Genomic DNA, 55,876 nt, shown 5'->3' with positions numbered 1-55,876 from the left:
CCCCCCCCCCCCACACACACACACACACACACACACACACACACACTGACATAGCACTAAGCTAGCAGCGAGAAATACAGGTTCTCTAGCTAAAAAGCTAAAGGAAGCACTCATGTTGCCTCTTCCCTCATGCTAAACGCCCCCTGCCCCCACTCAAAAACTGTTAGTTCACGCTGCGCTTAGACAAGTGTCCGTCCCCCCATCAACAAAAATCATGGATGAGATGAGCACCCCGCCATGGCAAGTTAACTAGAGGAAACACTGATAATAATAATAATATTCAGGAGGAAGTCTTACGCTTTGCCTTAGTCCTGATCTTCTGGGTGGCGTTTTTCTTAGAAAGAGACTTGAGTTTCTTTTTGTTTTTCTGAAACTCCATAACTTTCTCCAGCAGCTTTGTAAAGTATTCCAAGTCCAGTTTACGCTTCTCTTCTAGAAAAAAAACAACAATAATAATCACCTGTCAATGTATCATCAAATTAAAGATTACGTCACGTTAAATGAACTTACTGAAAGCCTTGTCAATCCTCCAGGAATTTTCTCGCTCTTCCTTTTTGAATTTGTTCTGAAATTTTAAAAAAAGAAATTTAAAAATATTTTTTTTTGGTCACTTTGTTGTTGTCATGCTCTGCTAATACAAGTGTATTTTTAGAAATCATTTACCTTTATCTCTAATCGAGCTCTGTGTGGAAACAGCTGACAAATCATGGAAAAGTCTGTTCCTACCATGCTAACTGCCAGGAAGAACATGTCTGTCTCTGATTAAAAAAAAAAAAAAGGCATAAATGTAAGCACTAAAGTTACAGTGTCATATTTTTTGTTATAAAGTGCATGTTAATTATTTTTTATAAGATTTACCTTCTATAGACCAGGGTTTTGCGTAATGTGCCTTCTTGAAACTCGAGTAAGTTGTGGTGGAGCCCCGTTCAAAGATGGGTTCTCGGTCCTGTGCAGGATTTGGTCCTTTGGCTCGCTGGACTTCTACCGTTAGGCTGAAATGCAGGTTCACTCAATATGTTCAAGTCAAAGAAAGTCCTCATCTCAAAACCATTAAACTTAAAATGCCACATCACCTGCCGCCTTATGCATCAGAATTTTAAAAGGTATTTATAACAAAGTAAAAAAGCTTATCCATAAATGTGTTTGAAATAGTTTACTTTGGTAGTTTGGTGGTCCACTACAAAACTACTAGAAACTTAGGTTGGTTGTATTTTGTGTAGGTAAACAAATACAAGCAGTAATAAATGCAGAGAGTGGTGAAGGCTGCACAGAAATCTGTTGGAATCAGTCTCCCCACCATCACAGACATCTACACCTCCAGATGCAGGAAGAGGGCCACCTGCATCATGAAGGACCCTACCCACCCAGCACACACACTTTTTGCCCCACTCCCCTCAGGAAGGAGGTTAAGGAGCATTAAGTGTAGAACCACTAGACTGAGGAACAGCTTCTACCCTGAGGCTGTTAGACTCATGAATCTCTAACTAGAATAATCACTGTGAAAAACCATATCATGTTGCTGCTGATCTGTTTCATGTTGCTGCTGATCTGTTTCAATGTTGATGTGTTCATGCGTGCACATCCGCTCACACAGACTCTTGTTCACGTTTGTGCTGATGTTCAATGTTTTATGTTATGAGTGCTTAGTGTATATTTAGTTGATGTTTTTCTTAGTTCATATCTTAGATGTCATTACTGTTTTTCTTATACATTTTATTGTTGGATGTAACTGGGACCCTGTGTACATAATTTCGCTCCACCACATGTACCACATGAGGTGCGAATGACAATAAAGAAACTCTGACTCTGATTAAATGGATGTAGTTTGAAATAGTTTACTTTGGTAGTTTGGTGGTCCACTACAAAACTACTAGAAACTTAGGTTGGTTGTATTTTGTGTAGGTAAACAAATACAAGCAGTAAATTTACAATTTGGTCTGTTTTTCATCACTTCACCTGTTTCCATAGGTAAACAAAGGCTTGTAGCTTGCATCAGGTCATAAATTATTCACACAATTTTTAATTTAGGAGCACATCAACAAACCTTATCAGAAAAATGTGCAATCATGTTTATGAATGCATTTGTCTGGTCTTCATGACTTTGCAAGGACACATTTAAATTAAGATTATTTATTGTTAACAGTGTTTAAGCCATTTTGGTGTAAGCTTACAAAAAATCTAGTGCAAGATGTCAATTGATTGTTAACTCTGGAAGTATGTGTCATGTGTGACTAAGCTACTAACCATGAAAAGCTTTTGTTCAATATCTCTCAATTTTACAGAAACGTAGGCACTTGTGGTTTTTTTAATGTCGGTTTGATGTAACAGGCATCTTGCACTGGACTGACCCCTAAAGTTAATCAGTTGTAGATTACTAGATTATTCAAGAGACTCATTAAAATCGTTCCAGGGGTTCAGAAAATATTTTGCTACTGCAACAAGCACGCACATGGAGACACATGCATGCACGTGCACGCACATATACACAGAAACATCACTGCCTGTTTTTTAGTGGTGGGTGAAAATAAAATGTTCAATGAAAATGAAAGTGCTGCTGACCTTTCTTCATCAATGATCAGGGAGCCATCTTCTGCCACTTTAACCTGAGGAACCATCAAGGCTTCATCCTGCTCTTCCTCAGTCGCAGCATCTCCCCCCTCTTCCTCCTCCCTTAAAGTTGTTGGATCAGGAAGGACTCCGGCTTGCTGTGCCCTCTCTGGAGACCTTACACATCAAATTAATGATACGACACACAAAAGTGCATTGATGTGAAAAAATCATTTGGTAAACTTTTAAAATGATTTAAAAAGGTATCACATTTTCAGGCTGTCCTGTCATTAAATCTTATTTACTTTGTTTACATAACTCACATTTTTATTTTATTTTTTAAATACTACAAAAAAGTACTACAAGGACTACAAAAAAATAGGTTGTGGATTAAGCGCCATGGATCGAGTCGTGAGTCAGCTGTGTTTTTTTTGGGGGGGGGCAGTTGTGGCTGAGTGGTTAGAGCAGTCATCCTCCAATGGGAGAGTTGGGGGTTCAATTCCACCAGCAGTCACATGTTGAAGTGTCCCTGGGTAAAGACACTGAACCCCTCGTTGCCTCCGATGTGTATCCCATCGGTGTATGAATGTGATAAAGCTCTGATTAATCTTTGTAGAGATCTAGTATAGAGCTGTATGAATGAGGCACAGATTGTGTTGTAAAGAGCTTTGAGTGTCTTAATAAGATAAAAGTTGCTATACGAGTACAGTCCATTTACCACTTAAAAAAGTACACGTCCACTGATGCTTAATTGACAAGATTTAAATAAATAACTTAATAAAAGCATTGAGACCCATAACATGAGGTCCATGAACTTGTGCGTCAACTGTTTAAAAGATATTTAACTCAAGTTTCAGCTGACTTGTCCAGTGTTGCTTTAGTTCATTTTATTTATGTTTTTAAAAAATTGTTTAAATACTAAATCTAAATTTAAATGCTGATGGTTCCCGTCACTGAGGGATTTGAATTGTGAATCTTTGTGGGTTTTAAGACGAGTGATTTTCTGAACTGGAATCGAAAAAGGCAATGAAAGAAAACCGTCAAGTTTTTGGTGCAAGTTATTCCAATGGGCCGGTGTTACGTTGTGTAGAAGAACAGACGGAGGTTTCTTTGGCTTGTCTGAGGCAGCACAGAGTAACGGATCAGGGAGAATGGAGGGAACCATTTTATCCACCACCAGACATACGGTAGTCCCTCGCTACTTCGCAATTAGAGTTTCGCTGACTCGCTCTATCGCGGTTTGTGGACGTACAGTACTGTACATGATATTTTCAAAACATAAATAAATAAAAATGTGCTGCCATTTTTTTTCCCATTAAGCCTTCACTGTTTTGTCAGTCTAAAGAACTATGTTACCCAGAAGCCATCAGTTCTCTTCCCAGAAGTCAACACCGCTTCCAAACGCTGCTTTCTGCAAACGGAGGGAATGTTTTGTAGCAAAGTCAGAAGTTCTGGAAAGATCAGCTCACAGGACTGTCAGGAAGGTCACAAGTAATTCTGGAGCTGAACTCATCCTTCTAGTTGTATCTTCACTGATGAGCAGCTGGGCTGCAGCTGATCTGGACTCAGTGTGACCCGGAACCTGGGAGCTGCAGGGGACAGACGGCTCTGGGGTTCAGCCTGGTTCTGGTCACGTGATGCTGGTCCGGACCAGGCCAGAGGTGGTGGACTAAATCCTGGGCAGCCTTGCTCCTGGAGCAGCAGCACGCGCATACATCAAGCTGGTTGGGGCTACATCATGCTGCACCGGGACTTTTTGAATCTATCGGGTCAGATGGAACCGAGCCGCTGTTGTTCTGCAGAGCCTGGTAAGTAAATTTTAGTAGCTAAATATGTTGTAAAAATTAGTAGGTTTAAGAGTTTAGAGGACTGATTTGTGGGCTTCATCACTGCAGGGTAGTCTGCGAAACGAACCGGGTCGGAATAGAACAGAGTTGGACCAGAACCAGAGCTGTTCCTGTTCTGCAGAGCTAGTAAGTCAAATTTAGTAACGTATGTTATTAAAATGATGAAGGTTTAAGAGTTTAGAACGTTGCAAGTGTGGGGTTTCTAAAGCCTTAATATATATACCTGTATATATATATATATATATATATACTAAAATAAATTACTACTTAAAACTACTACAGTAAATACTAAAATAAATTACTACTTAATACTACTACAGTAAACTACTACTACTACTACTTACTACTACTTATTATTACTACCACCACTTACTACTACTTACCACCACCACTACCACTACTACTAGTACTACTACTAATAGTACTACTACTACTACTTGTGTACATAATTTTGTTCCATCTCATGTACCACATGAGATGGTAATGACAAAGTTTACTTGAACTTGAACTACTGTATCCCTACTTCGTGGTTTTTCACTCATCGCGGGGGGGCAGGGTAAGAAACCCTTGCAATAAATGAGGGACTACTGTAATAGCGAAGCCCGGGTGTGGCCAATGGTGGCCTTGGCTACCAATTAAACTTTGACTGCTCTAATCTTTGAGTAATCTAAAGAGTAAACTTTATTTTTAAGAAATATAAAAAGTAGAGAGCAAAGTTGCCTCAGATGATTGGGATGGCCCGTTTACACGTGCACACACTTGCACACCCACATATGGAGGTGGTCATCTTGGATTTTGTCGTGGCAACCCAATTTTCAATGGCAACCTGCCTAGATGAAGTTACACACCAGCATAGAAGAAAATAACTTGCTTATTATTCAAGGCGTCCAGCTCACAAGATAAGACAGACATACGGGGGCAGCCCAGGCCTCTCTTGCAAAAAGATCTGGAATCTCAGTAAAATTAGCCTGGTTAAATAAAGGTTAATAAATGTATTTTGACGTGGCAACCCAATTTTTGATAGAAATTCAGCCACACACCAAAACAGAATCTGTAGCTCATTTCTTTCCCCTCAAGTTATCCAGCTCATTTCCAAGTCCCCTCTTCGATCCTCGATGGTGGACAATTAACTTTGATAAAGACGTTCAGCATAAAAAAACATACAACATACTTTTCTCTCCTCGGTGAAGGTGGGATCACAGTTTCATCTTCTTGAGCAACGCCTTCTAAATTAGACCTGGAAAAAAAAACATTTCTTAATAATTATTCCAAAACACTCTGAATGTGAGATAAAAAATGTCTTAAGCTTGACCAAAGTGCAGGATGCTTCTTACATCATGGGGTTAGACAAAGGGAGATAATGGATGAGGTCTCTCATTGTCATTTTGGTGGGATCTAAAGTAAATTCCTTTTGACGAGTTTTTGCTTTCTTGAATTTCTGCAACATAAAATTGTAAAATTTCTGCAATTTCTATTCAGATAACACGATAAACTCACATTTCTTGCAAAATGAAGATGAATTAATTCAAGCTAACCTTTTCTTTGAATCGCTCATGCCTCAGTAACTCTCTGAGCTTCTGGGCTTTCATCAGTCTTTGTACATCTGACGGGTCATTCAGAAGTCGGCTCAAGGAGAGAGCTGATGGAGTCATTGACACCACATGTTTGGATGATATCAGAGTCTTGGCTTTTTCTGACATCTCTGTAGCTTCTTTATCTGGTAGAGATGGTGGTACTTTCTCTGGCAGTCTGGGAGAAACTTCTTTAACCTGACAGCCTGATGGGTTTTCTGCTTGTTTGCTGCCAGCTGTTGGCAGATGGGTTTGTTCTGATGAGTCTTTAGGTGAAGAAATGGTCACAGTTCCTGACGTTTCAGAAGATACAGGCGGATGGTGTACGGACTGGACTTTGAGCTGCTTGCCATCTTCATAGAGTCTTCGTCGTCTTGGGGACTGGAGTCCTCGAGGAGCTGTGGCTGTTGCAGCTTTGCTGGAAGTTGATGGCTTCTCAGTGTCTGAGCCAGAAACATCAGCAGGAGTTGCACAGGCAGCTTTGACAGGAGACTTTGGTGTACGAGTGAGAGCAGGGGGGCGGCCAGGGGTCACTTTGGGCTTAATGGAAAACCGCTTCCTTCTCTGGACTGATGCCGAGGAGCTTGTTCCTTCCCCATTCTGTTCATTTCCATCTCTACACAATTACAAAAAGTTTTAGATTTTTACAAAACAAAAACAGCAATGATTGGGGTGTAGCAATATCCTCACATCTTAAAATAAGACAAGGACAATATTTAAAAGAAACTTCAAAGATTAAATATATGCCGAAACAAAATCTCAACTTCTTGGATTTTTTGCTACAAAATCAACTCGCCCGATTTTCCATACGTTTTTTTTTTCCAGACCTTAGAACGATGCCTTTACTATCACTGTTCAACTTAAAGCTGTCAGACGTACTGAGTGGAAATATTCAAACATAAATACGAGCCTTTTTCAACTTGCAGTATTGTAGTTAAGTTGACTCAGCTAAATATTGCTTTGCATGATAGTTTTAATTTCAACATGAACTCTTGTGACATTTTAATATTGTGAGATCTTGTTACACCCCTAGTAGTAAAGTTTTTAAAATATGTTGCAACAAATCTGCCACTCACCCTGAAGCTGTGATGTTTTCTGACGGTGTCCCGTTGGATTTATCGATCACAGCTGCAGCACCATCCCCTGCTTCTTTAGGCTTCTCGCTAACCTCGTGATTAGCTGCTGCTGGAGGTTCCTGAGATGTTCCAGCTGTCGTTCTGCCCACAGTACTGACATTAGGGCGAACACTAAATCTGGACCGGCGAAACATCTTGACCTGAAAATAAAAATGTAAAGCTAGATTTGAATATGAACTGGCAACACGACAACCAGCTGAAAATAAAACGTTGCTTTGTCCATCTGAACATTGGGAGACACAGCCAGTTGCCAACAGAATGCATGTGTCATGTAATCCTTACTTATATGAACCAACTAGCCACAAACTAGGCAAATGAGAATTTAGGCCAAGTTATTGCTTGTGTTTTCTAAAGTTATTTTATGTCAATGGTGGTGAGGACTGATTTTAAAAATATAGGTTGTGAAGTCAGGCAGCACGGTGGCGCAACTGGTAGAGCTGCTGCCTCTCAGCGAACAGGTCCCTGGTTCAAACCCCGGTCCAGGTGCCTTCTGGGTGGAGTTTGCATGTTCTCTCCGTGCATGCGTGGGTTTTCTCCGGGTACTCCGGTTTCCTCCCACAGACCAAAAACATGCATGTTAGGCTGATTGGTAACTCTAAATTGTCCCTAGGTGTGAGTGAAAGTGTGAATGGTTGTTTGTCTCGTTTGTCTCTATGTGGCCCTGTGATGGACTTGCGACCTGTCCAGGGTGTACACCGCCTCTCGCACAGTGATTGCTGGACATGGGCACCGGCGACCCCCGTGACCCAAAATGGAATAAACGGGTAAAGATAATGGATGGATGGATGGAGGTTGTGAAGTCTATGTTAAAACCCCACAGTGGTCTTTGCATTGCAGGAACATAGGTCCTGACATATGCTGGTGAAGATTCTCAGTCATCCAGGTCATGGTAAATCCAAAAACGCTCACAGCAAAAACAAGTGGACTTTATTTGTAACAGAAGACGTTTCGCTTCTCATCCGAGGAGCTTTCTCAATTAAAAGAGCAGAGAGTGAGTGAGGGGTTCAGGTTATAAGGCTGAGTGAGATAAGACACACATACATATGTAGATTGGCAAATCTACATATGTATGTGTGTCTTATCTCAGCTTCATAACCTGAACCCCTCACTCACTCACTGCTCTTTGAATTGAGAAAGCTCCTCGGAGATATATATATATATACACAGTTGGAGGTTCAATTCCTCCAGCAGTCACATGCTGAAGTGTCCCCGGGCAAGACACTGAAACCCCTCATTGCCTCCGATATGTCCCATTGATGCATGAATGTGAAAGCACTGACTATTCTTTATATAGATCTAGTAAAGTACTGTATGAATGGGTAAATGAGGCACAGATTGTTGTAAAGAGCTTTGAGTATCTTAATAAAATATAAAGGTGCTATAGGAGAACAGTCCTTTTACCATTTACCTTCTGGTTGACCACATAAGTTCTTCCCACTTAAGAGCCCGGTTTGACTTTGTGTCAACGCAGTATGGTAGAAATTTTTAAGGGATGATACATTTCACTCACCCTCATGTAGCTATGCTCCAATGACACCTTAACACCTTTGTTAGCAGTAACGGTCACAAATGTGTTGAAATGATAAAGAAACAAATGACAGCACTAACTTATTTACTTCATATTTACTTTGATCAATGACAAAAAAAGCAGACATGACTTTTGTTTCTTTGCTGTTTGGGTCTTGTTGCTGCATGAACATGTTAAAGTCAAATGATGAAATAAATTTGAAGTTTTTGTCAAACTACAAAGATACGTCGCCATTCTAAAAAAAGTTATTACAAATGTCAGTACCAACAGTTGAGCTAAGTACTTCATTACCCTTGTCACAGACAAAAATGTCTCCATCGTGAGAGCTACAGTAAAGTGTTAACTGTCCAAACTCGGCGTAAATACAGCTTGGCTTTATGCATTTTTCCTAGCACTATTGCTATTTATTTGTTTATAATACAGGATTTTATGAGTCTTTATGTCTTACTGCCATAAAAAGAGCAAGTTTAATAAAGAAAATGTCTTAATCATGTAGTACATTTCACAGTATCATGTTCACATCCCATGACCATCCCATCATGCCAACACGGGTGTTATTTTGCCAGAAAGGGAATATCCACTGCTGAAGATATTGAATCTCAAGGCCGAGCAGTTAATCCCCTCATGTCTTCATCCACTTCTGGAAGAGACATTTACACTGCCTGGCCAGAAACAAAGTCACCATGAGAAAAAAAAAAAAAACCATCACACACTAATATTTAGTTGGACCGCCTTTAGCTTTGATTACATCATGCATTCGCTGTGGCATTGTTTCAATAAACTTCTGCAACGTCACAAGATCTATTTCCGTCCAGTGTTGCATTAATTTTTCACCAAGATCTTGCATTGATGACTAGACACTAGACATGATGGGTGCATCACTTCACCTGCCTCTTCTTACCCTGATGCACCCGTCACTCTGGAACAGGGTAAATCTGGACTCATCAGACCACATGACCTTCTTCCATTGCTCCACAGTCCAATCTTTATGTTCCCTAGCAAACTGAAGCCTTTTTTCCAGTTAGCCTCACTGGTTAGTGGTTTTCTTAAGGCTTCCCAGCTGTTCAGTCCCAGTCCCTTGAGTTTCTTCACATTGTGCGTGTGGAAATGCTCTTACTTTCACTATTAACCATAGCCCTGAGTGCTGCTGTTGTTTTTCTTCAATCTGATTTCACAAAACGTTTAAGTGATCACTGATCACGATCAATGAGGATTTTTTTTGGCCACATTTCTTCCTCGAAGACGATGGGTCCCCACTATCCTTCCAGTTTTTAATAATGCGTTGGGACAGTTCTTAACCCAGTTTTAGTAGTTTCTGCAATCTCCTTAGATGTTTTCTCTGCTTGATGCCAATGATTTGACCCTTCTCAAACAGACTGACATCTTTTCCACGACCACGCCACGTGTCTGACATGGTTAAGAAATGACAAGCAACTCATTGCACCAGTTGGGATTAAATAACTTGTTGCAGATTAAAGATAATCGCCCATGCAGTAATTATCCAATACGAGGCTCATACATATTTGTTTAGTTAAATCCAGGTGGTGACTTTTTATTTGGCCAGGTAGTGTATTTAATCATACTCTCACATGCTCTGCTGCACCTACGTCACCATTATTGACAGTCATCGATTGATGTCGTCTCAGGGGTCACATTTAGTCCATCTGCAGTGGCTCTGTCAAGCTTTGACTAACTCAAAACTGAATTGTATTGTTTGTTATACAAACAAAAAAATAAAGCTGGTTTTAGCAGTTTTCTCGTTTCAGTTTTCCGTGATTTCTTTTGCAAATATGTCATTACTAAAACTAATAAAAGGAGTAATATACTAATTTTAACTTCATGCTTTACAATGTAGCTGTTTTTGTTTCGTTTTTACATAATTTCTTCTATTTACTTTTCATTTTATATGATTTTTTTTTGTACCTCAGATGTGTTGTTTGTTTAAAAAGGTCTCTTGTAAATGAGTCCTCGATGCTCAATGAGACTAACCTGTATAAAGGTTGAATGAACATAATTTCGTTTTTTCTAAACACACACCTGCTAAATAAAACATTAATTATTTTTGCAATTTCAACAAGTTACCACAACGTAGTTTAATAGTAATTCACTGCCTTGCAAAGCTCAGATGTATCGATCAAAGTCACGGTGAGGATGTCAGCTGTCTGTGTGTAAAACACACAGCGAGTGAGCATGGACGTTAAATAAACCACCACACCTTCATTAAAAGACTAGGCGACAACACAAAAACAAACCTTAGGCTAAAGCTAACAACACTGAGTCAGTCTCTACCGGTGTTAGAGCCGCATTACGGATGTTTAGAAGTTCACTCAGATACGATCATTTACTTAATGAACACGAGTAAAATTATTTTAACAGCATACCTGTTTGAGACAATGTTGCTTAGTCAAGTAAACAAGTTAGCAAGCATCGAAAAATCAAAAGAGGTAGCGGACCTCATAAGCACCAGCACACTAAACCGCCATGTTTGTTAATGACGCAAGCGATTCTGGGTGAAAGGACTTGTGGGAAATGAAGTCTGACTGGTGGCACTAAGCAGCACACAAATCCGTGATTCTACTGTTTGTGAGAGCATCACAATGAAAATGCACTTGTATTAATAATATTTTAGAACATTTAATGCAAAAGAGACATAATATATATATATATTTTTTTACATATTCATTTACTGGAGGTTGTACTTATTTTAAAACAAAAATGTATAAATATATATCCTGATGCATGCTCAATAATCCAGGTAGAAAAATCTAAAAAAGTTCAATCTGGTCCTCTGGACATTCCAAAAACAAAACAAAGCAAAACAAAATAAAAATTAGAAACGTTTCGTTTTTCATCCGAAAGACTTCCTCAGTCTGAGGTGCTGTATTCAGCTCAGTCTCTTAAATAGCACCTTCTCAGAGTGGATCAACCAGTTTGGTGCTGACAACCAAAACCAGCTGATCACATGCTCAAGAAGGACCATCAGCCTAACAATGGATCATTAGCACACTGATGGCTGTTTACTATTCACAGAGGGCTGAGTGATACTAGCAATAACAGCATTGTAAGAGGGGGACAGTTGAACCCGGAGGCCTCCACCCCTGTTTAACGATGGACGATTTCTTTTCACAAAGATGGCCTCCTTTACTCCTCTCTCAAACCATCGTTCCTCTCTGTCCAGGATGTGAACATCTTCATCCCTGAAAGAGTGACCGCTGGCCTGGAGATGAGTGTAGACCGCAGAGTCCTGGCCTGATGATGTTGATCTTCTGTGCTGGACCATCCTTTTGGCCAGTGGCTGTTTAGTTTCCCCGATGTAAGACTGATCACAGCCCTCCTGACACTGAACTACATACACAACATTACTCTGTTTGTGCCGGGGGACTGGATCTTTGGGATGAACCAGTCTTTGCCGTAATGTATTTTGGGGTTTAAAAGCCACTGGGACGTTATGTTTAGAAAATAAACGTCTCAGTTTCTCTGATACTCCCTCAACATACTGAATGACCACTGGTCTGGGTCTGGGTTCCTCCTTTTCACCTGATGGCTGACTGGAGTCCTGTTTGGGTTTCTTCTCTGCTTTCAGGAAGGCCCAGTTAGGATATCCACATTGCTCTAGAGCCTGTTTTGTGTGGGATCTCTCCTTCTGCCTGGCTCCTGAGTTAGTGGGGATGCTGTCTGCTCTGTGGTACAGAGTCCTGATGACTCCTAACTTGTGCTCCAAAGGGTGATGGGAGTCAAACTGCAAATACTGGTCTGTGTGGGTGGGTGGCTTTGTTTTTTTTTGTTTTTTTTGAATGTCCAGAGGACCAGATTTAACTTTTTTAGATATTGTTTTTATGTTATTAGTGCAGTGTATTATTTAGTAAACATTTTTCTTAGTTCAGATCCAGGACATCCTTGTAAATGAGATTGATGATCGCAATGGATTTATTCCTGGTAAAATAAAGTAATAAAAATAAAATCTTAGATCCAGGGCGTCAGAAGCATCTGTAATGTGTGTGTGTGTGTGTGTGTGTGGGGGGGGGGGGGGGGGTGCATGTGTCTGTGCACGCGCACAGACACGATGGATCATTAGCACACTGATAGAAATAGCAAACAGCCATCAGTGTGCAAATGATCCATCGTTAGGCTGATGGTCCTTCTTGAGCATGTGAGCAGTTGGTTTTGGTTGTCAACAGCAAACTGGTTGATCCACTGTGAGAGGGTGCTATTTATAAGAATGAGCTGAATACAGCACCTCAGACTGAAGAAGTCTTTCAGATGAAAGAAGAAATGTTTCTACAATTTTTTTGTTTTGTTTTGTTTTTTGGAATGTCCAGAGGACCAGATTTAACTTTTTTAGATCAATCTTCAATAGTTGTATGGGAATCCCTTTACCTTAATCACTGCCTCGATGTGATGTGGCATTGAGGCAATCAGCCTGTGGCATTGACTGGGAGTTATGGAAGTCCAGATTTCCTTGATGCTTGCAGTCAGGTCTTCTTTGTTGTTGGGTCTGGTGCCCTTCATTTTCTTCTTGAGAATATTCCATAAATTCTCAATGGGTTTTAGGTCCGGCGAGTTGGCTGGCCAGTCAAGTGTAGAGATATACCTGCGTCCCTGAATGTCATTTTGTAACAGACCTTTTATTTCTGTGACTGAGCAGTTCATTCTGTAAAGATGTTTCTGAAATAGAAAAAAAACTCTTCATCCTTTGAACAACTGAGACATCCCACCCCACCCCCACTTGAGAACCTGGGACAGTTTAAAGTTTGTTTTCAGCATTTCTAACTCGGGAACGTGTCAAAAGAAAACTTTTATGGTTGGTAAGACAACCCAAGGATCCATAAATCTGAATAATATTGGAACACCCTTTCTGTGAACCCCACAAAATGGACGTTTGAGTTAACACAGATCACTTCAGGATGCCCTGGTATTCACTTGTACCAGCCTCCCTCGGACTATCCCCTCAACAATCATAAATAACAGAGAGCTTCTCCTTTGTTCAAAGGAATTCCAACTTCGACACTTAAGGCCCCATTTCTAGCATGCAAGAAAACGGACAGACTTTTTATTCACGTTTTAGAAGAAGTAATACTGTTTTTGCAATGAAATAAGTGTTTAATTGGGTGTAGCTGAATAACTGCCTTGTCGTTCCCTTACAGCTGACAATAACCTGTGTAGGTCAAAAGTTTACAAACTTGTTTTCTGTTTATAAGGTTGACAAAGTGTTTGTATTGTTTAACCTCATTTAAAGTTGATAAGTGTCTTAAATGATTTTATTTGATGGCTTTTTCAACAGAGCAGATTAAAATAATACTTTACTGAGTAGATAAAAGTTCAGCCCTTTCCTTTTGATTGGTTCAAATCTACCACCTCTTTCAAATCAGAGGTGGGGTCATTTTGTTTAGGAGAGGAAGACCTCTCAGGACAGGTAGAAGAAACAGACAGGAGAGAGGAGAAGAGAATTGATATTGAAGTGATGAACCCCTCCGAAGGAGGAGATACAAGCTCCAAGACCCAACCTTCAGAAGACTTCCAAGGAGAAAATTAGCTTCAACTTTGGGCAAAGTTTGATAGAATCCTTTTCAGCGATCAAAGCACCTGCAGTTTTCACCACAGAGTTAACATCAGCTGTCCAGGATTCCAAGGAACGCTCCAGACTGACCTTTCGAGTCAGTGGACCAACTCATCGTGCTGAGGTCAGAGATGTGGAGTATTACAACTTTACATCAGCAGACCATCTGAGCAGAAAGAGTCAAATCTCTGGTATCTTCTGGCAGCCTTTGAAGACGAATCCTGGTAGGAAAAAGCTGAGCTGTACTCTGACGGTTGACTCTGGTGTTCAAGAAATTAGCCTTTTAACCAAATTAGTTAACTCAGTTCAGTAATTATTTTTCTTTAAATTTCAGACCAAATTTTAAATAGTGAACGATAAAACGTATTTCTTTTAGTAAAATTTCATAATTAATCTGCCCTGATGAAATAACAAAATTGTCCCACTTTGCATCTTATTTCTGGTTTGATTAAGCATATAGAATAATTCCATTGATCTGTTAATCCATGCTAACCAGTAATTTTGACGGTCATTTAATTTCTTCTAACCACAGCTGTGAACAAAGCCTTCATTTAAGTGTCAGAAATAATTTCCAACAGTTGTTTTATCAGGTATATTCAAATAAACATCACAAAATTGTATTAAAGCGTGTGTTTTACTTATGACATCTGAATCCTTCATATAAAAGAACTCACGGTGTAAAAGGGTAATTCGAGGTAATTAAATAACAATCTGAATTGATTTTCAGACCTTCAGAGTTTCTCTCAGAGCTGAGAGTGGTGCCCCTTCAAAATAAAATTCATAACGAATTTTAACTATTAAATAACCCTTACTGCTACACAAGCACTGTGGCATGGGCATCAAACCAGGTTTTGGTGCTTCTGGCAGCATGGGCAGGAGCCAGGTCCTGCTGGAAGATGAAATCTGCATCTCCATACAGATCATCAGCAGAAGGAATCATGAAGTCCTCTAAAACATTATGGTAGACAGTTGCAGTGACAATGGATTTAAGAAAGCAGAGTTTACCAATACCGGCACTGGAAGTTGCACCCCAAATCATGACTGACTGTGGATATTTCACACTGGACCTCAACCAGTATGGGTTCTGTTCCTGACCCTTATTCCTCCAAAAACTTAGACCTTGATTTCTGAATGAAAGGCACACTTTACTTTCATCGGAAAAGAGTTGGCTCAGGTTCAGAAGTGACTTGACCCGAGGAACCTGACAGTTGTAGCCCATCTCCCAGATGCATTTGAACATGGTGGTTTTTGAAGCTATGACTCCCGCCTCATTCTACCCTTTCTGGATCTCTGCCAGATTCTGGAATCTTCTCTGTTTGATAAGCCGCTGAAGCCCACGGTCATCTCTTTTGCTGGTGCATCTTCTCCTGACACATTTTGCCCTTCCACTAGACTTTCCATTGATTTGCTTGGACATAGCACTCTGTGAACAGCCAGCCTCCTTAGCTATGAACTTTTGTGGCTTACCCATCCTATGGAGGGTATCAGTGATGGTCTTCTGGCCAGTTATGTTTGCAGTCTTCCCCATATTGAACTGAACTGAGACAATTGAACTAAACTGAAGCAATTTAATAACACCTGGGGAAACCTGTGCCTGTCTCCAGACTCCCATTCACCTCTAAACTACTGGAAAAAATTGTGGAGTCTCAGTTGAAACAGTTTTTGGAGGATCACGCTATCCTTGAGTTATTCCAATCTGGCTTCAAATCTCTCCATAGCACTGAAACTGCTCTACTGAAGGTTTTTAATGACATTTTCATATCCACAGACGCAGGTGATTCTGTGCTGCTTGTCCTATTGGACCTTACATCTGCTTTTGACACCATCGACCACAATATCCTCATTTCTAGACTGCAGCAGTGGGTGGGCATCACAGGGTCAGCCCTTAAATGGTTTGGGTCCTACCTCTCTGACAGAACCTTCTGTGTCAATATCAAAGATTTTAGTTCGGCATCGACCGCACTCCAGTGGGGGGTACCGCAGGGGTCCATCCTCGGTCCCCTTCTCTTTTCTTTATACCTGCTGCCACTAGGTGCTATCTTCCGCAAACACGACATACCCTTTCATTTCTATGCCGATGATTGCCAAATTTACTTCCCCCTGAGGCACAGAGGCACACGCTCTATTCAGCCTCTTCTTGACTGCCTGGCTGACATCCGGGACTGGATGGCTTTAAACTTCTTAAGCTTCATGCTGTTCCATCCCAGTGGCTCACTCATGAACCATGACATTGACCTTTTCTCTCTAGCCCCGCTAAAGAAACAAAAGGTGACTAATCTGGGGGTGATAATGGACCCGTCCTTAAAACTCAACAGTCACGTAAACATGATGGTCAAATCCTGTTTTTTTCAGCTGAGACGGCTGTCTAAGCTGAAGCCTATACTCAACAAAAAGAACCTCGAGACAGTGATCCACGCCTTCATAACATCTAGGCTTGATTACTGCAATTCACTTCTGTTTGGAATCAGTCAGTCCTCCATTGCTCGTCTACAACTGGTCCAAAATGCTGCAGCCCGATTTTTAACTGGTACAGGCTATAGAGAGCACATCACGCCAGTTTTGGCCTCCCTGCACTGGCTACCCATTCACCTTCGGATCCATTTCAAAATTCTCATGTATGTTTTTAAATCACTGAACAGTTCCGCCCCATCCTATCTCACTGATCTTCTGCAGCCATATGTCCCACCGCGCTCTCTGAGGTCAGCAGACCAGATGCTTCTCTCAGTCCCAGAAACCCGTCGTAAGCTCAGAGGTGACAGGGCTTTCTCTGTTGCAGGTCCACGACTGTGGAATGAGTTGCCACTGAGTGTCCGGCAGGCTCCCACACTCTCAGTCTTTAAGTCTCGCTTGAAGACCCACTTCTATTCGCTTGCCTTTAACACGGTGTGATTTGTTTTGGTCCGGTCTGTTCTCTACTCTGTTGGCCATTTTAGTTAGCTTCTGCTGCTATTTGTATCTGTATTTCTATTTTATGTTTTCCTGTCTGCTGTGCATGTTTGGTTCTTTTGTACAGCACTTTGGTTGGCCTTGTTGCTGTTTTAAGTGCTATATAAATAAATTGGTATGGTATGGTATGGTAGGTGCTTAGAGTTTAGTAGATGATTAGTGTGTCACACTCAGTTTAAAACATTCATGCCCTGCAACATTTGGGCTGATTTCTCCACATTATTCTAATTTTTTTTAATCCTGTTTTCGTGGGCTTCATGAGCTGGAAGCCCAAATTATGTAAAAATAAACAAATAAATACTAGAAATTATTTAAATTGTGGGCCCTGAATCTATCATCTATTAAAGATGAACTTTTTGAATGGAATTATGGAAGTTAAACAACTTTTCCATGATATTCTAATTTTTTGGAAAGGTTCTGTATGTTTATGATCAACACTCCTGGTCAATAACTGCCTGTCCAGATGACCTGACTGAAAAATGTTGGATTGTATACCTGGATTATTGAGCATGGACTTTGTTGTTTTCAACCAGTTTGACAAGACTGTCAACAAGGAAGAGGGCCGGCAATTGAGGAGGGTGCGTACCAAAGAGACCATCTTATCACAAGCAGAACTGGTTTGTTCCACTTTGGAGTGAGATGTTGGGGGAAGAATCAGTTTTGTTGTGTGTTTCCTTGACTGATGAAGCCTTCTGGACTGAAGGCGAAACGTTTCAGCACAACAAAAGAAACTGTCCAGATGACCTGACTGAAAAATGTTGGATTGTGTACCTGGATTATTGAGCATGGACTTTGTTGCCTGCACAAAGTTTGCTAAGCTGGCGAGCGAGCAACACAGAGATGTCTCCACCTCCTCCACCTGTGAGTGTTCTCTGCCGAGGGAGGAGACACAGAGGAGAAACACTGCAGGCTGCTGGAGAGTTGGAGGTAACCAGGAAAACCTGGAGTGGACTTTTAGTGGTGTGAGTATTCTCCTATTAATCAAGTGGAATGGATTTGTTCACTAAGAAAGAGAAACAGCGCAGACTGAACTAATGTCTCATGGTAAAAGTGAGGCGGTCCAAATTAAGTTTTTTTTAAATGTGTGTGTGTGTGTGGGGGGGGGGGGGGTACACGTCCCCTTCACATATAATGGTTGTGACGCCTATGTCTTAGTTCTTATTACTGTTTTTCTTTTACATTTTATACTTTTGTTGAATGTAACTGGGACCCTGTGTACACAATTTCGTTCCACCACATGTATCGCATGTGGTGTGTATCACAAATAAAGAACCTTGAATCCTTGAAAATAAAGTTCATCTTGGACATTATGCAGTAGTTTCATGACAACAGTACACACAGATACAAAGTAACAAAAATAGTAATAAACTGAAAAAAGTGTTCTTTAAAAAGTAATTAAGAAAATGGGCTTAATTAATTTTAAAGAGTAAAGAGTTTCTTCATCAACTACTTTTGTAATGATAACATGAAAAATAAGTGAGGTACTGATTTCCATTGTGTTGTGTGGCTACAGCTACAGTAAGTGTCAGAAAAGTTCCTTTCGAACACTGGGTTGCTAGTTTAAAATCCAAGATGGCTGCCTCCATAAATGTGGGAAGGTAAACAAATATGGCAGAATCAGGCAATTAAGAACATGGAAATGGAATTATGAGTGAATCTCCAAAATTGTCAGACCTCTTGCTCCCAACGAGGATGATGTAATTATTTACCTTTTGTGAGTTACTTTGACTTTTTCCAGAGGTAAACAAACACACGTGGTAATTGGCAACTATTCCCAAATTTAGCTCACAGCTTTTAAATTAAGGACACCAACATGAGGAACAAAGTTCAAGTCAATTTTATTGTCATTATGTGGTACATGAGGTGGAACTAAATTGTGAAGGCCTACTCAGGGTCCCAGTTACATCCGACAATAGCAAAAATATAAAGTATAAAAAGAAACAGTAAATAAGGATCTAAGATATAAACTAAGATATACACCAAACGAACGACAAATGGTACACTAAAAGATCTAAGATATACACTAACAACAAAAAACAAAATGTAAAATAACGTAAAAGCGTGCAAATTTTGTTTCCTCCTGTATTGTATTTATTTTTTCTTCATGGCATTGCAAGTTTCTTGAACTTTTAGAGTCGATCCAATTCAGAAATTGTTACCAGCAGTGCAGTGGTTCATCAGATATTTTGCTAACACACAGATGTATAAACACACATTGTCTTCCTCTGGGTGATCATAACCTCTGTTTCTCCTAACTGAGGTCAAAGAGCTCTTTACAACTGGAGAGATGCTGTAACCCCACCATCCATCCATCCATCAAGCCATCCATCCATCCAGCCAGCCAGCCATCCATCCATCCATCCATCCATCCATCCATCCAGCCATCCATCCATCCATCCAGCCATCCATCCATGCAGCCATCCATCCATCCATCTGTTTTCAAAATGAATGAAACAGACCTACATCTTCCCAGTGACACACTCCACCTTCTGGGAGATCTCAAGCTGTTCCCAGGACAGAGAGGATACCTAACCCCTCTGATAGGTCCAGGTTTTCCCCAGCGTCTCCTCCCAGAAGCCCCTCCCCACAAAGGTGACCTGGAGGATCTGCTTACTGCTTGACCACCTTTAACAGAGTCATGTTTATTGCTGCTGCTTTCTTCTTCTGTCTTCAGCTGAACAGAAATACGTGTCCAATGCGCAACTTTTTCTCAGGGTCTGTTCAGCGATCCACTGAATTAGAATCACATTTACCCCCCTCACCCCCACATCCACACACCACCCACTCCACTCCACACTGTCTCATCTAAACCACAGAGAACTTTGCTGCACATTTCATTAAAATACTCTGCACCACTGCACATGTCACATTTAAAATATTTCTGCTGACTCCCAAAAGGGTAAACAATAAAATAAATGTTTGGGTGGCTGCAGCACTTTATCTTTATGTTTATCACTAGTGGTGAAAAATTAGTCAAATATTTCAGCAGCACTCAGTTCTGTTTTTTTTTTTTTTTTTGCTCATGACTTGAGTTTCAGAGAAGTAGCATCTCAGTCATGATGAGAACCGAAAAGAGAAACTTCCTTTTTATTTTGGCCTTCGGTGAGTTGTTGTTTTGTCTTAAAGAAAGTGTAACTGTTAAGCTTCATTTAACATTTTTTCCCTTGTAAATATTAAACTAATAAAGCTGTTTTCTCTTCTCTGCAGTTGCTCAGGTCTCTGTATCACCTCTCACGGCTGCAGGTTAGTAGATTTTAACTTAAGTATTATGACAATTTATAGCTTGGGGCTAATAATTGACAGAAATACTGTGCAATGTTCTGTCTTTTTTTTTAGATAATGTCAGATTATCTAAATCAAATGAGTGCTATGGAAGAGTTGAAATCTATAACAACACCTGGAGACCAGTCTGCAGTGACAGCTGGGGCCCAGAGAACAGTATGGTGCTCTGCAAACAGCTGGAGTGTGGCACTGCACTGAAGACGTTGCGCTCATGGGGTTACAGTGAAAGAACATGGCCTCTTCGGTATTCATGTCTGGGAAGTGAAAGCTCCTTAACGCAGTGTGAGCACAAAGAATCTGGAAACCAAGAAGACTGTAAAGTCCGTCAGAAAGCCAGTGTCCTCTGTTCAGGTGGGGTGTTTAATAAAAATTTATAGTTATAGAGTATGTTTTGTGCATTTGGATCAAACAAAAGCTTTTATTTCCTAGTTTAAAGAGAACAAACTATGCCCTTTTTTTAACAACAATTTTTTTTAATGGTTCTAATGGAATGTACATGAAATACATTGGTTTTACTACCGCATTAAAATAGCTCCTTTATAGCTGTAAATTCACACATTGTTCATTTTCAACCAGACTTATTTTTCTTGAAACAAAAAGTCTAGTTTTGAAAATAAAGTAACGGAGAGAGCATTATTTGCATATAAGTTGCCACTGAAAATGGAAAAGGCAGTCTAACCCTATTCAAAATGGCGGCCACACCCAGCTATGTCACAGTCAGTGCTTTTCTGTTATTGATTTACCCCAAAGTCTATGCTCAATAATCCAGGTAATAATCCAACAATGTTCAGTCAGGTCATCTGGACGTTTTTTGTTTTTTTTATTTGCTGAGACATTTCGTCCTTCATCCAAAAGACTTCTTCAGTCTGAGGAGCCACTAACAAACTGAGGCCCACCATAAACAGTGCACTCCCTGGATTATAATATACCACTTTCGCAAGGCTGCCTCAGAGGAGTTGACGGGGGAGAGGGCGAGCCCCAGAGGCCATCTTATCATCAGCAAACTGTTTTTTTCCACTATGGGAGTTCAAGTTGTGTTTATTTGTCATATGCAAGGTTAATACAGGGTTTACAGTACAATAAAATGCTTAGGATGAGAAGAACTGATTTGACTCGCAAAAAAGTCAAAGAACAAACAAACAAGTCATACTAAAGTCATGCAATAACGGTGCACAAAAAAAGTACCAAAAAGTGAAAAAGTAATTAAAATATTTACAATGTCCTAAAGAGAGATATTGAGTAACAACATGGTAGAATATAACAGTGCAAGCAGGATGAATTTGAATGAATAAGTATTTCGAGGTAGTAATATTTATATTACTTATATTAGCTTATAAGCTAAAATGCACATGATATATTCATACACACACAACGCATATATATATATATATATATATATATATATATATATATATATATATACACCTGTCCATTAGTCTGTTTGTATGTGATGACAGACTCCTATATCGTCTGACTGAGGGTAGTAGACAGAAGAGTCCTTGTGCTGGGTGGGTGTGGTCCTTAATGATGCTGCATGCTTTACGCAGACATCGGCTGTGGTAGATGTCCTGGATGGTGTGGAGACTGCTACCAGTGATGTCCTCTGCTGTTTGCACCACCCTCTGTCGAGCTTTCAGGCTCTGACTGGTGCAGTTCCCCTACCACCCTGTGATGCAGCCTGTCAGCAGGCTGTCAGTGGTGCACCTATAAAAGTTGGTGAGGATGCTGGTGTTTGTACCAAACTTCTTTAGTCTTCTTAGGAAGTAGAGTCTTTGTCTGGCTTTCTTGACCACAGTGTCTGTATGTAAAGTCCAGGACAAGCCCTCGGTAATGTGAACGCAGAGGAACTTGAGCATGAATGTGCTGTTTGTGGTGGGACTCAGTTTTTTGGTGGCTCCTCAGATTGAAGTCCTCAGATGAAGGACAAAACGTCTCAGAAAAAAAAAAGTCCAGATGATCTGACTGCACTTTGTTGTGTCATTGATTTAGTCCTTGAGTTGATCTTTTAGTTTTACTCCCTTTATGTTTTATTTTTGTCCTTTGGAATCTGATGTGTTTTCCTGTTCAGTTTAGAACTTTATTCTTTTGTGTTCTGTATATTTCATTGTTAGTTTTTATTTTAGTTTTCTGCTTTAGGTCTTGTTCTTTCCCAGTATTTCTAGTACCATTTCTCATGTACTCTCAGTCAGCTTCCTCTGTGTTTTTCCATTAGTCTGCCACCCTCACCTGTCCCCAATCTGTAATCATCCAGGTGTTTGTTGCTTAGTCTCCTTATATGGTTGCTCCTCAGTTTGCTTTTCAGTTCAGTATTAGGCTTTCATGTGTCACAGTGTTCAAGGTTCAAGTTTCTTTAATGTCATTCACATCACATGTGGTCCATGAGGTGGAATGAAATTGTGTACTCAAGGTCCCAGTTACATCCAAAAATAGCAAAAATCTAAAGTATAAAAAGAAACAGTATAGAAGGATCTAAGATATACGCTAAACAATAATCATGTAATATAATATGTGTATTAAACAGCAGCCCGAATATGAGTCTGTTGTGAGCGGATGGGTATGAATACAGCAGCTTAAGGGCAAAAGATCAGCAGCATGGATAATCAGCAGCAGTGTCCCTTACATTTTACAGTTTTCTTTAAGTAGAGGATTTGTCTTCCTTGCCAGAACTTTTTATTTGACGTTGTTAAATAAAACCTTCTTAGTTTTACTTTTAATCTCCTCCTTTTCAGTCTGTGTTTGGGTCCTAGCCTCCACTTAACCTACTGACAGACTGACACTGAAAACAAAAATGGTTTTTACTCTGTCAGTGTTACAAATATTGAACTAAGATTTGGTGTGGTAGTAGATGAGACTAATCCCCAACACAAATTCTAAGTACTACCAGACTTTGGTAAATGGACTGTTCTTATATCGCGCCTTTCTGTCTGATCAAGATACTCAAAGCGCTTTACACTACAATCTGTGTCTCATTCACCCATTCATACAGCTCTCTACTAGATCTCTACAAAACTAATTGAACAAATCATTCTAAAGAGACTAATCAGAGCTTCATCCCATTCATACACTGATGGGAGACACATCAGAGGCTACGAGGGGTTCAGTGTCTTGCGCAGGGACACTTCGGCATGTGACTGCTGGTGGATTCAAACCCCCAACTCTTGCATTGGAGGACGACTGCTCTAACCACTCAGCCACAGCCGCCTGTAAAATTGTAAAATATTTATTTAAGATTTTGCCAATAAAAACTTAAGTCAGCTCTGTCTGTTAGCAAAATATCTAATTAACCACTGGATGGATTTTAATGAAATATTCAAAAATTAATCAGTTGATTTTCACCTACAACTAATAAATTTTGGGATTATATCCAAATTCAAGATGGCTGCCACAGCCAACTCATGATGAAAAGAACAAAAAACATCATATTTCAGTTGGTTTTAAAGATATTATGCCAAGATTAGTGGTAGTGGTAGTGTGGTGTGGTAGTAGCTGAAAGGAACTCACTACTCATGTTCTGAAAAATGCATGGACCAAAACTCGTATTCAACCATATTTCTCAAAAAAAAAAAAACTTTGTTAAAAAATTGCTAGGGAAGGCAATGAAAAAAAAAACCTGACAAAAACCTGTGAATCTGGACAGTTTGAGCTTTTAGATGTTTCGGACAGTTTGTATCAGCTGTAATTACAGAAGTTTGGTCTTCAGAAAAAAACAAGATGTTCTGTTCAGGAGGCAAAAGAACCAACAAATTTAAACAATTACAGACCAGTTTATAAATTATGCACCTTAGCTAAAATGCTTTATAGGTTTGTCTGCAATCAATTAAATGGATTTTTAGAGGTGAATAACATTTTATCACTATTTCAGGATGTACTGTTACAACAGCTCTTAAAATTTTAAATAATGTTATACAGACACTGGATTGCGAAAACAATGTGTTGCACTTTTTTTTACTTGTCCAAAGCATTAGTTGATCGCAGTTTACTGATAAATATTCTAGAACATACTGATTTATCAGAACATGCAGTTTGTTTACAAATTATTTGTCCAACAAAACACAATGTGTTCAGGTAGCAGGATCCACCTCTTCCTTCTCAGAAATTGTCAAAGGGGTACACCAAGGCTCAGTGTTGGGTCCAATTTTAATTTCAATTTCTATCAACGATCTGGGTAACAACTTGTCAACAATCATTTTATGCAGATGACAGTATTATTTGTTACTGCTCGTCCTCACTTTTTCAGGCTTTTATGTTTTTACAGGGCACTTTTAATGTTATTCAGTATAGTCTGCAAAAAAAAAAAAAACTGGGTCGAGTTTGCATGTTCTCGCCGTGCTTGCATGGGTCTTCTGCGGGTATTCCGGTTTCCTCACACAGACCAAAAACATGCATGTTAGGCTGATTGGTAATTCTAAAAATTGTCCCTAGGTGTGAGTGAGAGAGTGAATGGTTCTTTGTCTCGTTTGTCTTTATGTGTTCCTGTGATGGACTGGAGACCTGTCCAGGGTGTACACCCCCCCCCCCCCCCCGCACAGTGATTGCTGGACATGGGCACCGGCGACCCCCGTGACCCAAAATGAAAGAAGCGAATAAAAGATAATGGATGGATGGATGGATAGATGGATAGATGGATAGATGGATGGATGGATGGTTTTAAATCATGATCATGGTGTTTCCTAACAAAAGAGAGCTACCAGAGAGTAACTCGCCACTTACCCCACAGGGAAAACATGTAGCAATGGTCTCAAATTACAAATACTTGGGACTTTTTCTTGACAGTGAGCTATCAAAAAGCTTACATTCCTAATGTGGCAGCTAAACTCAAGCTGAAGCTGAGTTTTTATTTTAGAAATAAATCCTGTTTTGCACTAGAGTAAGGAACACCGTAGTAGCGGCCACTTTCATGCCCATACTGGACTATGGTAATGTGTTGTACATAAGTGACCCATCCAAATATCTGCAGTCCTTAGATATTGCCACCGATCTCTGAGGTTCATCACTGGTTTCAGTGGCCTCACTTATCACTGTGAGCTGTACTTTAAATCTGGCTGGTCTTCTCTTACTGCATGCAAATATACACACTAGATAACTCTAATTTACAAGCCCTTCTGGACATTGATCCACCTTATTTAGGTACCTTTCTTCAAAGAACTAACAGGCGCTATGCCTTACGCTCTAACAGTTTTGTCCATCTGTTGGTTCCTCATGGCAGAACTGAATTGGGGAAAAGAATGTTCAGCTTTACTGCCCCCTCAGCGTGGAACACCCTACAGACTGATCTGAAACTGCCAGGACTCGTCTCTTTTGGAGCCTTCAGTTCAGTCCTAAAATATACAGTAGTGTTAGAAAGACCTTTGAACGATGCCTGCGCTTTTAAAAATTACCCACTGTCTGTATTTTAACCATTGTCTGTTTCATCTGTTACCTATGTTTTTTTCTTGTCTGTTTTTAATTATTGCTTGCACCTTAACCACTGTGTTTTAGCCACTGCTAAGATTATTATTGTGTGTTGCCTTGCACATAGAAATAAAGCCATTTAAGTGGGTGTAATACTGTTTTATCCAATATTGTTAATGTTTAGCTTTTTTTTTAATGACGTGCTGCTGACCTCTTGGCCAGGTCACCTTTGGAAAAGAGATCTTGATCTCAATGGGTTTTCATCTGGTTAAATAAAGGCAATATAAGTTCTTTGAATAAATGTAGATTAATGCAGTAAAGAACCATTAGTCTTTTTTGTGTAAGAGGGTTTGTTTTTAGTGTAAAGTCAAAGTTAAAATGTTCCAAACTCAAGCTTGTTACCATACAAAAGTTAGAAAGAACATCTGGATTATTGATGGTGAGTTATATTAAAATAATGCATGACAGTTATTGTCATTTATGAGTTAAAACTAATATAATTTTACAGGCGAAAAGGAACGATTTGTCATTTTGGTCAAAATTGTAAATTCTGTTATGCACAATCTCGTTCCATATTGAAAGTCCTCACAAAGTGTGCTAGCGTATGTGCTGAGCATGACTCAGCTATTACCAAATGAAACTTTAGTTCAGTATCTATCAAACAAACTGAGTTATAAGTGAAAATGGATGAAATTGACTCCGGCTTTGACAATCTTGCACATGTTGGTCAAAGTGAAACTTCTCTCAGTTTTCCTGTTATATTGTAATAGGAAATGTTTTACCATTCAGTGAGAAAAAAGTGGAAGTTTGCAGTGAACTGCTTTACAGAAACATATAATTAATTTTTTTTCTCCTGATTTTGCACAGGGGCTGTGCAGAAGCTCAGCATCAATCTGACTTCTCCCAGTGATGGACTGGTGTCGGTTTCTGGACATGCGGCGGTCACCAGGGGTTACAGCTTTGTCTTCACCTGCTCCATTAACTCCAGTTATTCTTCAGGTCATTTCATTCTCAAGTTCACTGGTGCAGATTTCAGCAAAAACTACATAGCCAAAAAGTCAGAACCATTCAACTTTCCAGCAGCTGAATATGAACACGAGGGGAACTACAGCTGTGTGTATGACGTAAACCCGGACAACAGGAACCACGGCTCTCCTGAGTCAGCACCCATTCATGTCAGCATTAAACGTAAGACAAATTTGAAATTCAAAACATTCTTTTCTATTAGATATGGTGTGTTTAATTCAAAGCTATCTTTGAACAAACATTTGAACATTTGATTGTTGCACATGATGTTTGATTGATTTGAATGGGTGCGTTTTGCACATGTTCAAAGCCTACTTTTGAGATTCCAACAGGAAGCTGGCTTGAAACACAGCAAAGGCTTCTTGTGCGACAGATCTGGTTGGCAGGCCGCAGACTGAGGAAGTCATCTGGATGGAGGGTGAAACGTTTCTCACTTAAAGAAACTGGTCCAGTTTCATTCAACCTTTATTTATACAGATTAATTCCATGGGGCCTTGGTGACTCATTTACAAGAGAGACCTAATTTTAACAAAAAGTGATGACAACAGTGAACAACAAAGACAAAACTGTAGACAATCATAAAAAGCATACAAATTGAGAAGACCAAATAAAAGAAAATGGTATTTAAAAAACGAAATAAAAACAGCTAGGTTGTAAAGTGATGTAAAATACTAAAACAGGAACATGTCTGCATTGGCAATTGCCATGAACTTAGCAGAAGTTTAAAGCCACTCAAGGTCGAGAGCTTCAGATCTTTTTGCAAGATATTTCAGGAGTAGGAGAAGGCCCTTTTGCCAAGTTCAGTCTGAACTGAGGGGACACTGCAGGTAATAATGTCCTGGGAGCGCACGCTGTAGCTGCACTCACACAGAGACTTAGGAATTGACAAACACAATAAGAGCGCCATTAGAGGATAAATGTATGTCATGGATAGAAGATTAATTCAGCCTTTATTTAGACAGATAAATCATATTGAGCATCGGAGACTCATTTACAAGTGAGATCTGTTTAGACATGATATTAGATTTATGACAACAGGTTTCCTGCTTTTGGGAATCTGCTGGTTCCTGGATAATCAACATATAAAGAAGACATCTGCAGCTAATATGGCCCTGGTCAGACTGCCGGCTTTATGTGATGGATTAATTTGTGCTTCAAGCTCTCAAACTCAAATGTGTTATGAGCTCCTAAAACTCGCCGGCTTGTTGGATTTAACCCTGGAGAAAAAGATAAAGCACAGGCTAGTGAAATGTCCACAAATCTGGCTGTTTGGGTTTGCCACCAATTATTCCAGCAGAACTGGTATGAATCTGGTCTCCCCACTTGGCCTTGGAAGGCCAACTCATCTCAAATTGCTCCTGGTGGATATGTAAATAAAGAAGCTCTGCTCTGTCCACCCCCCCAGAACTTCTGTGAACGCTTATCACAATGTAACATCTTATCAGGACTATGGAAACTATTTGGAAGTGTTCATGGACAAATCTCACCATCTTGTCATGCATGCATATGTATTTGGGACAAACAGTAAAGTATTAGTTGATCTAATGTCCTCTCATGCTCACAAAAAGCCGCTAGACCAACTAAATAAGGTGGGGTGAGATAGTTAAAAGTTTTTAAATTATTTCTAAAATGGACTGGAAGCCATTCAAGAGAAAATAATACAGGGGTCTGAGGGTGTCGATTGGCAATTTAAACAGTAAATTGGTTGAATTTTCAATTTGTTGTCAAAACATATTTTCTATGTTGTGTGACAAAGTGGTCACAAGCCAACGACATTCACTCCACCTGACTGAAGCAGGGATTCAAAATGGCGGCCACCGGCCAACTATGCAAGCAGGGGAGCAGAGTTTGTGAGGAGTGATGGGCAATTTCTAGTTTTTATTTTCCAGGTTTTACATTTTTCTTGTTATAATATACATAAATACACCATTTTATTATTTCCATTAGGTATTAAGTAGTGAATAAAAAGTAATTCTTGTATGGCTCAACAATATATTAACAAAAATATAATACCAGTATTATTCATGGGGGTATAATCTGGCCTGAGGGGTAGAAATTGGTCTAGGCCAATTTTTACACAAAATTTATTTGTTTCTTCAAACTGATGTTCAAAAATCAGTCTTCTGCAGGTAAAGTATTATTGTTCATATTTGTTCAGAACACTGCCTAAACTATTTTTATGATACATAACATAGTTTTCAAATAAAGAATAAAACAAGACAATGGAATTAAAGGTTTAAATTTGAGGATTCTTGCATTTACTGCTGTAATAACTGCATTAAAATGGAAACATAATTTTTGAGCATTTTGATTAAAAACAGTGTTTTTTTAGACCCCTTGGTGAACCTGCTGATGTACTTGGTGGTCCCTGGGGTCGTGCTGCTGCTCCTGGTGGTGGTTCTTGTTGTTTTCCTGGTCTTCAGACAAAGGCGACGACACAGCCAGCCAGAACTTGTAACCTTTAATCAAAGTTCGTGCTCACCAGTAACACAACACACCAAGTGTTGCTCTCATACACATATAAACTGTAATAGTACAGTTTCAGACTTGTGAAGTTTTGTTTTCTTGCAGCAAATTTCAGCAACAATTGTGAAGTAGAAGAGGCGGCAAGGGACTACATAAATGGTGACCCAGGGGACACCTCAAGAAAGCCCAACCTAGTAGCAGAAGTTGAGGAAGAGGATGATGAACATGATTATGAGGAACCAGAGGATGAAGATGAACATGATTATGAGTACCCAGAGGATGATGACGACTACATGAAGCCTTCTGTTAGTGTGGATGACCATAGAGAGGAAGACTCAGGTGACGAAGAAAGCAGCAGTGATGAACATGATTATGTGAACTTAGCGCAGTCGGTTTCTGAACAGACTTTGGACATTTATGGAGAACAGCAGGACATTTATCAGAACCTTTAAAGTTTGGCATGAACAAAGAGGTTTTGCAGGTTTTTGCTGCTGTATTGGTTGTATTGGTTTTCTCAAATAGGCCTCTGCTTGCCCAGATTGAACAACAGTTTGAATGTCCTTGGAAGTCCTAAAAAATGACATAACCAAGCTAATCTAAAGTCAGATTTGATTTAGTCCAAAGTAAAATAATTTCAGTGTTACAAAAGAGTTTTTAAAAGCTTTTCAAGTTCAGCTTATTTCATCATCCAGCACCACAGAGATGTTTAGTGGGAATTAAAGAAAGTTCATCCTCTTGGGATTTTACATACAAAGATATAAAACTGATCTGGTTATGCAATTATTCACATTCAACCTTGTCTTTGAAAATGTCCATTATATTCCACCATGGTAGGCATGATCTTGAGCCAGAAAAGGGTAGAGTTCCCTCTGAGTGGGAGAGGAGGTCCTGCCCCAAGTGGAGAAGTTTAAGTATCTCAGGGTCTTGTTCATGAATGAGAGAAAAATGGAGCAAGAAATCGATAGGCGGATAGGTGCGGCGTCTGCAGTGAAGCAGGCGCTGTACTGGTCTGTCATGGTGAGAGCTGAGTCAAAAGGCGAAGCTCTCAATTTACCGGTCAGTCTACGTTCCTACCCTCATCTATGGTCATGAGCTTTGGGTAGTGACCGAAAAAATGAGGTCATGGATACAAGGTGTCTGGGCTCTACCTCTTATCCGGGGTCGGGTCGTGGGCATAGCAGCTTAAGTAGGGGGGCCCAGGCTTCACTCTCCCCAGTCACTTGGGCCAGCTCCTTCGGGGGAATCCCGTATTCTCAGGTCAGCAGAGAAACATAGTCCCTCTAGCGTGTCCTGGGTCTTCCTCTGGGTCTCCTCCCGGTGGGACATGTCCAGAACACCTCACCAGGGAGGCGTCCAGGAGGCATCCTAACCAGATGCCCAAGCCACCTCAACTGGCTCCTCTTGCCGTGGAGAAGCAGCGGCTCTACTTTGAATTTCTCCCGGATGACCGAGCTTCTCACCCGGATGATCAAGCTTCTCACCCCATCTCTAAGGAAGAAAATGGATGGATGGATGGATCCCACCATGTCATTATTTACTAAACAAGAACAGCCAAAATGGAAAAAATGCCTGCAAAGTCAGTCCACCCCATGAACAGCAGAACCTCATTTAGCAGCTATCTTAATCAACAGCTAATCTTAGTGGCACAGTTGGTAGAGCTGTTGCCGCTCAACGAGAAAGTCGCCAAGTCAAATCCTGGCTGGGGGCCATTCTGGGTGGAGTTAGCATGTTTTCTACATGCACATGTGTTTTTTCTCCAGGTCCTCTGGTTTTCTCCTACAGGCATACATGTCAAGTGCGGAGAACATGTCACGTGCACTACAGTATGGCAGCACTGATGAAAGCTCCGCTTCAACGCCTTTTTTTTTGTTCCTTCTCGTTTTTGTTTTGACTTTTTGCACCTGCATACCTTCCCACTCAACGGGTCTGACCGTAATGCACTTTTGGAGTTGCGATCGTCAGTGACTGACTTTGGGCTGACTTTTGGGGACTCCATGGTAGACGCCCTGATGCATGCTCAATAATCCAGGTAGAAAAATCTAAAAAGTCAAGTCTGGTCATCTGGACATTCTAAAAACAAAACAAAGCAAAACATTAAAAAATGTAGAAACGTTTCGTCTTTCATCCGAAATACTTCCTCAGTCTGAGGTGCTGTGTTCAGCTCAGTCTTATAAATAGCACCTCCTCAGAGTAGATCAACCAGTTTGCTGCTGACAACCAAAACCAGCTGATCACATGCTCAAGGAGGACCATCAGCCTAACGATGGATCATTAGCACACTGATGGCTGTTTACTGTTCACAGGGGACTGAGTGACACTAGCAATAACAGCATTGTAAGAGGGGGACAGTTGAACATGTAGGCCTCCACCTCTGTTTAATGATGGATGATTTCCATGGTAGATGGTGGTTTCCCCTGGGTCAGTTCTTTGTTTACTTGGGCACAGAAAAATTCAATTCAGTTTATTTATATAGCGCCAAATCACAATAAAGTTGTCTCAGGGCACTTTACAGGAACATTCACATACATAAAAGCCAATTAGTAAAGTTCTCTATCTAAGGATGCAGCAGACAAGTTGAATTTTTGCTTCGTTGCAGTCTCCCATCCTGAGCAAGCACAGTGGCAACAGTGGAAAGGAAAAACTTCCTTTTAAAAGGAAGAAACCTCCAGCAGAACCAGGCTCAGGACAAGCGGCCATCTGCTTTGACCGGCTGTTTTGAGAGGACAGGAAGAAGAGACAGACGAACACAGAATGGTAGGTCCAGGTACATATCTGAAAGACAAAAAAAAAAAAAAAAAACACGTTAAGAATAGAAAAATAATTACAAATACAAAACCGGTTGAGCAGAGTAAGTAAAGACAGCAGCAGAGTTAAAATTGTGGTCAGTTTGTCCTCCAGCAGTCTAAGCCTATAGCAGCATAACTAAGGGACAGCTCAGGAAACCCAAGCCGACCCCAACTATAGGATTTAGCAAAAAAGAAAGTCTTAAGCCTAGTTTTAAAACTGGATAATGTGTCAGCCTCACGGACAGAGATTGGAAGTTGGTTCCACAAGAGAGGAGCCTGATAACTGAAAGATCTGCCTCCCATTCTGTTTTTGTAAATTCTAGGAACCACAAATAAACCTGCAGTCTGAGAGTGAAGTGCTCTGTTAGGAAAATATGGAACAATAAGATCTGTAATATAAGATGGAGCCAGGTTGTTGAGAGCTTTGTAGGTTAGAAGTAAGATTTTGAATTCTATTCTGGATTTGACAGGGAGCCAATGGAGAGAAGCTAAAACTGGAGAAATATGATCTCTCCTACTAACTCTGGTTAAGACTCTGGCAGCAGCATTTTGGATCAACTGAAGACGTTTTAAGGAAGTATTTGGACACCCAGATAATAAACCATTGCAATAGTCCAGTCTAGATGTGACAAATGCATGGACCAGTTTTTCTGCATCATTTTCAGATAAGATGTTTCAAATTTTAGCGATATTACGCAGATGGAAGAAGGCAGTTCTAGTAAAAGGAAAACAGAGGGGGAAGTGAGCCAGTGTTTGTGCAGGACCTACCAGAGACCCAGCAAACCCCTCAATCTTGCTTGTGGGCTTTCACTCTGTGGAATAGACTGGATGGCCTGTGCACAATGGATTTATTGCTAGTGAGACACAAGGAGCTGTTGTGTCTTTGCCATTGCAGAAACATGGCTAGTCGTCCATCCCCAACTGTGCTGTTGCTCAGGATGACTTCTCCGTCTACCAGCTGGACAGAACTGAATCACATCTGTAACACCTAATGTGTTTATTGCTGCTGCACTATCATGCATGTCACTACCTTACCATCACGGTTCAATTCATCTCAATGTTGCTCATTACCTGTGCAGTGAGCTGTCACACAGCTTGTGTGGTGCATGTTGTGTGCAATATGCATCATGTGCAGTAATGTTACCAGTGAAATACTTATTTGTACTGGTTCATCTTATTTGCACCATTGTATTCTGCCATGCTGTTTACTACATTTCTTTTGGACCTTGGAAATGTATTTTTTGGGGGGTGGGGGTGGGTGTACACTTTGTTTTGTACTTTTGCCTTTTCCTTTTCTTTTTTTTCCCTCCTCCCCTTTTCCTCTCCTTTTTCATGTCAACCAAAATGGACCGGCAATCATCAAATCTCAAACTGTACAATGGAAGTTTTTTTTGTTGTCATTTTCCTATAAAGTACCTGTGATTTGATCCAACAATGATGTTAGTAGAAGAGGAGATGTGTTGGTTCACTTGAGCTTCTGTTTGAAGAGGAACATTGTTAAAATGATGACGAGGAGCTTTAACACGATAACATTTTGTGTGAAAATATGAGGCCACTGGTCTCAAAACCTACAACTGATCTTTAACCAATCAACAGGAAGATTCTGTCAGTGCATAAACAGCAGGCATCACATTGCAGAATTGTTGGTTTCTTAATGTGTGGCAGCTGGTAGAGCCTTCAAGCTCTTCTGGTTATAAATAGAAATGGGAAGTTTCTCAACGGCTGACACCAAAAAACAGAACACAAGAGTTATCAAATACCATTAAAGGCAAAATGGTGCCAACATATTCCACCTCCCCCCACCCCGTGTGTTTATAAGTGTTAGTTTGCAAAATCTTATGAATCGCAGGATGAATTTAAAATTTTCACAAAGTAGCCATTGGAGGCACATCTACAAGTGAATGAGATGTCAAACAAATGGTTACAACTTGGGTATTTTTACAGAGCTAAAGTGGGATTAGAGAGAATGATTAAAATGTCATTAGAGCAATGTCAGATGTTGAGATCATTTTCAAGATTTGACTAATATAGTTAAAACTCATCCTTTCCCAATATAAGATAATGTTATTCACAAACCCCGACATGAAAGACAAGTGCTCTGCATTTCTTTCAGTAATGCTCTTTAGCAACCGCTCACTGTGTGCACGCATATACAGTTTTATGTTGTCGAAGGTTCAGGAACTACTGCACTGAGTTTAGTAAAACTATTTAAAAGGAATCCCAAAAATGGAAAAAAAAAAAAAAAAACAGACCTATTCTGTGGCTGAAAACATTTGGCTTTGCAGCCACTGAAGTCTCGTTTTGGGTTAAACTTTTTGAATTTATGATTTCCTGGATCTACACCAGCACAATAAAGTCATCGTTGGATGAGAACTGTTGATTCATAAACTGTGAAGTTGTAATTTACACACTGTTGCATTATTACCGATTTATTTCTTTAACAAAGACAGCATTAGCAATGAACTTAACATTTTTCACAAAGCACATTCATTAGGCAGATCTTCACATCATTTACATTGTGGATCATTTGTCAACAAACGAGTATCAAAACCAAAAGGTGTAAAAAGGTTTAGGGACAAGAATAAGAAGAGTTCATCATCTGGATTGTCGTGCACAGAGCAGCTTGTCCCAAAGGTGTGTTTAAGTAGAGATCTTCACTCCATTTCCACTGCAAGGATAAATATCAATTAAAAAAATATAGTCCCAACTGTGACCTTCATTAAAAATTATATACATTAAAAAAAAAAAAAACAGCTACTTACTTGTGGAAAAATCTTGTGGTCAAGCAAATGGATTTCCAAAAGCATCTCCAAAAGCATTTGTTGAGCCAAACGGCTGAGCAGCAGAGCTGCTTTGCTACATGGGAGAAATGCATATATTTTTTAAATTAAAAGGTCAGTCACCAGAGTTAGATATTAATACACAAGAGTAACACGTTCAAATCATTTTAGGACAATGTGTCCGTGCATATTTGACCTTAGCTACAGGTGGAGCTCCAAATGGATTGGAATCTGGGGCCCCAAATGCTTGATCAAACATGTCTGGCCCCTGCGCTGGTGCCGGAGCCGGACTGATGGCATTTGGAGCAGAAGAAAACACAGCATCTAGAAGGTCAGGTGTAAAGCTTGGAGCTGGGGTAGCAGCTGGTGCTGGAGAAGGTGTGGGGGCATCTACAACAGAACACAACACAGTCAGAAGCAGGTCTCCTACAGAACCGTACAACAGTCAGTAAGTCCGAGGTGTACCATTAACAGCAAGTGCTGACATCTGATTGATATCGAAGTCATCGTGATCTGCAGCATCCTGAGCCACGCCCACTTTACTGGAGAAGTACTGATCAAACGCCCCCGACTCTTTGTCACTGGGGGGTGGAGCAGAGCTGGGGGTCAGCTCTCCTTTCCTTGCTGGGATAGCAGGAGGTTTGGCGATCTGGAAGTCTTTGAACATGTTCTTTCCACTTTTCTTCTCCTTTCCTCCGAGAGGATCCAAAGCTGTGAAGGCACTATTCTCCACTTTTGGAGGGGCCTCCACAGGTGGCCTTGGAGGGGGGCGGGACGGACCATGCTGGTCTCCCATGACTGGGAATGGGCCAGGTTGGAAGGGATTGGATGGAGCGGGCTGACCCCATGAGAGGTGAGGTGGAGACAGAGGAGGAGCAACAAACTGTGGTGGCATCTGCTGGCCCCAGGCTGGGGGCTGCATCTGAACACCAAAAGCAGGCGGCTGTAGGAAGGGGCCCGGAGCGGGCACACCCGGCATGGGGAACATGGTGGGTGCAGCACTGGGGGCACCCCACATGCCTAAAGCAGGAACAGTGGTGGTGGCTGGTGCATGCAACGAAAGATTTCCTGAATTGATTGGAAACAAAATATCAAGTTAAAATTAAACCAAACTTTAAAAACTACACAAAAAAAAAATATTGTATTATTGCAGCTATTCAACTTTCCAACAGGACTTTGCAATGATCTAAAATAAAATAACTTGTTGTATGAACTGTTCAAAGGGTCGAGAGAACCAAGATGAAAAATGTTAAAGCTGCTGCTGGTGGTCACCATGACAACCACACGTCTCACTCCCTGACTGCCAAGAGATGGAGGCAAAATTCTTGAACCATGAGCAGCAGAAGATGGTCACTTGTGAATTTTAATGTTTCTACTGAGTTTTATGCAGGAGATGGGAAAGTAGAGTTTAGTTTGAGTGAGCTAAAATTTAAGTATATAAGCTAGAGTATGCCATCTGCATATTTTAATAAAGCTGTTTAACTCATGTACCAAAAATATTTTAGTTAAATACTTTATTTCAGACTGCTATGGTGACTGTTAAATGGTTCATGTAAATATCTGTAAAATACATAAAAAGAATTAAAAAACAATGAGTGACTGAACAGATATCTTGAGGTTTATTTTTTCTTTTATCTAAAGAAGTTCCAAATATCAATGACCAATTTAAACCGTTTCTACTGTGAAGTCTGCATGACGTATAAGCTAGCTTTTCTCAAGTGTTTCACTAAAATACCATTTATGCTTCATTTGCCAATTTATTTGATTTTTTTTAATTTGGTTGAAATTGTGCACCACTACTAAAAGTCATGGTACACCATCGTCAAACTGTGCCACATGTTTTGGTGCAGGAGTTGCACGTTTTATTTTATTGCTGCAGGACAAACGTGAACAGAATAAGTGCTTCGATGCTTGTGCACATTACCCAGAGCAGCTATGGAGGAGAGAGCAGAGCTTGCAGGTGTGTTGTTGAAGAGCTCAGCTGGAGCAGAGGACCCCTCAGGAGTTGGAGTGGTAAACAGTTCCGCTCCAAACAGGTCACTGGATGCAGACTGATCACAGAAAAATTAATTAAATTGATGCATCGTACTAACAATATAAATTTTTTAAAAGCTGACTTATTTATTAATATTTGGCATGCTCTCCTAAAGCTCATTTACCTGAACATGGTTACATGAGCATGCCTTGCCACTTACCCGTGCTTTTATCACTGAAGCATGAATGTTAGGAGAATATGAGGACAGATAAGAAAGAATGGCCGTATCTCAGCAGCACAGCAAACACACCACTTATTCAAGCAGAAACAGCTTTAATCACCAGTGAAACGAAGACAGAACATATCAGAACACCTGCACCTGATGTGCAGCTGGAAAAAGGAAGCCCTGGACAGCATGTGCACTCAGACCACCAATGAATCCCCCCGCAAAAAAGAGAAATTAAAGCCAAATATGTTGTAAAACCATTTTTCATGCAACACCACTAACAGCTGGTTGTGCGGCATCACCTTTGCACTCCTTCGACCCCGTCCAGACTGTGGAGGCGGACTTATGACAACAGAGTCCTTGCTAGGAGTCGTCGGTTCTGGATGACTACTTATGTCGTTAGAGATGGGGGAGGCATTTACAGAGAAGTCAAAAAAAGGGTTTTTTGTCGTGACAGCTTGATGACCTTCATTTCCGTCCATCATGCTTATTGCTGTGCCCTGAGTTATACTGCCACCTAGTGGCCACTGCCCATTACTGAGCGCAACTATCATGGATTCACTGGATAACCCAGTGATCTGCTGACTAGGATGTTCAGAGTTTCCATTAAAACCAGTCCTTTTGGTGCTGCCAGGAGTGCTTAACGTGTCAGGGAGGGAGGGGTGGGCGATGTCTGGTTCAAAACTAGTGGGCGATTTAGAAATAGAGTCATCTCTGAACGGGTTACTGTCTGGAGCTGGGAAATACCCAAAAGTGGAGGAAAAGGAAGTTTCTTTGTGGGATGACACCTTAATGTCAGGAGCACAAGAAGTTAGAAAGAAGTTATCCTTTATGATGTTTTGATTGCTGTCAACTTCAGCAGAGAAGTCCAGCAAGAGAATTTCATTACGGTCCTGGTTAGGATGAAGGGGGTGGGGGGACAGTGAGACAGAAAACAAGATTTATGAATCGATTCTGCAGGAAAAACAAACAGATGTTAAAAATTTAAAAGTGTTTTTTGTTTTAAGCTGCTACAGTGGAAAATGTGCACCAAAATATTCAGAGCATGGTGACGTGGATCATCAGGCTTCATCCAAAATGTTCCAGGAGCTTTGAACAGCAAGATTAAAGAACACATCGAGTAGAAGTGATGTGAAAGTTTATAAAGTATAAACATCCATAACTTCAGGGTGCACAAAATTCAACTTGTAGCAGCTTTAGGACAAGACAATGAGACAAAAACTCAATTCTGAAAAAATTTAATACAGAAAGATTCAGCCACAGTGAAGCAGGATTTACTGTAAAATGTTGCTTTAAGAACGACCACAGTTTGGACAAAAAGAGTTTATGCCCGACGAGACTGATGAGCTTTCCCCAAAACAACTAAGATCAAAGTGTATCAAGTCTCCAAACATTGTATGTGATGTCTTTTATTAAACCATTTCACTGTTGAAAGTTTGCATGACTGTTAATTCTGCAGAAATATTGATATTCCCACAGAAAGTGCTATAGCTAGCTGCTGCTGCTGCCTTTGTCACTTTATATCACACCACCAAAAAGGTGGTGATGTTTCTGCTAATGTGTTTGAGTGTGTTAACAAAATATCTCAACCAGTCAGTGGATTCTAATGAAACTAATTGAAAGTGATTCTTTAATGAGCACCAACAATAAACTTGTGGCATCAACCAAATTCAAAATGGCTGCCAGAGCTAGTTTAAAAACGGGCGTAAGAGCAGCAAATGATAAAAATACCTTCAAGGAATAGTTTAAGTGCATTTGCAAATCATTTCTTTATGGAAATAATGCAACATTAAATTTTTGTAAAACTGTTTATACAGTCTCCTTGTTTGTGGATGACGCTCAGATATCACCACGTTAAACTTTAACCCAATATTTGTCAATTTTGTTGTCGTAGCTTTCAGCAGCATTAAATTACTGCAGAATTCCAGAAGGGACAAAGTGGCATTAATGTCGGTAAAAACTTTAGGCTGTGTAATGCTGGAACTCCAGTTGTGGTCCTGCTCAGTGGTGTGGTGTATGTGATACGTGGGTATGCAGAGTATACAGACTAGAAAAGCTGAAGAATCTCAGAATACCCACTTAAAAGTGCCCAATGGTACATGACAGACACGTGATAAATGGACTGTACTTATATAGCACCTTTCTATCTTATTGAGATATTCAAAGCGCTTTACACTACAATCTGTGCCTCATTTACTCATTCTTACAGCTCTCTACTAGATCTCTACAAAGCTAATCATTATGTAAATAAACCAAGTTTTACAATGACTCGTTTGTTACCTTTTAAATGTGTTTATTTTATTGCACTGAATCATAAATGCAAAGAACAGAACCCAAACCCAAGACCCCCCCCCCTTTTTTTTATTTATTTTATTTATTTTTTTATTAAGTGGGTCAGATTGAAGTCACCCGCCGCCAGCTGAACAGCCCTGAGCTAAACCATTTCTATATTACAATTTTTTTCTAAGTATTTTCAGAATTGAGTTTAATCAACATGAAATGATCTGGAAAGTGTTGAGCTCATTGGGTAAAAAGGTGGTTTTGTACACACACCAGTTAAACGGCAGTAGAAAGTACTCAGATTAGGGTTTACACAGACGAGTATTGTAGTTTTGAACATATCCGTTTAGAAAGTGTGCACTGGAAATCTCTCAGTGAAGTAGTTCACTTACAGTTGGAGCGTGGATGTCTGGAGGAGTTGTAATGTCTCCAAACAGGTCGAGCTGCTCCACCGGCTGAATGTGGAGGAAACAACCAATTATACAGAAAAATCATTTTAATAATAAAAATCAAAGAGCAGAAGGTCTTACCTGACCACTTTTTCCTTCACTTGTGCTTTGCGAGGCATTTCCATTCTGATAAGAGAAAAATAAAAAACGTCAAAGAAAGTTCAACGTGACTTCAAAGCTGCAGCTCTCAGGACGTTACCTCCACCACTGCAGCGCCGTTTTCATCCTGCAAACAAAGATAAACTGGTAATGACTGGGTTTTACTAGACTTGATCCAGAGGAATGTGTGAATGATGGGATTCACAGAACTGCACTCCCAGAACACTTCATTCTTTCACAAAGTCGTCATGACCAAACACTTGACCCAGAGAAGTTGGAACATTACCTTCTGTGAAGACTCCGCCTCTTTTTTCCTCATATTGAAGATGACTTGGAAAAGATCTTTCAGATCAATGACCAAGGGCTCAGCCTGCATGTTAACACAAAAATAAAGTGTACTGGTTGTCGATGGGGCAGACAAAATCATTCAAGATCTAAGCCTCACAAGAATCCCCATAAAACTAATACATTTACAATTGTTTTTTTAATTAGTGTAGTTTAACAAAGTCCTAAATAATTAAAAAATGCTAAAAAGATGCATTTCTCCACCTGAACATTGAACTGTTGCTGCACGAGTGCAATTTGAAACAATAGAAACAAATGTGATGCTGAAGAACGACTAAAGCATTTCACGTCATCCGACATCGCTAAAGGAGCTCCAACACCACGAAGCTCGTGTTAGCGTGCATGTGCACAAGCAAATGGTAGTTTTCACATTTAGTTTCAATTGAGAACTAGACGAGAAGCAAACTTTTCTTGAATAAATGTGCATCAGAATTTTAAACCAAAAATCTTACCCCAACAAGGAACGGTTGGAGCAGATTTTCTCTGAATGTCTAAAATGTTAAGATCTAAATCTGCTGGAAAACTGTGGCCATTTAGCTGTGGCAGCCATCTTGAAAGGGGTCGACTCAGAAAATCAGTTGTTGATGTACATTTAATATTTTAGAGATTCATTTTAAATCAGTCCAGTGATTCATCAGAGTATATTGCTAAAAAAAAAAAATAAGCAAACACTCATGCACACTGGCAACAATATTGCCTTTTTGTAGTGAGTGTTAATTTAGTGGGAAAAATATAATATTTTGCAATCAACAGTGAACTTAAAGTTTGTATTCAAATAATTAAGAGCAGAAAAATGAAGAATTGGAGGCTCTATGCTTCGGGTGTCCAAAGTGCAGCCCGAGGGCCATTTGCGGCCCTTGCAGTGATTTTGCTTTGTGCTTGTTCCGTTTGTCCCTGTACAGCACTTTGGTGTGCTTTGTCACTGTTTAAAGTGCTTTATAAATAAATTGGTATGGTATGGTTTGTGCGGCCCGCAGCTGCAGTTTAAGATGGTATCATTTTGTCCAGCAGGGTTAAGAGGTCAATGCAGACTTTTTGCAAATTAGTTGGTAATCCTTTTTTATATAATGTTTAGTTTTAACAGCAAAATAGATGAAAAACAATCTTCTCAAAATGAGCAATATAAAATACAAACCCTTGAAAGACTTCTTCAGTCTGAAGAAGTCTTTCAGATGAAAGACAAAACATTTCTACATTTTTTTGGTTTTTTGAACGTCCAGAGGACCTGACTTAACTTTTTTTAGACTTTGTTTATAATCTTTTTTTTCCACTTCATGGTACAAAACACCAAAAACTTAATTTCTACCAGAAAATAAACTTCTGGATAATGATTCATAAAACTCGTCTAAATATTGCATTTGATAAAACAATCAAGAGGGAAACTGGGCATTTAAATGAATATAACATGGCGTCATCTACATACGAGTTGATCAGCTTTATCAAACCTATGAATCTGTTATAGCGACTGACAGCTGGATGGTTTTCAGAAATTTGATTAGTTTTTTGGACTATGGTCCATCCATGGTCCAAAAGGCTGACCTACCCAGTTTTAAAGGATACTTACTCAAATTACACTTTGCTGCTGAGAACAGACTAAAATGAATTTTCCAGACAAAAAAAACAACAACAGACAGTGAAGATTCTCAGTCGTCCAGGACATGGTCAATTCAAAACAGTTCAAGACAAAAACAACTGGACTTTATTTGTAACAGAAGATGTTTTGCTTCTCATCTGAGGAGCTTTCCCAATTCAAAGAGCATCGAGTGTGGGGTTCAAGTTATGTTAAGATGCATACATATGCAGACTGACCTATCACACCTCACAGTAGACCCATCACTTTTTTCTTTATTTTTTTTTAACAAACAGACCCAACAAACCAAATAAATCTAATCTTTTTTATTAGAAAATATATATATATATAATCTTAGTGTTTGAGGCTTTTAATGTTAAATTCACATTTTTGTGGCCCAGAGTCTTTTCATCTTGATAGTTTAGGCCCACATATGAAAATGTTTGGACACACTTGACCTCTGCCTCGACTTCATCTTGTAAGACCACCTGTTAGTCAGACACCTGTGTTTACCTGTTGTGCAGTCTTAATGGCAAAGAACTGATGCTGTCCTTCTGCTCCGCACACGTATCCAAACGCCCTGTTGTCTGTTACATCTCTGGCAATGAAGGAGATCTTATTCACCACATGCTCATGCTCGATCACCTGAGTGTGGAGGACAAAAGTCTTCATAAGCGCTGCAGTCTGAATGTCTCGGCTCTAAACTGCCCTGAAGGAAACAAAACTCACTCCTGATCTCTCATCTATAATCTTTAAACCAGACATGGAAATGTTGACCCAGATTCTTTGTTTGTGCTTGCCTTGGGTCCGAGCAGCTACTGCCATACCCTGCAGTTAAACAAAAATACACCTACTGTAGCAGATGTTCATGAATCCCACACTAAAACACACAGATGAACACTTTAAAACATGTTGGACAGTGAACTTTGTGGTCTCACGGTGTACCTTCAGTTTCATCATGGAGTCCTGGCACATCTTGTCTCCACGGGCTTCTGGAATGTCGTCAATGCCGATAAGTTTGGCCTTGTACCTCACACCGTCCCCCTGAAACCTGCCCAGCAGGTACTCATCCGTCTTCTCCGCTACTAAAGGGAAACAAACAAGAAGTTCTGTGAAACTTCATAGGAATTTAAAAAATCCCCTGAAAAATTCATGCTTAATTTGTGAGAAATTAATGACAACGTGACACTGAAATGCCAAGAAGTGGTGCTAAAATTTATTTTCTTATGTCAAATTTGCAAAGGGTCGTGCACAGTTTCAAGAGGCACGTCTTCTCTTCTTGGTCTTCTGCCTTCATACATCATCTCATACATATCTCTGCGTGAGTGCAGCTACAGCGTGCGCTCTCAGGACATTATTACCTGCAGTGTTCCCTCAGTGAGGACTGAACTTGGCTAAAGGGCCTTCTCTTACTCCCTTCTTGTTTCCTGGAATATCTTACAAAAAGATCTGAAGTTCTTGACCTGGACCTCTGGGAAAAACTAATTCAGACATGTTCCTGTTATCAGTTTTTCTACACCGCCTTATAATCTAGCCGTTGTTACATTTTTTTAATACCATGTTATTTTCACTTGTTATTCCCAAGTTGTATGCATCCTTTATGATCGTCTATTATTGTCCACTGTTGTCATCTCTCTGTTAAAATCAGGTCTCTCTTGTAAAGGAGTCCACAAAGCTCATTGGGATTAACCTGTATAAATAAAGGTTGAATTAATGTCAGATCTTTACAGAAGCATTCAGAACTTCCAAATGTCTGCAGAGATTCAAACTCCAAGGGTCACACCAAACGAAAACCTTCTCTCCAACAGGAAAACAGCTAAAAACACGTTCACAGGCCACAACACAATCATTTAAATTCACACCAATACAACACAATAAACTGTCCAGATGACCCGACTGAGATTATTGGATTTGGTACCTGGATGATTGAGCATGAACTTTGTCACACTAACAGTTTAAACTTCTGTTTTTGACCACTCAGTAAACTTTTCAAGAGGAAACAGGTCTGAGAGGAACTGCAGCAACATCCAGTAAGAGCAACTAAATCATTGTTTTGACTTATTAGCTTCATTATTTTGAAGTAAAACATTAGCTTTTTAATATCCTGATGCGTGCTCAATAATCCAGGTAAAAAATAAATCTAACAAGGTTAACTTGTTTCAACAAGAGACCTGACTTAACCTCAATATATTTTACAATACATTTACTTGAGAAAATATCAATTGTTGCGTTTATTGTATAAAGAGGACCCACTATGAAAGTGATTACTTCCTGATACTCTTCTAGAATGTCAGGTATTCTGATCAATAGTTCAGATTTAGCTGGGAAAAAAAAAAAAAGCTCGAGAAAATTGTCCAAGATGGCTACCATCTTAGATCAAGACTTTAAGTTGAAACAATCAGCTCTTGTTTGTGTTGAGTCCGGTCAGGAGGTCCTACAGCGAGGCTCACCATGGTTTACACTCAGGCCGTCAAACTAATTTGGACAAAAGCGTTCCAGAGTCAAGACGTCCTCAAAGCACATCGAGACCAATCGCACCGTGATTCCACACAGTCCAGGAAAACAGGCCAGTCAGGATGAATGGTATCAACAAATCTGAATGGGATCATGGTGGGAAGAGACTGGTTCACACACATCAGGTGACATTTTAGTCACCAGTGCACCAGTTTTTGGACTGTGGGAGGTCAACAAGCATGCCCTCAGCTGAAGTGGATCTGGTGGTCTTTTTTATACAATGCCACAGCGCTGACCAGACTCAACAAGGGCACAACAAAAATAAAGAAATGTTAAGGAAAAAAAAAAGGTCCTGCTACTCACAATAGATTTATTTTAATTTATTGAAAACTTTCTTCTTTGTAACAGATGATTTGCCATAAGCAGTTTTTAAATGCAAGTGAATATAAAACCCCTCATTTTGTGTTATAAGACCAACATGGGGTCACATCAGCAGCTGACTCACTCAAAGTCTCATGTTGAAGTAACTTATGCAGCAGATTCATATTTTTATACATTTTAGGTCACCAGTTTGATTAAACTTCTGGTGTGAGATCTTTGAGACGCATCCAACAAACTGTTTTCACAATTTGTGCACCCTTTAAAAGCAAAGACAACTGATAAACGGTAAGAACCTTCACCTGGTGGTAAAATATGTTCACAACAGACAATAAATCTGCTTGTTCTAATTATTTCATATCCAGGTATTAAAAATGGAGAAAACCATTTATAGGCTAAACGTGTAAAACAGACCAGTGGAATAAAAATCAGACAGGAACAGTCAAATCTTTAAATACTGGTTCAGAGTTCATTCATTTATGAAAAGTTTACTCTACGTTTTAAGTTCACTTAATTTGGTTCTGCTGAAACTTTTTGGGGGATGTGAGTGTGTTTGTGGACAGAGGGTCAACCGTCCAGATTCTTGTTACCACAGGGAACTTTTTAAAACTCACCTTTCTTTTTCTCCTTCTTGAACGGGGCCTTGGAGGCTGGGGAGCTGGGCGGGGTGTTTGAGGTGGAGACTGTAGGTAGGGGTGTGGGGTCAGCAGACGCCGGGACACTGTTCTCCACCACGGCAGACATGGTGTGTGGGGGAGGGGGTGAACCTCACGGGACAAGTGACACTCGGAGGTAGAGCAGACAGCAGCGCCGTGTTCTGGGGCAGAGATGTCGACTGAACGTACAACTCAACACCCACACATGCTTCTGGTGTTTGACTGGAACACAAAGATGTGAACAGAACAGCATCAGTGTCAAAAAACTTTACATACAAACACCACTGACAGAAATCTATCCCAGGACTATTCAAGTGGTGGCCCAGGGGCCAAATCAGGCCCACAGGTGAGCTCAGTTTGACCCACCAATGGGTTAATTTGCAAATAAAACTAGATTGTAAACTATAAAACAAAGAGGCCGAGATGGTGCAGAGGCAGGACAGCTGGCTCAGGGCCCGAAAGTCCCAGGTTTGATCCCCAGTCATTGCACATATCATGGAGTCTCTTGAGCAGCACACCTTATCCCCAAATGCTCCCCAGACGCCTTCAATAGCTGCCCACTGCACCACCTGGGGGTGGATGGGTTAAATGCATAGATCCCATTTCACCATTGTATGGGAACATACAATGATAACATCATTATGTCCCCGAGATATTGGCTTTTATTAACAGTTCAGCTGAGTAGTCCTGATCTACACATTTAACCTCTGATAAACCTGCAAAATATGAGACTGGAAAAATCCGTTACTGCAAAAAGAGCTTAACTTTTAAATTATTTAAACAACACAGAGGAATGGTTTACAACGATCAATCAGAAGTAGAAGCAAGGTCGGATAAAATATACCAATAAAATACAGGACTTAAGACCACAATCTGACAACCTTTTAAGTTTTAGGAAACTTTTGGCTTTAGATAAGATGGCAAACTTGCTTATACTCATTACAATTCTTAGATATTCAGTGAATATTAACCATTCAAGAATGGTAAATGGACTTGTATAGCACATTTCTATCTTGTCAAGATATTCAAAGTTCTTTACAACACAATCTGTGTCCTCATTCACCCATTCATACAGCACTCTCTACTAGATCTATACAAATATAGTGAACAAATTGTTGGGAGATCTAAAGGTCAGATGTTTTTCACCAACTTATATAACCATGTGTGTGCGTGGAGTCGTTTTGTCTTTGCAAAGTGGAGTCTGGAGCCTTTCACCTCAGAACTCAAGCCAAAGCAAAGAGGCTGCAGGAATTGTCTGAACTTGGGGTTGTCCAATAACCATTATAAAAAAAGACTCATGCTCTCGGTGAACAGACTTGGAGACGAAGTGTCATCTAAAAATCTTGCCTGCTTGTATTTCAACCTCTATTCCATCTTGCAAGATTAAACGTAGGATTAAGAAAATTATCTACCTCTCCTGTGTGGCATATTTATTTAAAGAGCTATTACTAGGATAATATTAAATTATCCTAACACAAATTCTAAAGGGACTAATCGGTGCTTTATCACATCCGTACACCGATGGGACACACATCTGAGGCAATGAGGGGTTCAATGTCTTGCACAGGGAAACTTCAGCTGGTGGAATCAAACCCCCAACTCTTGCATTGGAGGACGACTGCTCTAACCACTCAGCCACAGCCGCCCGAACAGGAAACAAATCTTGTGAATCACAGTGTAAACATGTGATCCAGAGCAATAAAATTGTTTAATTAGGAGATCAGCAGCATCTTCACAAACTTGACGGCTCCTGGAACCATTCCTCAAATCATTTTCAAGTCTAGCACTATAGCCTCAGTGGAAAAGAAAAAAAAAACTGAGAATGCATGAAGCAGAAACTTTATGAAGGTTTCCACTTCAGCCAGAGCTCACTTCTGTCCAACTGTAATTAGAGGAACACATCACACCAAGAAACACCATCAATGAGTCACTGGAAGCGGACGACAATCACAAGCATTCAGCTCAATGGAAAAAGAAATGGGATAGAAAAAACTCCCCTGGCCTGCATAAGTACTGGAACCCAACCAGCACAAGTCCTACTCTGCCCAGTCACAGACGTACCTTCAGGTTCAGCTCTGCTCACAGCGCCAGCAGAAGAGAGAGTACTGCTGAGCAGAGCGAAGGTTGTGAAGGGGCAAAGGTTGAGCAGTTATGAGGTTAATCTTACGCTAACAGAGCAAAAAGCTCGCGTGATGCCCAGGTAAGCAAGGACAGAAACGAGGCTTTAAAATTATGCGTCGCTCATATCAATCTTTATTAAGTCTAATTTTTAGAATCAAGTTTTAGAGTCAGTGTACAGTTAAAGTACTAGAAGTCGCACACCATCATTCATAAGAGTTGCGAATTAAGATCATGTTATGTTGAGAAAATGGAACCTTGAAACCAATACGTGCAGTCATGTTCAGAGTGTACGTTGGGCATAACTCAGTTACTTCACACCATTTTAGCTCAATATTGGTCAAATTTATTTAGAACCATTTTGTGTTTACATTGATGAGTTGGTTCTGGCAGCCATCTTGAATTAGGTTGACTTTAAAACATATTGATATACATTTCTGGATATCCAGAAATTTTCTGAAAGCTTAAACACATATCTAGTATTTTGCTTTTTAACAGATAAATATTCTATTTGTAAAGTCTCGAATACTCTGAGGTTAGTCAGCTGGTTTAGAGTTTGCTCATGTTGATTAGGTGTGACAGCAACATTTAACTGAATGGGCTTCAACAATTGATGTCAAAGCTTTAGACTGTGCATTGTGTAATATTTAAAGACATCTGTTTCGTTTTACTACTAGCTACTACTTGGGCGGCTGTGGCTGAGTGGTTTGAGCAGTCGTCCTTCAATGCAACAGATGGGGCTCAATTCCACCAGCAGTCACATGCTGAACTGTCCCTGGGCAAGACACTGAACCCCTCATTGCTTCCAAGTGTGTCCCATCGGTGTATGAATGATAAAGCTCTGATTAATCTTTTGTAGAGATCTAGTAGAGTGCTGTACGAATTAATAAATGGAGGACACAGATTGTGTTGTAAAGAGCTTAGAGTGTTTCGTTAAGAAAGAAAGGTGCTATACAAGTACAGTCCATTTACCATTACTAAAACCAAATAATAGCACAATGTGTGTAAAAATTAATGTAATTTTTGTGTTTATGGTAGTTTAGCTGCGATGTCCATCTCACTTTAGATGTGTCGACATTTATGAAACATTTTGCCGACAGAGTTGACTCCATATAGTTGATAAATACATTTTAAACAACAATCCTGCACAACTTGTTAGAATGTTGAGAATAGCCATGGACGTGGAATACACTATTAGATTCCATACAGGGTGCTCCCAGTGCAGGTTTTAAATAGTTACCCTCCATGTAAACAAGAAGAATGAAATGAATTTTTCAATAAATTTAGGTGCAATTTGCCATTTTATGCTGCAGCGAAATCTCATGTGGCAACACCACCACCACGTAGAACCTAAAGTCCCATCAGTCATGTGTATACTGGTCCCAAAAATACAATGTGGAAGCTTCTTTATTCCTGAAATTTGTTCCCAACAAGATAAGGTGGAGACGGTCATACAGTTTTATAATACAAGTCTATAGGAATAACTCTTAGCCACTATAACAAATTTTAGCTCAATATCTGGAAAATTAACTGAATGTGTGTCTACGTAGTCGGTTGGCCACCATCTTTTTGCTAATGAGGCTCTTTGTGGTGGTAGGTTCTACGTAGCACATTAGAAAGCTTCTAGTCATACAATCTAAAATATCAAAAGGGTATACAAAGAAAGGAGGTACAGATTGGGATACCTGAGGCACACCTTCAATTTTGTGCCAATTACCTCGAAATGAGCGACACCTGATTATTCATGACTCCATCTCGTTGGTCTTAATAACCCCATTTCTTGGAGTTTAGACCCCTTCGTTTTTTTTTTACGTTAAGAGTTATCCAGTCATCCAAATCCGTCTCCAGTAATTTAGGTGATCAGATAAATTATAAATTTGACCTTTAATAAAAATTACAAATAAAACTGGGCTTTTTATTCCTGTAAATTAGGGGCTATAGCCCCAAGGCTACAGAAGTTCTGCAAAACTCTGGATCACAGGAGCTTTTGAACAGGTTCAACTAGCAGCACCCCCCATCCCCAAATGTTTGGAGAAAAAAAACCTGTCATTTAAAACCACTGCAGGCCACACTGATTTTGTTGTGGGACTTCTTGGCTCAATGATCTACTTGCACAAGCCAAACACATGACTGTTCCTGTCCATCAACCTGAGGCTCGTAAAACTGCTGTAAAGTCAGCACTTTGCTGCACCTCAGAGTTAAACTGTTACGCTTTAACTGCCGCTTCCAAAGAGGCAGCTGCAACTTCTAGGACGAGCAAAACGTTGGACCTTTTTTAAGAGCACTGCTTTAGTGTCACAACACGACATGTGAGTGACGAACACAGGAATACGTTTTAATCCGTCAGCAGAATAACTGCAGAGCAAGGGCAGAAATGTCACAATCCTGTGCTGTCAGGAAACAAAAAGTGCTGCACATCTGGAGGAAATAAGGGAATGAGTCAGACTGAGCGAATGAGATGGTGAAATACCACAGGCCCACTGAACACAGCAGGCAGACTCTTTCAAACCAAAGGAAACAAAAAAGAAAAAACCTCATGGAAAAAAAAAAAAGAGGAAAAAACTGAACATGGAGTCAGAAGAAAACTAAGCATTACCTTCTGACTGCATTGCACAGGAGAAACTAATGATTTGAAGTTATTTTTAGACAAGAACAATCAGTCCAGCACATCCTCTGTTCCTCCAAACACAACAACTTCACATACATTTACAAAATCAACTCACAAACAGTCAAGTATTTGCAAGAGTGCACAACTAACCCAGTTCCAGTCAGAGGGATCAGCTTTGTTTTGACGTTTCCTATTTGGCCACTAGATGTCGCTGTAACGAAGCTTTGAATGAATGAGCTCGTTTTATTTAATCCAAGTGATGAACCGGTTTGCTCAGCACTAGTACCTGTTCCTCACTTTATAACACTTAAATAAAAAAAGCAAAAACACCGACCTGTGTGAAAACCCAAAGAGTGAAGCGGAACTCCCGTCGCACAAAGTCACAGCTGAGCAGAAAGCAGCGCAGCGGCACGAGCCCAATCACGCGCAGCTGCGCAAAACGAGCACAACTCCGAGGGTTTGTGCTAAATACTGAGCAGAGGCGGAGTTTAACCCTTCAGAGGCCGAACTGGGTGCTGCGGCAGAGGGGCGGGGTCACTGCAGCCTCATGGAGAGATGAGAAAAATGATTATTAAAAACAAAAACAGACCTTAAGGCAGATTTGTTTGTGTTCTTATGAAGCTTAATCAGTAGTTAGAATTAATTTGGAAACATTTTAATGTTCACCGCTCTGCAGTGTATGGAAGCTGCAACAAAGTTCAGGCAGGTCATCTGGATGGTTTCTTTTCTTTTTCTTTTTTTTAGACTTTTTATCCCTCATCCAAAGGACTTCATCAGTCCGAGGAGCCACATGCTTTGGGACTCAATTTGTTGTGGTTGGCAGTGGTGGACAAAGTACCCAACTCTAGTTCACAAGTAAAAGTATTGATACTCGTGGTCAGATTTACTCAACTACAAGTAAAAGTTCTCAATCAAAAGTTTACTCAAATTAAAGTACTGACGTACTTACTTATGAAAATACTCAAGTATTCAAAAATACATATTATATTTTCTATTATCAGTACATTGCTGTATTGTTTTGAGTGATTTTACAGAACCATGTAACTCTTGAAACCACCTGATGTTTTCTTACACTGAAGTCACTGGTTTGTGTGTCTGCCAGCGAGTCTTCAGTAATGGTGGACTACATTAAACTCAGGAAGGTGGCAATCTAGAACCTGCTACATGGCAACACCACATGCCTTAATAAAACCTGTAAACTACAAATAATATCTTCCTGCATTCAGCACGGTGGCGCAACTGGTAGAGCTGCTGCCTCTCAGCGAGCAGGTCCTTGGTTCAAACCCCGGTCCAGGGGCCTTTCTGGGGGGAGTTTGCATGTTCTCTCCGTGCATGCGCGGGTTTTCTCCGGGTACTCCGGTTTCCTCCCACAGACCAAAAACATGCATGTTAGGCTGATTGGTAACTCTAAATTGTCCCTAGGTGTGAGTGAGAGAGTAAAAGGTTGTTTGTCTCGTTTGTCTCTATGTGTCCCTGTGATGGACTTGCGACCCGTCCAGGGTGTCCCCCCCACTCGCACAGTGATTGCTGGACATGGGCACCGGCGACCCCCGTGACCCAAAATGGAATAAGCGGGTAAAGATAATGTATGGATGGATGGATCTTCCTGCATTTTACATATTTGTGGAAAGTCATGGAAATCCCAATAGATGACGCACATTTAGTCTTTTCCTCAGCTTCAGTATTCATACAGAGCATTGTTTGTGTGTAAAAGTACATATACTGACAGCAACAACTTAACACAGGAGAGGAAACAGTACCCCTGAAAACTGAAAGTTCTGCCATACTTAACATAGAAGCTTAGAAAACAATGAATGTTCTGCACAGATGAATCTAGTATGATACCTGAATCAAACACTGGACACATGCATGTAAGGAAAGAAAACCAGCAACAGTGGATTACAAAGCTGAGCCAAAAGGAACAAGTAACAAGGAGCTAAATGTAGTGGAGTCGAAAGTCATAAGTTACCAAAAACACACTCAAGTACAGTAAAGATACTCAGGAAATGTACTTAAGTACAGTCCTCAAATAAATTGGGGAGTGGTGGCGCAGAGGTTAGAGAGGTGGGCTTGTGATCCGAAGATCGCCGGTTCACGCCCCGGCCCCGACAACATCAAAAACTGTGGGTGGGGTAGGTGAAATACCCACACTTGCCCCCACCCTCATTCGCCCCACTCTGGGCCCATGAGCAAGGCCCTTAACCCCCACCATGTGCTCCCTAAAAAAAAAAAAAAAAACAGGTCTCTCTTGAAAATGAGTTCTCGTGGCTCAATGAGACTAACCTGGATAAATAAAGGCTAAATGAAAAAAAAAAAAAAAAATGTACTTTGTACTTCGTTACTGTCCACCACTGTTCCTCGGACTGATTAAGTTGTTTGAATGAAGATCAAAATGTCTCAACAAAACACAAAAAAAGAAAGAAAAATAAACCGTCCAGATGACCTAACTGAACTTTGTTGGATTATTGAGCATGAACTTTGATGTATGGAAGCTGATACCTGCCGTTTTCATTCAAGAAAAAGGAAAAGGAGTACAGTAGTCCTTCGCTAATTCACAATTCATTTTTCGCATATTTGCTCTATCGTTTATCGATGTGTTTTTTTTTAAATAAGATTGGTCATGACACACAATTGGCTGATTGATGGATGAGCCGCACAATCGGCATGGAATTTTTATTTAAAATAAATTATTTTAAATTATGTAGCACTTCCTGCATCTGTGTGCAGCCCACACTGCAGGAGACACTTCCTCCTGCAGCTCCTCCTCTCTCCTCCTTCCTCCTCTGTCAACCTCTGTTCTGCAGCGGAAAAGTGGGCGTGGCTGAGAGCACTGGTAGGAGGCAGAGAGCTGAAATCATGACATGCTGTGCTCTTTTAGAGCTTTAGAGTTTAGAAACATTGTCTAGAATATTGTAAGAATATTGTAAGAATGTGGGGAGGGTTTAAAACACCTTATATATATATATATATATATATATATATATATATATATATATATATGCTTAAATGAACTACTACTTGTACTAATATTTCGTGGTTTTTCACTTTTTGTGTCTTCATGGTACAGATCCCCCACAATAAACGAGGGACTACTGTAACTGTTTAAAATCTTCCATTTAATATTTAATTATTATGACTTAGAAACTCAATTTTAAGACACTCACTTTCATAAATATGACCCCGCGAGTAATCTGGAGTAATATAGGAGCTAAGCATCATAAATATATCAGCATTAAAATATTATGACTTAGCATCTGTAATGATGACTTAATAAATAAACACATAATAAATATAATGACATGTGACTTTGTGACCGAACCCTTCATTGCCTTCGAAGTGTCTCATCTGTGTGTGAATGTGATAAAGCACTGATTAATCTCTACAGATTCAGATTATCTTTGTAGAGATGTATTAGAGTGCTGTATGAATGTGTGTATGGAAGTAAATGAGGCACAGGTTGTGTTGTAAAGCACTTTGAGTATCTTGATTAGATAGAAAGGAGCTATATAAGTACAGCCCATTTACCACGGATCTAAATATTATAACTTAATATCCAAATATAATGACTTACTAACTAATGTTATGACTTAGAGCTCTGAAGTGGGTTTGGCATCTTGTCAATGTGGCCTAAAGTGTTATTATGAAGACTTTACATCAAATAAACATGACTTAACATTTATTTACTGGCTTGCCATTTAAAATAGAAAATGTATCACCTCAGATTATAATATAGGACCCTGTATGCAGCTTCTATTGGATGATTGTGGGAAATTAAGTCACTAATTTTGAGATGTTATTTTGTAATTATGACAGGAGATTTTTCTTCTGCAAAGTGGCAGAATGAGGCTTCCATATTTTTATTAGGTGCACAGCTAAATTCAAATAAGGCATATGAAGGACTTCAAGCTCATAACTTTAACTTTCAGATGATCATTACAGTTTTGGGAATTAGATGATTTGAAAAGTATGTTGTAATATTCTACCATGAATTCCTCAGTAACATCTGATTCAAGAGTTGTTCTGAGGACAGGTGTGACCTTTTTCTTTATTACCTCATCCAGCCGGGTCAGGATGTGAAGTTGAACTAAGGTCTGCAGGAAACGTTTGGCTGTGAATCAGCAGCAAGTGTGAAAAGCAGCTCGCAGTACAAACTAAATGTGTGTTGAGTGAAAAAAAAAAAAAACCCAGAGAAAAATATATTTGAGAAGTGGCAGAAACATCTGGAGAGATTTGATTAGGATTCTAAAAGCATCTAGCGTGTTACAAAGAAAAGACTTCAGGGCAAAGACAGAAGGTTCAACATGGGCTCCATAAGCTTTAAAACGAAAAATAATAAAATAATAAAAATAAACACTGCACAAATGTTTTCTAAATCTTGAACAGTTTTGAAATGATTTCAAATAATCAAATTAAACCAAACCTAAACTAGAATATCAAAAAGCAAATATTACCTCCCTCTGAAAAGTAAAAAGCAGGTGAAAATGTTTTTCTTTGTGTACATGTATGTGTCTGTTGGCAAAATATTTCATGAACAGCTTACTGGTAATAGATTGTCATGAGATTCTCAGAAAGTAATCACTCGATGTACATTTACAAGTGATTATCTTTGAAAGTCAACCCAATTCAAGATGGCTGCCATAGCAAACTGGCTTTTGGAAACACAGAATATCATTTAACTCAACCAGGTTTCCAGATTTGAGGCTAAAGTTAGGTGTGGTAGTTACACACTATGAGCTCCATAGACCGTGCAAGATGTTTGCTTGAAATGTTTCCAATAATTGTTGCATCAGCAGCACTACTAGTCTGTGCATTTGTCTGTTTTTGTTTAAAACTTTGGGATGCAAGGTGGCGGGTGATATGCATTCCTTCAAGAAATGCTACTTTCATTTCCTGAGGAACAAAAAATAATGTGTACATAAAGTTTAAATGGTAAATGTTCCGTGATCAGATTTAGAACTGGCCTTAATTTGAACCTTACATCATTGCTATTTATTTCATGTCATTAAAATACTTAAAAATGAACAAAAACTATCATTTGTTTGGGTGTTACATGAAAGTATGACAAGTCTAACATGCACATTTCTGTAGAATTTTTTCACATTAATTGAAATATTTTGGACAGGAAGGATGAGCCAGAAGTATCAGCACAGTCTCTGACTGGTACTGACACAGCACATTTTTTCAACTGCAGGATTTGACATTTCCCCTGCTGCTTTAATCTCACTGCAATTACGGTAAAGTATCATGTGAAAAGAGCTCATCATCTTCCTCTGTGGAAAAGCCTACCTTGCTTTTAATGGCATAGATGGATCCACTAATTGTAGTTTTTATATTTGCTGCTCCAAGCAGCATGCATGATGTTCCCAGGAAACACAAAATCCCAAAATATAGGAAGGGTTTATGTTTCACGTTTACAGAAGCAATAATGGATGTTTGTTTTGGAATAATTAAAAGATGAGATTGTGTAAAAGGAGATCAGCACATAAAAGTCTAAAGTATCTAATCTATTTAAACATAACAAACTTCTGGAGCTGAAAAACACAATTTAAACATGTAAGAAGTGACGTTGAATTCTCCTCTGACATAAGCAATGATTTTACAGGGTTACTTTTCTGGTTTAGTCAATTTCACTTCTGTAAACTTGATGCTTTAATAACATAGTAAGCTTTACCCAACAGTACTTTGAAAAATATTAAAGATGGTTTTAAAGATCTTATACTGCATATCAAGTAAATACTGTGTGTGTTCTAGATGTCAGAAAATTTGATGAATGATACATAAAGATGGATCCATGTGTTTATCACTTCTGGGCAGTACATGCATACAGAACATACATATATACATACATACATACA

General features: G+C 39.8%; 2 protein-coding genes across 2 annotated transcripts in view; both read right to left on the bottom strand.

Moving 5' to 3' along the window:
- Positions 1 to 11,119, bottom strand: part of LOC119425041 (transcription factor TFIIIB component B'' homolog) — a 23,547-nt gene extending 12,428 nt beyond the window's left edge. Inside the window, exons 1-10 of the mRNA XM_037692567.1 lie at positions 11,011 to 11,119; positions 7,042 to 7,241; positions 5,930 to 6,581; positions 5,729 to 5,832; positions 5,566 to 5,631; positions 2,560 to 2,724; positions 859 to 992; positions 664 to 758; positions 511 to 565; positions 298 to 432 (exon numbers count right to left, since the gene is read on the bottom strand). Of these exons, the coding sequence (XP_037548495.1) occupies positions 298 to 432; positions 511 to 565; positions 664 to 758; positions 859 to 992; positions 2,560 to 2,724; positions 5,566 to 5,631; positions 5,729 to 5,832; positions 5,930 to 6,581; positions 7,042 to 7,235 (1,600 nt within the window). The 5' untranslated portion in view covers positions 7,236 to 7,241; positions 11,011 to 11,119. The remainder of the gene's footprint in view (positions 1 to 297; positions 433 to 510; positions 566 to 663; positions 759 to 858; positions 993 to 2,559; positions 2,725 to 5,565; positions 5,632 to 5,728; positions 5,833 to 5,929; positions 6,582 to 7,041; positions 7,242 to 11,010) is intronic.
- A 23,384-nt stretch (positions 11,120 to 34,503) lies between these two features.
- On the bottom strand, positions 34,504 to 45,498 carry dab2 (DAB adaptor protein 2). Its single transcript, XM_037692497.1, has 14 exons — positions 45,254 to 45,498; positions 42,753 to 42,892; positions 42,537 to 42,635; positions 42,321 to 42,452; positions 40,179 to 40,262; positions 39,993 to 40,019; positions 39,875 to 39,919; positions 39,737 to 39,799; positions 37,367 to 37,957; positions 36,788 to 36,914; positions 35,329 to 35,931; positions 35,060 to 35,253; positions 34,846 to 34,939; positions 34,504 to 34,751 (listed from the first exon to the last, which is right to left on the bottom strand). The coding sequence occupies exons 1-13, from the start codon at positions 45,381 to 45,383 to the stop codon at positions 34,865 to 34,867; spliced, it is 2,310 nt and encodes a 769-aa protein (XP_037548425.1). The 5' UTR covers positions 45,384 to 45,498; the 3' UTR covers positions 34,504 to 34,751; positions 34,846 to 34,864.
- Between the last annotated feature and the right edge of the window lie 10,378 nt (positions 45,499 to 55,876).

Source organism: Nematolebias whitei, chromosome 18, assembly GCF_014905685.2.
Source record: "Nematolebias whitei isolate Nwh7 chromosome 18, NemWhi1, whole genome shotgun sequence".
NCBI classification, from domain to species: Eukaryota; Metazoa; Chordata; class Actinopteri; order Cyprinodontiformes; family Rivulidae; genus Nematolebias; species Nematolebias whitei.
The sequence above is the reverse complement of the archived record's forward strand: the minus strand, read 5'-3'. Positions and strand labels throughout refer to the sequence as shown.

What these genes read in the sequence shown, in the direction of transcription:
- dab2 (XM_037692497.1), bottom strand. Translation starts at nt 45,383, where the DNA reads ATGTCTGCCGTGGTGGAGAACAGTGTCCCGGCGTCTGCTGACCCCACA. An exon ending in CTCCTCCATAGCTGCTCTGG is followed by an intron (nt 35,932 to 36,787) that starts GTAATGTGCACA and finishes CAATCAATTCAG; the next exon opens with GAAATCTTTCGTTGCATGCA. An exon ending in GTCAGCACTTGCTGTTAATG is followed by an intron (nt 35,254 to 35,328) that starts GTACACCTCGGA and finishes GTTCTGTTGTAG; the next exon opens with ATGCCCCCACACCTTCTCCA.